At 45.3% G+C, this 60,948-nt stretch overlaps 2 protein-coding genes across 3 annotated transcripts; both read left to right on the top strand.

Moving 5' to 3' along the window:
* The first annotated feature begins 14,328 nt into the window (after positions 1-14,328).
* On the top strand, positions 14,329-46,966 carry Cadm3 (cell adhesion molecule 3). 2 transcript variants are annotated; one of them, NM_001412817.1, is given in 10 exon segments: positions 14,329-14,564; positions 32,417-32,518; positions 34,953-35,093; positions 35,610-35,762; positions 36,446-36,583; positions 37,095-37,265; positions 39,644-39,734; positions 40,178-40,347; positions 43,226-43,351; positions 44,114-46,966. In NM_001412817.1, coding segments are annotated over 10 exon segments (1,293 nt in total). In that variant the 5' UTR covers positions 14,329-14,482; the 3' UTR covers positions 44,233-46,966.
* A 771-nt stretch (positions 46,967-47,737) lies between these two features.
* Ackr1 (atypical chemokine receptor 1 (Duffy blood group)) lies at positions 47,738-49,360 on the top strand. Its single transcript, NM_001398729.1, is given in 2 exon segments — positions 47,738-47,868; positions 48,313-49,360. Coding segments are annotated over 2 exon segments (969 nt in total). The 5' UTR covers positions 47,738-47,847; the 3' UTR covers positions 49,261-49,360.
* Positions 49,361-60,948: the final 11,588 nt, after the last annotated feature.

Raw genomic sequence — 60,948 nt, 5'->3', positions numbered from 1 at the left:
ACAGTCATGATGTTTCTGTAGTAATCAGGGTAAGTTATAATGGAGAGTTAAACCCTATTAGTAGTACTACTGCAGGCTAATTGTGATTCGTCTGGAAGGTAAACTTAGTGCATCTTATTTCAGAATTGCCTGGGGAAAAGCTAATGGTGAACTGATTTTTGCTCATTCTCACAACCCTCCCCCCCCTTTTGAACTATGTAATATTAAAGTACTCAAGATTCAATAAAGGAGAAAAAGTAAAAATAAAAGGTTTCTGTTCCATACTAGCATGCCTTGGTATACGGTGATATTTCTTTTTCTCAGATGCCCTTCTCTTCTCGACACCCTACATCTGCCTGCAAAACTGCTCATCGTCCTTGACTCAGCTGAGTCACCTCCCTTTCTGTAATATCTTCTCTGACACCCACCACAACCCAAAGCAGATTGGATCGCACCCATTTTCACACCATCCCTGCACCCTGTGCATGTGGCTATTGGAACCCTGAGTGCAGTATATTGCAATTAATTTGTACGCGTCTTTCTCCCACCAGATGATGAGCAACCTGAGTTCTTTCTACCCTTGACAGTCTGTGTGGCTCCTAGCACATGGTGTTGCTCGATATATGCTATTAAGGGGGAGAAGTAGGAACAAACTGTTGGAGTGGTTATCTGCCCCTTGTAGACAATTCCTCAATTATCCATTTTTTTATAATAGAAGTATTATATGGGTACTCTTGAAATGAGACCTGAGAATTCTATACACATACAATTAAGAAAATTATATGGAGTGATTTTGAGTGAATCTTTGTGTCCCTTCCCCAAACCATATGCTGATGCCTGACATATGTGTGAATCCTTATAAAAAGACAGAGAAGAGCTCTTTTCTTTCTCTTTGCCCTGAAAGGTACAGTGAGAAGGTAGCCATTCTCCTAAAAGGCACAGACCAGGCCCAAGCCAGTACTGTAATTTCTGGCTTTCAGCTTCCAAACCCATGAAAAATAAGTGTCTAATGCTTTGGCTACTCCATCTCTGGCATTCTGCTAGAGCAGCCTGAACCAAGACACGTCTTCCTTCCCAAAATATTACACCCCACAAAAAGCTTCTCCTGACTCCAGGATTTCTTTCCACGGTTCAGCATTTTTCAAGCCACTCAAATACCAGGGCAGAGAACTGTATCTCATTTCTTCTCCTTTCTTACTTCTCAAACTGCTACCTAACGTTCTGTCTCAGGGTCAAGTGCTGGGTTCTTTGAACTCATCCCTAGATTCTAGCAATCATCATTTAACTGAACTTGAATAGATTTTCAAATTTAAAAACTTTAGTCTGTCAGTCTGCAAGCACACAATCACTGGACAGACAGTTAGCATGGGAGAGAAATTAGTTTGTGCATTTCTTCTCTCTCGCACTAGCAAGTAGTATAATAAAGATTAGCTTTTCAAGCTTAAAATATGAAACAATAGAAATACTAATCAAGTGCCTACTGTGGGTCAGGTAATAGTATAAAAAGAATGATACACTAATACTCACATCATATAATTCTTAAAGAATGTACAATGACTGTTTCTATTTTCCATGTATAAAAATACTGAAATGCTAAGAGGGTTATGTACCTTGCTTGACATTACACAACCAAAGAATAGCTCTTCTTGTACCTAAATACCCATTTACACATACATGAAATCTGCATATGCACATATACATTTTTAATAAGTTTGTCTATTTTGCACAACAGATAACAATATGTGTCATTCTTTACATTTTAAGCGATCGGTACATTTTGGGTATTTTTCTATAATGGTTCACATAAATTTGCCTCATTCTTGTTAACTGCTATGTGTTATTACAAAGTATGACATTGGCTTATTTATTTTACCAATTCACTATTGATGGGTTTGGGGTTGTTTTCCATTTCTCACTGCTGGAAAATATGATGAGATGCACACCTTTGTACATGAATCATGGCAACCAAGTGTGAATAAATCTATACACAATTTGTGGAAACAGCACCTCTGGTATTTCCATTTTTAATTTTGATGCGTCCTGCCAAAATATCTTTCAGAAAGCTTTTCAGATTTACATTTTCACTCATAATATATGAAGGTGCTTATTTCCCTCAACACTTACCAACACTGTGTGTTATCCATCATTTTAATTTTTAACGGTCTGATGGGGCTCTTCGTTGCTCCTTAACAGCCTATGGTCCCTTTGGTGCTTTAACTTACATTTTTCAAAATCCAAATGTAGTTGGTCATCTTTGCAGATGATTATTGGACAATTGCCTTTTTTTCCCTGACAATTTCTATTCATAACTTTTGCCCAGTTTTCCCTGCTTGATTGTCTCTTTAGGTTTACAGGCTGAATAGTTTACTTACTGTCAAGTTGAACACTTTGGGATATGTGTGCAATCCTTTTCCCACTTGGCAAATTACTTTTGAATTTTGGTGATGGCATTTCCAAAGGCAAATTGTGTCAGAAACATGGTTCAATCCTGTCAGTCCTTTCCTTTGGAGACTTTACAGTATTACATTTTAAGTAGGGCTTCCTGACTTCCAAGAGTAAATGTATTTTTCCACATTTAAAAAAAAAGAGGGGAGAATGTATGCCAGGGGTGGTGGCACATAACGTTATTCCCAGCACTCTGAAGGCAAAGGCAGGCAGATCTCTCAGTTCCAGGTCAGTCAGCCTGGTCTACAGAGTGAGTTCCAGGGCAACCAGGGCCTCACGAAGGAATTCTGTCTCAAAAAAGAATTAATTTAGTTCATTTTTATATAATTTACCAACATATTCATTTGTTCTGCATATAGTATAAAGAAAGTGGGTCTGTTGCCCACCATAACTAACAGCCATTTATTCTAATGGCTCTCTACAGCCCAGTCTTCAGTCGCTAAATGTGTATTTCGTAAGGAAGGCAACACATACCTTCAAGCACTAAACTCATGTTAATTTGAAGCTACGATCTGTCTTCTCCATGTTTTAATGATTATAATGATTATAGGATAGGGCACAGCCAGCTTTCCCTTTAACGGGATGTGTTCATCACGATTGTTCTTGAATTTCTTTGGCATGGGAATGCAAGAATCCACCTGTCAAGTTCCAGAAAACATCTTCCTGAGATTCAGCACAGTACTGTACTGGATTTACAAATTGAGATTTAACACATCTTTACCACCCTGAATACAGGATTAACATGATTAATATTTAAATAATAATTCAGTCATGTGACATCCTGCTGTAAAAAATTATTTCAATCGATGTTGGACTAAAGATGAAACCCTTTGAGGGCTACAGATACAGCTCAGTGGTACAGCACTTGCTTAGCATGCGGAAGGCTCTGAGTTCACTGCCCAGCATGACATAAAAATAAAAGGCTCTTTGGTGGCTGGTTCTCCAATTTCACCTTCCTAGCTTTGCCTCAAAGCCACATCTTCAAGCTGATTTTCCTATATTCTCATTCGCAAAATTTTTCAAACAAACTAGGATGCATATTCTAGTCTAAATAATTCTCTAGTCCCTGGGCTAAAATTAGAATACAATTAGAGAGAGAGAAAAAAACAGATATAGCCTTTTCAATATAACTCAATCTGAAGCACCAACGTTTTGTGTCTACACAAGGTCTACTATTAACCCTTACCAAGGCAGGAATGAATATGGCTTCTTTATTAATTTGCGGTGGGAGAAGCAGGACAGCCTATGATCAAATAGCTTATGGTAATGATCTGTAATTTCAGGATTCCTAGGAGAAAGAACCCTGTCTAACATGTGAGATACAAAGAGACCTTGCTGTGTCCAAACTCAGCATGCATCTATAACATATATATCTCTGATAGACGAGGGGTATTGTAGAAAGGGACAAAGAATGCTAAAATGACTGAGTTATTAATAGTATCACCCTAAGAGAAGACAAACTTAAAGGGACTTCCCATCACATAAACATTGAAAACTCAGAGGATTTGAGGCAAGAACTCCTAGACGCTAGTAGTGTACTGCATTACAGCAGAGCCGCCACACTGAGGGGGCAGAGGATCAGGAATAACCAGGGGTCAGGGTGGCCACGTGAGGGTAGCAGAGAGCAGGTTACACTGCTAACAGGCAAGCCGCCTGGGTGAAAGTGAGGACATTGGAATTGCGAATCTGGATCCATGTGGTCCTTTCTATTAAGACAACGAATACAAGACAAGTGTCTGTGCAAGACAAACACAAAGAAATAGCCCTCAGGCAGCTGCTCCAAGGTGAAGGAGTCAGAGAGGGGAACAGTGAGTGTTGCGCCGGTCCATCTTATCTGTGGTTACATGAATTCTCTCACATGGTAATCTTCACAGTGAAACTGTAAGGCTGACTGTGATAGTGCCAAATAGTCAGCGCATGGGAACTTCTGGTGACAAACCCCAGTAGCACAACTTGTATTTTAGCCCTGGCTGACTTTACCCTCAAAGACATGGTTTTCCCACCAAGTGCCGTCTTCTCATCAGTTCTAATCTCCTCAAGGCTGGAACAAGGACTCTCGGAGCTCTCCTGGGGTAGAAGCATATTCTATTTTACGTCTGCAAAACACACAGAAACCTTCCCATGACTTCACATGGATTTAGCAGGAGCACTTTAAATCTAACCCCCACCATGTCTTATTTCCCCCATTGGGGTCACAAGGAAACCCTGAAACTAGGAAGTCTGGTGGGAAACCTCAACTGGTTTCAGCTGGCAAAGGGATACTAGTCTACTGGTAGCAAGATATCGAACTTGAGGGCTTAAAAAGATCTTGATACTGAAATGGACCACAAGCTGGCCATGCACTAGGAGAGGGACAATTGTTTAAAAGTAAGTAGTAGCAAAAGCTGTACCAAAAACAAACAAACAAACAAACAAAACAAACAAACAAACAAAACAAACAAACAAAAACAAAAAACACCTGAAAGAGCATTTCATGTCTAACTCATAATCATCAGCCATGGTCTTATTAACCTACAGTGGCCTACCGACCCCAGTTCTTGAAGAGAAAGGGACTGGACAAGAGGTTCTAAAATGATAAAGGAACTGGCAGAAGGTTATGAATTGGGGCACTTCACCTGATGTATCAGAGTCTGTCGGGCAATTTAATAACAGTTTAAACCCTCTAGAGGGACATTACATAGTGGTCAGAAAAAAAGAGTGAGATGTCTTCTCTCAGGAAGCTTAGGGAAGAGCTTCAAATGGCAGGCAGAGGGTTGCTTTGGATCCAAGACAATGGTTCTTGAGCATAAATTAAACGATTCTTCCAGTGTGGTTAATGTATTCAACCAGTGTACACTAGCACGTGTGCCAACTAACACGAGGAACAGACTTTACAAGATTTGCAGTCAGTGGAGAGGAAACACTGAGAAACTCAACTGTGGAAAGGCAGCAACACCTTGTAACTTTTCAAGCAATACAACTCTGGTCAAAACTGACAAGATTTCTTTTCCCTTGGAGCTTACTCTTATTCTGAGAAAGAAGCTTAGACAGTAAATAAACAGAAGAAATTTCATGAAAATAATGAGTGATTGCAAAAAAACATAATAATAATAATAATAATAATAATAATAATAATAATAATAATAATGTATCCCCAGTGAGGCAGTCCCTAAAGCTGAGAAACAAGTGCAAGAATAACAACTCAGCACAGGCAAAGGAGAAGCCCTCCAGTTGAGAAAAAGGGTTTGGGGTGGACATGAGCTTGGTGTCTGTTAGGAACAAAAATTCTGGAAGGCACAGCCATGAGGCTGCATGAAGCCAGGGAGGAAGGCATGGACCATGATGCACAGTTTTTTGTTTTTTGTTTTTTGTTTTTTTACAAGATTTGCAGTCAGTGGAGAGGAAACACCAAGAAACTCAATTGTGGAAAGGCAGCAGTGTTTCTCACTGTGAAACGTTCACACAACTGTTTTAATGAGGTATTTACATGGTTTCCTTGGGAATCAATGAACTTTGTCAGGGGATGCAGCCTGCACTGAGTAGATTCTTTGGGTTGTCAGGGCCTAGGAATCACCCACCACCAGCGGTTGACACTAGAAATAGGAATTTTCTTTATTAACCCATGGAACCAGTGCTCCCTGGGCATCCATATTACCTGAGTAAACAGATCCAAGTCAGTCTTTTTTTGATGAAGCAAAGAGAAGTGTACTAGAATGACTAGAGGCTTTGAAGACACAACATTCCTGAGGATAAAGAGATGGCTTAGCAGCTAAGTGCTTGCCACCATATCATATGGACTGCACTTTAGGTCCCTAGAGCCCATGTATGTACCAGGTGGATGCAATGGCCCTCGCCAGCCCCAGTATGGGAGAGGAAGAGAAGGGATTCCTGGAACAAGTTTGATAGCTAGACTAGTCAGAGTGGTGAGCCCTAGGTTCTAGCAAGAGATCCTGCCTCAATAGATATGGTGGAGAGAAACTGAAAAATAAGCCCAGCATCACACGCACATCCGCCGCTACTTCACATACGATTTATACGAAACCAGCAAGTTGCTTGAGTCACAAACTCCTCATCCATAAAAGGGGGATGATACTGCTCCTGTGCCGTAAGGTTGTACATAAAGAATACATAATGTGGAATATGCAAAATGCCAGGCACACGGTAGGCATTCTATGGATGCTGAAAGAATACATGTGTGTCTAAAGTGACACACGAATGAAAAGCGTACACATTAACTTCCTGCAGCGCTTGTTGTTTTGAGCCTGTAGCATTCCTTGCCTACACCGAGCGCCCACGATCTCAGAGAATGAAGATGGTATCCAGGACTAGGGACCAACCTCTCTCTCTGTCTCTCTCTCTCTCCCTCCCTCCCTCCCTCTCTCTCTCTCTCTCTCCCTCTCTCTCTCTCTCTCTCTCTCTCTCTCTCCCTCCCTCCCTCCCTCCCTCCCTCCCTCTCTCTCTCTCTCCCTCCCTCCCTCCCTCTCTCCCTCCCTCCCTCTCTCTCTCTCTCTCTCTCTCTCTCTCTCTCTCTCTCTCTCTCTCTCTCTCTCTCTCTCTGTCTCTCTCTCTCTGTCTCCTACTTGGGTTTTCAACAGTCCTTTCATTCAATCAGTTTAGCTGTCACAGCCACTGTCCCTAAAACAAAAAATAATTCACTCCGTTTCTCTTGCCTCTCCAGTTTGCCCTTGACTTAACCTATGTTCTGGGTTACCAAGTGCAGACTAATTCTTCCAGGACCCCAAGTAGTGGCCGAACTTCCCAGTTGTCACAGCAAAGGTTCTGTCCATGACAAACTGGAACAGTCGGTCACAAGGTCAATCCTACTCCACAAAATATGAGTTGCCGTGGACACACATACATGTGCAGAAGCCTTTTCTCCGCCATGCATTGCGCCTAAGTCCTGTAGTGGCATCCTGGTCCTTTCTCTATCGTACCCATAGGATCCAAGACAAGACCACACCGAGTGGGTCTTATTTAGTGTCATGGCACTGGATTTGTGGTACCCAGGGGGTGGAGGTCAGGCTTTTGCAGCTCGTATCCATCCATCCAGCACTGCCAGTATTATCGCTCTAAAATGCAAATCTGGCGCTGACATTTCTCTGCTTAAGCCCTTCAATGACTGCCTGTCTGCAGCATAAAGAACAATCTAGCATAAATTCCCTCACAGTCTAGCCACAACTTTGGAGTTGCCCGCATCACCATTTATGCATATGCTAGTCCCTCCTTCCTCCCTCTCATCCCTTTGACACCTGGCCAATTCCTTGTCTCAACGGTTTTTTTTTTCCTGTAAGTTTAATTTCCATCTCTTCTCTGCTCCCTCTGTGCCTCGTGTATACATTTTCCCACACCATCTTGTGAATGTGTGTTTGCAAGCCTGTCTTCTCTATTGGACTATGAGTTCCTCTAATGTGGTTTTCATGACTTCCTCATCTTTCTGCTTTGCTTTCACCAAAGGGTGACATTTTGTAACAGCATTTAAAAATTCACCCTCGCTTAGGGATTTTAAAAAGCAGCCCATTTGTCTTAGAATTGTCGCTGCTATCAGTTATCGGGGTTCCCAAGTTGTACCCTATCCTTGACTCATATTATTCCTCACAGATAAATACGGTTCAGACCTGGAGTGGGGCTTGGGAATGGGGTGAGAAAATGCGATCTACTGAGCATTTCACTTTTTAACTTAAAAAAGATGCAGGTGCCATCACCTGCCTATAATCCTGGAACCTGTGAAGTAGAGGAAGGAGAAGCCAGAGTTTGAAGTCATTAACAGATATGGGGGTGGGGTAGGGTGGGGGGTTAGAGGCCCGTCTGGGCTGCTAGAGATGCAGTTTCAAAAACAACCATTTATATAATTTCTTAGTTGGCTACCACAAAATGCCCAACCACTTTCAAGGAATATTGTTCATCACTTAGAAACTGCTCAACAGGCCGTGAACAAAAGAAAGAATGATCCGAGAGTGGAGTTCAGATCTGGAGAGAGCATGTTATGTTCTCACGGAGCCTGGAAATGTTCGTTCACCAGGTGTGCTTATAAAGACTCCTGCTTTACTCTCACCATATTTACAGATGCAAAAGAATGTAATTGTTCGGAAGTGTCTTAGAACTTCTCTTTGGGAAGTCCCTAAAGACGCAGTGTACAAATCGGTCAATAAGCCACTGGGTGTTATTTTTTACATCCAGTTTTTAGTTCTCGTTGTGCCCAGAATGAACCACCAATTTGTATACAAAGGTGTGGATCCTTAAAGATATTTGTCCAAATTACAAATGATGGATGTTTAAATAATGGGTACTTCCCACAACGACAGCAATACAAAAGAAAGTAACATGCAGATAGAGATGTAACTCAGTGGTGGTGTGTCAGATTAGCAAACTCAAGACTCTGGGTTAGACTAGCAATAAGGACAAGTGGCAGACAGACAAATGATAGACAATTATAACACTTATGAAAGGTATTCTATATACATCTGGGCATATACATTGCAATCAGCCACATCAGCTTATAAATGGAATATCCATAAACTTAATGCATACATACCTGTGTGAAATATGCCAATGAATTATGGGTATATATGCATTATGTGCTTATGTGGAACATGTTTTATTGAGACTATGTCTCTACATTTGTCATTTGGCTAAATTCATACTTAAGTGAGATTGCCATTCTTTTAGCTCTTATGCTAGCAATAATGAGATTCATGAAATACCATTCCTGCCCTCATAGAGTGCACAGTTAGAGGAGAAAATGACTGCAAAATCATTGCAACACTGTGAGAGAATTATAAGAGTTGAGGTATACATTTTATACGGTGGTGGCACCCAGAAAGACAAGGTTACCCTCCGGTGGAAGGCTTTACCCAGGTGGGAGCACCTAATCAAAGTTTGGATGAACAAACACAATTTTCATCAGGCTTGATGAGATGGGCAATCCAGGTATAGAAAAACAATGTGTGCAAAGACACTGAGGCATGAAACAAGGGAGTATCTGGGGGAAATTACAAGCACCTTGATATTGCTAGAACACAGAATCAAGGTGAACAGTGTGGAAATATCTCACTGGAGAAAGCTACCGATCCCCATGTAACTGAAAATGTGCGTTTTTGTTTGAAGATGATTATGTATGTCTACTGTCTTTCCATAATACATCAATCAGCCTGTAGCTGGAGCAATGGTGACACACATATTTATTCTATGATTTTGTTTTTGCTTGAATTTATCACAAAACAATTTCCCCAGTCCCTGCTCCTATTTGTATGTTTCCCTTCTGCTCTCTCACCTTTCACTCATTTCCCTCTGTAATGTAGTTATCCACATCCCATCTCGCTTATGTTGTCTCCTCCTACATCAATCTGAGTCCATTGACAGCCTCATAGGTCATCCTCTTGTCTCATGCCAGGCAACTCCACTTCTCTGACATTAAGAACTAAGCCCACATGACCTTCAGAGCCCAGCCCTGAGCAGCTTTTCGGGCTAAGCACAAAGTTAAGAATGTAGACTTTGAGGCCTGAATGTGTCATTCCACATCACTGTGCAAGCTGGCTTCTTCAGGCCCCATTGTCCTCGTCTGCAATAGAGAGGAGATAGATGCTGCACAGAAGATGTGGGAATATAAAAATGTGGGATGAATGTAAAGAATTGACCAAAAGTCTGACCCTTAATAGTTATTGCTAATTATAAATCTGAAGTGTCTAGTGATTGTCATGCTTAAGTCATACACATACCCAGGGCAATTTAATTTGGTAGATATTTACCTTGACTTTATCTGCTTGCCTGGAAAGCAGTGGGAGGCAATGCTGCCAAGTTACACAACTCCAATTAGAATGATGCCCCCTGGGGTTGTGCAATATGGCTACCTACCCCAAGAAGGCGAAGGCGAGGAGGCTTTTCTCTGCAGTTAGTTGCTTTCTATAGTCTGAGTATTTCAGCTTCATCAATAAATTACTTTAATGTTTCAGAGTGCCAATAGGGTCTGTGTGCAGGGACATGTGGGGATTTTGTAATTTGCTCCATCTCTAATTTGCACTGTTAGTTATTTAAAAATAAAACAAAACCAGGAGTGATATGGAGACGTCAAGCCAGTGTGGATTCGTTAGGATTTTTAGGAGAAGGTTGGTCAGAATTACTTGTTGGCAGAGAGGAGGTGAGAACACAATCACATATCAGGCAAGCCTGGCTTAGATCCACTGATTACAAATATAATCATGTTACAACATGTTTTGCACGGGTAAGGAACTAATAAATTTAACTACATTAGGTAGCTTCTGGTGCCCACACAAGATACTGTGTATATAAAGCACTCAGCATGAAGGCTGGCAAAAGATGGCTTCTCAGTTCATGGGACCTGGGACCATGTTTTAATCATGTGCTTTCCGAGTTGCCAGCTCAAACCTGGTTAACAAGGAAGCTACTAGTTAAAACTGATAATTAAGTCGGGGCTGCTATTAGGACTGGTGGTTAGAATCCTTAATAGATTAGGGTTAGGATTAAAATTAGAACTCAATTAAGGTTAGAATTAAAATTCGTACTGAGGTTATTATTAAGGATGCTGTTAATTAAAAGTGGATGATAGAAGCAAGGGGTGGCATTGCCAAGTACTGGTTTAGTTGGGTGGAAAATTCAAGAGGAAAACAGAGTGGGAACCTGCACGAGTCTACTAAGTCACAGAGAGGAGAAGGGGCAGAGTGTGAGGAGGGAGCTGAGCCGGGGCTGAGACGCATCTTCTCGTGGGTCTTCCCTATAGGTGCTGCTGATCTCTACCAGAAGAATACATAAAGCTCACCCTTTGCAAACTGAGTTCCTTCTCTCTCCCCTTTGAGCAGAAGCTGCGTGGGGAAAGAATGCCCAGAGCCCACACAGCTGTGTCTAGCCCAGCATCAATGCCAGTATCACATTCCACACCCCCAGATACCCAGGCTGTTGCTGAGTGGACAGGGGCATGCGGGAGGCCAAACTCCCCCTCCCCCCTTCACTCTCCTCCTTGGTTCCCCACAGATAGCTGCCATCTCTGTAGTCCCACAGACAACCCACCTCAGACCTTGTGCAAGTCTCTGGGAGACGCGAATTGCATGTCACGGCATTTTCGAGTGCAAAGTAACCATAGAGATCCCAATCCAACATAGATACTTACATCCTACCTATCTTTATGATGAGATCATCCTTGCAGGTCATTCTTTCTTTGCAAAGCCCCTTTCCTAAGCAAATGGCACGCTTGTAAAATTGGGGGTGGGGTGGGGGGTCGGTGAAGATAGGGCAGTAATAGAAGAATTATAGAGAACGGGTTCTTCCAAACAGAATGTACACCATGTGATAGAAGTTACCATTCCGAGGTAAACAGAAGAGAACTCTCCAAATCAGACATTGCTCTCAATTCTCGGATCTGATTCTTCCTCAGTCTTTCTACCTCCAATGGGTACTCACTCTCTGCCCCTCACCCAGCCCTGTTAGGCTTTACTAGGTAGCTGCTGAACATGGGGAGCCACGTGGCTTTTGAGCTCCATTTTCCCGATCTGTTCAACGAAGACCCAATTTAAGAGGATGATGTTGAAGGTCCTTTGCAACTCTAATATGCTTTTATTCCCTAATTCTAAAAGACAACGGCAACTTCGTATTACCAAGAACTAAAACAGTGCCAGACTCATGCTGAGGACGCAGGAAAGGGAAGGGGAGCCAGTGGGAAAAGAGCATTCCAGAATCTTGTTTGCTGGCCTTAATACAGTCTCTCCCAAACAGCTCCACTTCTCCCCTCCCACCCTCATACCCATCCATCCCTTGCAGTTACAGTAGAGGGCGGGGCCAGAGCAGCAGTCATCAGAGAATTAAGGACAGGCAGAAGGGGATCGCTGTGATACAGCAGATGCAAAAGATAGTTAATTAGACGACTTTGGGACTTAATCCCACATCCAGCCTATCCCCACCTAATTCACCTCTACGCACCCCTTACCCTGGTCTATCTTAATCCCACTTACATGATGGCTTAAGCTAAGGTTTCTTCTAGTTCAAATATAATACTTTTTATCCATCAAGAGTCCTTAACTAGAGAAGGCTGATTTTTCTCACCATGGCTAATAGTTTGTTTAGCGTTGTAGTTGGGTTTTATTTTATTTTACTGTACTCCTTCCTCTCCATATTGTAACTAACCTCATACCAACCTGGTCCCACTTCCATTGAAAAGTCCTATCTTCCTGCACACTCCAACTACCTAGTCCAGTCTCCTCCCTCTCTTACATCCACATCTCCACGTTTCTGCAATATATATTATTCCATCTCCAAGACTTGGGCTTCAAGACAGTAGCCATCTCAGGAAGGTAAAGTGATTTGGTGTCACCCAAGACAGGTCAAGTCAGACCTTGTTCGATATTGTCTAAGAGGAAATAAAAACCACTCGGACAGTCAGGACATGTCCAAGAGGCAAGCAGATTTCTTCTATGGAAACTTTAAACTCCAGAAACAGTGAGTGAAAAATATCGGAGCAGACCCAGACCAGCCTGCAGGGGCGCCCTGAATGGTACTCTCTCAGTCCCAGATCACTGCCTGCCACTTAGATAAGGCTTTACTGGTTACAAAATAGGTTCTGCAGGCTGTCCTTGGGTTCGTAGATGACAGAGACATTAGCCACATCACCAGAGAGAGTTTAGAAGTCTTGGCATAAGGAAGGAAAGATTACCCAAACATTAAAGACTAGCACAGGATGGCAGCTCAGACAATGGACTGGAGACGTTAGCAGAGCCCCAGACATCCAACTTGTAGAATAAAGCACTATGTGCTTCTCTCTGCCATATCCAGTGCTGGGTCTTCTATTTCTAAGTGACTATAAAACCTAGATTCGGTCTGCTAACTTCCTTTGGGTTAGATCCGGTATTTTCTAAGAAATTTTAACATCCCTGAAATTCCCTGATTTCTACAATTCTAAAATTTAGAGATGCATTCTCCAAAGCTAGGTTTCAATCAAACGAACCCAGAAACGTCTTCTTTTTAAACACACCAGAACTCAGAGATAAGCTAGAAGAACAGCAAACACTAGGGACTTGGGACTCTTGAGTGTGACAAAGTGCAAACAGTCTTTCTCATCCATCTTCTCTACAGCCTCGGGGAACAAGAGGTGCATTACTCACTGTTTCTTGGTCTGTAAGAGGGTCTGTGGTCTGGCTCTCACCCTAGGTTCTTATTAGCTAAAAGTTGAGAAGAGCCCCTGGAAGACTGAGCAGAAAGGATATTGAGGGCTAGTTTGGGGAAAGAGGGTCTAAGACAGAGCACAGAGGAGGAAAATACCAAGTAACTTTACAGGATACTTCCTCGTTTAGTGTCTGTAATAAAGTCTTTAAAGAAGGCTTGAAGGAGATCGGGTCGGTGGCCTCCTGGGGTCAGCTTTGCAAAGGATGTTGCCTGGAGCCACAAATTGTTGCTGGACAGTTAAGTAGAGGGTCTTGAGTAAGAGGAACTAAGGAGATTTACGCTTAGGAGAATGCCTCGAGTAATTAGGTACCCTGGGGAGGTATCCTTGGTCACACAGCTGATAGGGGTGTCCTAGCTTTGGGGATCCCAGTTGCCTAAGGAGAAGGCGGGGCCGGAGGACTTCAGGCTAGTGGGCACGCCCTTGCCCAGGCCTGCAGTGGACTCTCTCGCCAGCTGGCCCACCGCCCTGTCCACCTCCCCTCTCTCCACCCCAAGCTTAAGAGGGGTGCACATGGGGTCCCACTTCTGAGTCAGCTCCCTCCCTTTGCTCCACACCCGAGTGATGCTGGAGGAGCTCCCGGGGGAGAAGATGGAAGGCACCACAAAAGCGCGGAGGGGGTGTGGGAGGCGGGGGGGAGTAGGGAATGCGGCATCCAGGCCCCCCCGCCACCAGCCCAGCCCCCCTTCACCCCCCCTCCACCTCCAACCGAATGGTTTGCTCCGAGCGCCCTATTTAATCCCGGCGACTGCAGCAGCGCCGGCTCCCTCCCGGTACCCGCCTCGGCCCCGGGCTTGGAAGCCGCTCCGGGGGCGCCCCTTTGGACAGCGACGCCGGCTACCCAGAGCCCCCGGCCCCAGTCCCCGGAGATCCAGGCTCGCCAGCGCCCAGCCAGGGAGGTGGCCAGGAAGCGCGATGGGGGCCCCTTCCGCCCTGCCCCTGCTCCTGCTCCTCGCCTGCTCCTGGGCGCCCGGCGGGGCCAATCTTTCCCAGGACGGTGAGTGAGGGAGGGGGCGGCGCCAGGGGAGGTGGTCAGTGCCCCGAGGTGGGGGTTCGGATTGGGAGTCGGGCGCAGGGAGCCTGTTGGCTTTGTTTGGAGGCGAGGGTTCAAGTCGCCAGCCTCTCGGAATACCCTTGTGTCTGTCTCTGAGCATCGCTGTCTCTGAGGACCGTGGGGTGTGCCGGCGTGTGCACCCTCCTGTGTACACGGCCGACTGTGTATGTCTGCGTGTGCAGCAGGGACCTGGATCTCAGGGATTGCTGTCTATTTTGAGCAACCGGGGTCTGGATGTGTTGATGTCCGTGTGTGTCTGGGTGTGCGCGTCTATGTTGGTGTCTGGTGCTGCGTTTCTGTGTCAGAGTCTGTGTGTATGTCTGTGTCAGTGTGTGTTGGAGGCGGAGTGAGATTTGTCGCTGTTTCAGTCAGGGCGTGTGTTGGGTGTTTGTGTATGTATGTCTGTAGGGGTTGGGTGGCCAGAACGATCCCCAAAACTGCTGTGTGCAAACATTTCTGCTCCCCCGCGCGTCCCCCACCCGCCGCGGAGCTCTGAGTGGGCAGGGAAGGGGGCCTGGGTGAGGCTGTCGAGGGGGGCGTGGGCAAAGGAGAGGGGGCTTCTCCTTGAAGCAAAACAACAACACAGGGCGGAGGGGGCCCCAGTTTGGCTTTAGTCCTAGTGGTGGTAAAATCTGGGAGAGGAAACCTATACTTGGGTGCGGGGCAGCAAACGGAGAGAGCAAGATATTTGGGAAGAAGGATCTATGGGAAAACCAAAGCTTTCCTGGGCTAAACATTAATTTCTCCAAATTTAAGGTGGGGTAGCAGTCTAGCCTCTTTGCCCTAGTCTGAAACTCAACCCTTCTTGGGCTTGTAAAGGTAAAGAGGTGAAGGTAGGGAATCGGGGAATGAAGAAAGGAGGAGGGGCCAGGGGAGAGGGGACTTGGGGAAGAGCCCCTCCCGCCCCAGGCCAGACTATGTAGGTCAGCGCTGTGGGGGCACCTCAGCCTTCTTAGAGGCTGCTGGTGGTTAGTGGGGTGGCTTGAAGAACTGTGTAGAGATAGGAAGAAGGGCGCCCCAGCTCAGAGCCTCAGGTTCCCGGAGGAGGGAGGACCAGCAGTGGAGGGACTAAAGGAATGCATCCTCCTCACTCCCGCGGCCTGTCAGAGGTGGGCTGGGTGGGGGAGGGGAAAGGGAACAAGACCTGTGCGGAGCTAGGGGAAGAGGGAGAGGAAGGGAGGGTGGTGGCTATGCCCGGCCAGATGCCAATGGGGAAGTGGGGGGAACAAAACAGAAAGGACCGCAGGGGAGGAGAAAGGGGAGGCGGTTCCTGGGCGATGGACCCAGTGGCCAGCAGGGATGGGCACAGGGCGGGGCGGGGTGGAGAGAGGAGGGGTTGGAACTGAGGAGGATGATGTAGAGAATTTCATCTGAGGAAAGCCGGCTGAGAGCCAGGGTGCTGGAGGACTAATAGCTCCACCTTGCCTGACCTCTTCCCCTTACCCTGTCTCCATCCTGGTAAAGAAGCTCCCCTTGACATGGGGACCCTGGGGATCCCCTCTCTACAGTTGGTTGGCTGACTCTTTCCACTCTCTACTCCCCACACTCCCCAAGGGGAGTTCCTACTATCACCACAGAGATGGCAGTCCTTTCTCTTGTACATGGAATCCCCGTCCCCAGAGGACTGAACTGATGACCCTACTCACAGGGGAGATGAGCAGACCTGGGTGGGCAGTGGGCTCAGGCTGGATACTGAGTGCTTGTGCCTCAGTAATGACACTCCTATAAGGCCCTGACTTTCAGTGCAGCCCCTGGCTACCCCATACTCATAGCTGAACCAAAGAAAGCAAGTGCCCAAACTACAATCTATTGGCAATGGGAGTGCCAAACTCAGACCCGAAAAGAGAAAAAAGATGTCAGAAAGCTGCAGGATCTTTAACTCTAAGCAGACAGAGCCTAGAATAAACCTGTTCAGTGACCACATCTTTGTATGTCCAATACATGAGTCTTTCTTGTTCTTCAACTTGGGAGCCCAGCCCCTATTTGAGCTTCAAAGAAAGAACATTTTATCTCAGCTTAGAAGAACAATTAGAGCAGCTTATAGGAAAGAGCAGAAAGCAGTAAACTTAGCATGAAGAATTGAAAAGAATGGGTCAGGAAGAGGGAATGTAAGTTAGGATACCTCTTTCCAAAAAAAAAAAAAAAAAAAAAATCCGACCAAGCTTCCCAAACATCCGTGGTGGAGAGTACAACAAAAGTCCTGGGTGCACCGATGTTTTAGATACAACCATCAGATGTCCACTATTAAGTTGACTTTGTACCTTGATTTCCGAGCTAAGGAAGGTGAGCTCTCATGGTGGAAAATAAATATTCTCATGGCTGGCAGCCTGGTAGGCCATTCTGATTAGCATCAGTCAGGTGCATCTCATAGCCCTGAGTTCACCTGGGGCTCCTGAGCAGGGTGCTAGTTAATACATAACTCACCCTGCAATGTTTGGCCCAATCTAGGAGAGATGTGGTGTGAAGACTTAAGGACAAAGTGACCCAGCAAGCCGATGCTTAGATAGCGAGGGGTGCTATGATTGGGAGGCCCACTCCATTGAGAAGAAGAACAAACTTCATGTACCTCAGAGGTGTAAATCTCCCTAGGGCACAGCATAAATATTTGAAGCTCATGAAGAAGAGCAGGGATTGAGAAGCTGGGATAAGACAGGGCCAGCTAGTTCTATCTGAACCTGGCCATCAGCGCTGTGGCCACATGCTTAGGAATTCGCCACCTGCCCTCCCTTCTGGTCTTTCTCCACTAGTATTAGCAGAAGTTGGCAGCTCTGGTTTGAGAAACACAAGGCCTGTGAACTTAATGCGCCCTGTGGTCATGTCTCTGGTGAGCGGCTTGACATGCAACATTGTGGCCAGCCTTCTTAGGGTTCCTCATTCCCAAGCTATTTTCAGTACAGTGATTTAACCGAGCAGAAGGACAACCTTGCTTTGCTTTACCCAGGTTATAGCAACTTAGCCTTGTATTTTAACTACCCTACACATGCATATCTTTTCCTTCCCAATGACCTTCCATGCATTCTGCAGCCCCCTGGCCAGGTGCCCAGTGTGGAGATCATGCCCAATGTGCTGGAGAAGCCCAGCATTCTCTGTAGTGCTGCCCACGGATCTGCTTGGCAGATCTACTCCATTGAGTTTCTTTTCCTTGTTATTGCCCTAAGGGTTCTGGCTGCTTTTATCTCTGTTCTCTTAGCTCCAGTGACCACTCTTGGGAAGAACATACTCTCCCTTAAGATTTGCACATCATCTGACACATGGAGGTCGAGGTCACAAAAGAGACACTGGAATGGCAAAGTCTAGTTAATTTAATGAATATCCAGACTGTCTATTGTAGGGTATGAAATGGCCTCAAAAATTATGGCCAAGTTTTCTCCTAAGTTCTGCCTAGGCCTAGGTGGCACTGTTGATTTTCATATTTTTTCCCTAGGACCCTGGTATCTCATTCATTCAGGAAAATTGATGAAATGAAGACTTGTCTTTGCCCCATGGCTGGCTTCTCTATATTCTGTAAGCTACACCCGGGGTTTGCTATAGTCTAAAGTTCTCTGCCCTCCACTGAGGGTCAGTAGACTGCACTTAGACTTTCTCTCTGCCCTCTTCCAACTGAGGAGAGAAGGAATACCTAGTCTGATTTCAGAAGTGACATGTTGGAGATGTTCAGCATCCACTTGAAGAGGGTGACTCATAGTTCTGCAGCCATAAAATTCCACAGATGGCTTGCTTCTTTTTGGTGTTCTGGTCATTTTGAAATAGCAGACGGGACATGATGCCGCTGCTCTGTGAATCCTTAGATTGGACTTAGGCATTTTTTGCTCTCGCTCACTATACTTTCCGTATCTAATATGTAGAATGGTGTTTAAAGCTGCTTTTTTCATGTGCTGGGGGAAAAAATCTTCACAGTTGTCAGAGAAAGAAAACCCTTGGGGCTGTGCCTAGCCACATTCTTTGCTGTTTCCTACTCCAGCAGAGCTGCCTACTGGCTCCACAGTCCCTTTTCTGTCATCTGAGCCTCCGTAAGAGAACGTCATCTAAGGATGGCAGTCTAGATTCCTGATTCTCCTTGAAGCAGTCGGCTTCTTGCTGAATGAATAATCCAGAATATTAGAAGAGTAGAGTAATTATATTTTTATTTCATTTCTCTGTAGTTCTCGTGATTTAGCCTGTAGACTCTTAAATGATAGATAAGCTTTCTACCACTAATCTCTACGCCAGTCCAAGATCTTCTTTTCTTTTAATGTCAGAGGCTAGTGGTTCCTGTTTAACTATTGGCTACAAGCCAAGATACTGGGACATTTTGCTTCCTGTATGGGGTCATGTCCTAGAGGCCTACCCATAGGCTATGAGAATCAAAATCCCCACAGAAATGCTTGCAAGACAGAGAGACAGAAGAAGGTGGAAGGGGAAAAGATAGAAGAGAGAGAAAGGTAGGGAGAAAGGTGAGAGGAAAAAGGAAAGGTAGATAGAAAGAGAGGGAGTGGGATGGAGGGGGAGGGAGGAGGAGGAGGGAGGGAGGGAGGGAGGGGGAGAGAGGGGGGGGAAGGTACTGGCAAGCCACTAAGAAAAGATTCAGGTCTCTCTAAAAACACAATCAAATTAAGGATAAACACTATATATCATTATAAAATGGAGAAGAATATGTCTCTAGGTTAAAGACCCACCTCTGCTGCCAAGATCAGAAATAGTGATGGCTCTTTATAAGGTCAGATGTAGCCGATGCTAGAGCTCTTACAGCTTTGCAAGTAAAACCCCAATCCAGCAGTTGTGTGTAACAAGGCAGTCCATCCATTCTGGTCCTAAAAGACCAACCTCTCAGGAATGGAACACATAAATCTGGTGAGTTTCTTTCCCCACACATAGTGGCTCATTAAAGCTATATATTCATCATCAAACCAGCAAGTATTAAAGACTTACTTATTAATTTACCCAAATTCCCTTAATCGTAAAAGCCAGTGACTAAATGTCCCCTGTAAAATATAGAGGGTTTTAAGCCCCAGCAACACTACTGTTTTTGAAAGTTCCTGGTCCCATATTACCTCTCCTTGCATCATCAAATGTTAACTACTTATAGAAAATTGGTGTCATCTGGGTATGCCATCCAATCTATCTGATGGTTATAAGGTTTTGGCTTACTTGTATCCTAGTGTTTCCAGGAGGGCAGGGGGGATCAGAGGGGCTGTATATTATTTCCTTTATTGGATAATAATCCAATCTATCTGATGGTTATAAGGTTTTGGCTTACTTGTATCCTAGTGTTTCCAGGAGGGCAGGGGGATCAGAGGGGCTGTATATTATTTCCTTTATTGGATAATAATCCTAAGTATAATTTTAATAACATATAGCAAATTAAAATCACTTCCAACATCACTAACGCTTAGATAATTTAATGATCACAAATGAAATCTGGTGATGGTCCTCGAAATATTTTGGGCGTATACAACAGACTCAAACGAAGTCCTTTTTTTAAAAAAAATGGTGTAGGATAATGATCCTAACGAAAGTCCGGTGTTCAGTTCTGTGGGCACCAGAGCTTGCTACCTTGTGATGACAGGTTCCAAGTCCTCTTTCAAATAAAATACCTGTGCTTTGAGCTCTCCATGGTGCTGGCTCCTCCTGGTGACACTCCAGGCACTTCTTGTTGCTCTCCATGGTCCTGCTCTACCTTTTGCTTTATAATCTCTGCTCTCACTGGGCAGTCCTCAGAATTGACTGAACCCCCCGGCCCCCGGCCCCCAACACACACGCACCTCCCACCCTGTCCGAAACAAATGTGAACGTGATCTTTTAAAAGGAAGACCAAACCCTGATACAGGGACATTGTGAGTCCTCATGACCAATCAACTGTAGAACGGAGACAGAAAAGTAATTCTCAGGTTATCGATATTCAGGGGTCTAGAGTGTCCTTAGATAGCCTAAAAATAGCTGCATGTTTTACGGTAGCTGGAATCATAGTTTAAACCAGACCTGTATATGTTGTAGTTTAGATTAAGATGGCATTGCTCCGTATGATGTGGAGGGTAGAATGAGTCTTTCTCGGTCATAAGCACCCTAATAGCACCCTGAATCTTATGCCAGATCTATCGGTCCTGCTGTAATGCTTGTTTTCCATCTGCCCTCTATACCAGCAATGCAAACATGATATGTAATAAAGTGTTTTAAAACTAGGTAACAGAGGGCCCCACCATATAAGAGGAATAAAAGATAAATATTAGGATCCTTCCACTTTTATGAAGAAAATGGCCTTAAACATAAATTTTCCATCCTAGGTTAATGTCTGTAGCCAAATCTCAGGAGATGTATCTTTCAGGTGGACTCCAGTGCACATCAGCCAGTTCTCTGATGGCATCAAGTGCTACCCAGCCAGTGTGTCGTCATCACCTCAGATCAGGACGAGCTCCCCTTTCCCCAAATGTAAAATGTCCCATGTCCATTTCTACATGAGAGTATGTTTCTATGTACGAATGACCTAGAGAGGAGTCCAGCTGGGGAAGCACAATATCAGAATGAATTTTCAGGGTGCCTCCTTCATTTCCTCACTTGAAGCAGGAGGAAGCTTCATTACCTGTCAAGGGCAGGTAATGGAAGTGATTTATCTCTATGAGCAAGCCTTCTGGAAGATAGGATTGGGGTTACAGCAACAGCTGGAGCATCTAGCATCCACTCATTTCCCCGAGCCCCCTGCTCCAGTGAAGAGCAGGACCTATTTCAAGAAGGATTCGAATGCGGAGTTTCTAACTTTGTTCAATATGTCCTTCATCCCTGGGTGTGAAATCTCGCATCTGGGAAGGTGTCCAGGAGCATAACAAAGCTATATTTTTTAAGAACCGAAAGACTGCATTTGTTAAAGACTTGTTTTTCCCTTCCCCAGCTAGACTTGTACTAATTATATATTGATTGCTAATTATAAGCACCTTCAGCTCATTTACTTCTAGTTCAGGGTCAAGAAGGTCAGGGGTATCACCTTGCCCTGGGGAAAAGAAAACGGGATGGAAGTCTGGGTCCTGGCTATTCATCTATAAGGAGGCTGCAACCCATCTCTTCTTTGCTTTCCTGACCGTCTTAGACATTAGCAAAGTGGGATGGAGCGTTCGTTCTTTAAATATGAGGTGATACTGAGAATAGACAGGACCCTGTCTCTGTGTCTATTCATTTACTTTATCTTCTGTGCCTTGGCCCTTTGCTTTCTAGTCTAAGCCTCACCAAGGTTTAAAAAAAAACTCCTAGATGTGAGTTTGTTTACGGAGCTTCTAGCTTAAATACTTGAGACCCTTTAGAAACCCAGAAAAACTCTAACGAGTGCATAGGTAAGATGGAGCGCACCATCACGTCCAGCCTTTAGAGAGCCGGAGGCCAAGTTCTTCCAGTATAAAATGAAGGGCCAGTCTCGCCATCTGCTCCTGAGCATTTACGGTTCTGCAAATGCAAAATTACAGTGGGCCCATGGTGCTTGCTAGCTCTTACAGTTCCCAATAACGAAATCTTCCCAAGGACGTAGGCTATGTTCCCCCTCTAACTTGCAACCTATACTCTCACACAAATATAAAACACACCATCACTAAGCCCCTGAGCCTTCCATGTTTTCATTTATCCTCAACTGCTGTTAATGCCAAGTCTTTTCTGGTTTCCAAGCCCTGGAGTCCAATGTCAGTGACAGATGGACTGGGCCTTAGCCCTGGGGAGGAGAGGATTCTGGCCCTTTCCTGGGGAGTTTGAGCAGAAGAAAAGAGACTAAATTCTGCTTTGGGGGGAAGCTCTGAGGTTAAGCCATATGGTTTTCTGGAAGTAAGGGGTTCTGATTAATATGAGCATGTGAAACGGGCTCTGTATCTGGGTCATAATAAAAGCTGTGTGTCTGTGTCAGGAAACAAAAAACAAAAGCAGGCGTATGAATAATGAGAATCACGGTGCCCTGAAGGACACATGCGGAAGGAGAGAAAAAGGATGGCCAGGTTGGAGAATGCAAACCTCTTAGGGAGGAAGAAGGAGACATAACCACACCAAAGCTGAGACATTCAATGGAGGTTTAAAAAGAGGAGAAGAGGGACCTATCTGTCAAAACAACATTATTTATCATTTTGGAGACTGTGAGATTTGTAGACTTGGAAGAATGTGTCTGTCTCATAGAAGAGTTAAACTCCCAGAAAAGCATGAAGTAAGGCTGGCATGTACAATGCAGCATTCTTAAAAATACAGATCTTCTCTTTTTTAAGTGATAAGAATGAAGGGGAGAGAGAGAGAGAGAGAGAGAGAGAGAGAGAGAGAGAGAGAGAGAGAGAGAGAGAGAGAGAATAAATCTCAGTTAGGCTTAGGGGAGTCAGGGGAACTAGAGTAGTGTGGGTGGGTGTGTAGAGCGGAACACATTTTTCTTCATGTAACTCTCCTAACCTGAACCTGTCATTCACACCCTACCTCTGATCATCCAGTGAAGGGAAACAGTAAAAACAAGTCAGGAATGTTAGAGCCACAGAGATAAATGCCTTCCCTGCATGCCTCGTAAGAAATTAAACTTTTCTAAAGCATTGTTATCATAACCACACCAAGCCATCACTCTGAAAGATCTAAAATACCACCCAAACAGCCATGTATGGGATGGAGCTTTGTAAGAAGGGAATTTGCATATGCACGAAGACAGGTCAGATACCCAGGCACCAAGTAGTTATGGCAGGATGGGAAAAACATGCTGGAAGTTCTACTTGAGATCTCTTGCCCTCCTGTAATCTTTTTTTTTATGTCTCCCCCTGATTTTCTGAGCTTTCCAGTTCAATCTCAATTTCCTATCTTCCCATAAGCTTTCAATGCACTAAATGAATTCCATCTTCAATTCTGTTATGTTTCTTTTCCAAGATGGTTTCCTAAAATATGGGGGTTGCATATTTTCCCCGTTTATCATATGCATGTGTGTTTGTGCATCTCTCTCTCTCTCTCTCTCTCTCTCTCTCTCTCTCTCTCTCTCTCTCTCTCCCTCCCCGTGTGTGTGTGTGTGTGTGTGTGTGTGTGTGTGTGTGTGTGTGTGTGTGTGTGTGAAAATAACAAATTTATGGTAAAGATATAATACTTTCCTGCTCAGTTTAAGGGGGCACCCAAAACTTCACACAAAACCAGCCCTTTAGCTATTGTACCAGAATACACAGCCCATATCAAACCTTCCATGATTTCTGAAGAATGTGATCACTGTGGGAAGGCATGGGGAGACGGTCCCTGCAAAAGGCTGTCACCATCCCAGGTACCGTCCTATACCTACACAGTGTCTGTTCTCCAGAAGTTGTTAGTGCTGTGCGTCACTGCTCTGCCTTCTCTCTCCCTCACAGGCTGCTGGTGCAGAATGCTAGATGCTTGTGACGGGGCTAAGTTGAACAAGGAGCTGTTTAGGATCAGATGCCCCTCCTCTTTGTCTCCCAACTGCATGTGTCCTTGTTACAACTCAATATTGGCTGCAGAGGGGCTTGTTTTGGTTGGGGGCCAGCCCAGGGCTCCCTCTCAGCGCTAATGCACCAAGAACACTGACTCAGTAGCAAATCAAAGCAACAGCTGTCCCCACCTCCTTCTCTGCCACCCACTTCCCAGTCTCTCTGCTCCTCAGAATCTTAACTAAGTCTGTGAGCATCCCCCCCAGCCTACCGAAAGCCCACTTCTGCCTCCAGATTTTTTTTCCTTCTAGCTCAAGAATAGGACACGCTCCTCTGCATTTTTTCTCCTCCCATCTAGTCTAACCCCTTTCTCTTCCACTTCACACTCAAGTGCCTGTTCCCATGACTGTGAACAATGCACGCTCCATCAGGTAGAGTCAGGAGCACATTAAAATTCATACATAAGAGCATTCACACACACACACACACACACACACACACACACACACACACAAACGTCACACAGTTATTCTCATGGCCACTGCTTTTAGCTCCTAGAGACATGGCAATGGCCTCTGCCCTTCAAATTCCTCTTCTGAGGAAACTGAAGTCTGTAGGTAAGACCTGGCATTTGTGACATTGTGCCATCTGACACAGCTTCAGAGATCTTTTCTTCATCTCACCCCAAGTTCTTCAACCTGTCTGATAATAAAATCACTTCCCTTGAGGTCTGAGGTCCTTCCCATGTGTGGGATTAGAAGGAGCATAGCTATCACCAGATAGAAAAATCACACTCAGAGGCAACTGACTCCCTGAGTTAGCTCGTCCACAAGACTCTTTGGTATGGTGATAAGAAGAAAAGACTGGAGTTATAACCATGGTTCCGCCTGACTGCCCGTGGGACGTGTTCTCATCCTTACCCTTCTTAGGGTTTCAGTTCCTCATAGTTGCAAGAGGCAGCTGCATTTGTCCTGTGGTTCAGTAGTTTGCACATAGGCACGCTCACAGACACACATACACCACAGTATCGCACTGGCTGCTCCTTAGGACCGTATCAGTTCTGAAAGTCTATACTTGTGAGAGTTGTGGTGGAGAAACTATTTGGGGCACTTATTGCACTTTGGTGCCAGAGTCAAAACAAGTGTTCTTCTCATCCTAATAGTGAGTGATCTTACAAGTAACCATCTCTGGCCATTAGGGGTCAGTAGAAAATACTGATAGAATATGGAATCTGACTGTAGGGCTTAAGAAACACACACACACACACACACACACACACACACACACCTTCATGACAAGGTAAATCTTCACAGTTCTCCCCTAACATCTGCATGTGAAAAATGTTTTTGAATGACTGGATTTTTATTTCCTTCTAATTTAATGAGAAAGAGTATTACATCAAGATAAGGTCTTCCTCTTAATTCCCTCCTCACACTACCCTAGAGGAGTAGCCAACTAGACTGAAAGTGCTCTTCCTCGCCTTGCCTGGAAAACCTTTTGTTTTCAACCTCCCGAGGAAGGACCCAAAAGACGTCTGTGAAATGCATCATAAAACCTGTTGGAACCCAGACTTAGTCTTTCCTACCCTGACTCTCAGGCACTGTTAAGCGGGTGAAAATGGTATGCTCCTCAACTCTTGAGCCTCTGGCCTGGGCCTTGTACTAAACTAAAGGGTTAATTGCCATAATAGGAGTTCCTTGGGGGAGGAGTGGAAATCAACCCTTCCCCCATCTGTTTCCACTTACATCTTATGTTCCTCTTCGGAGAGTAAAATCAAGCCAGGAGAGAGTAATGACTTTGGGCCCAAGAGGCTTCTGGACAAACAAGGCTCCAGGAGAGGAAAACTAGACAGCGACAGAAATAATATAGGGAGGAACAAGAAGGAGGAAAACCTCCCCTCAGCAACCCACTGACAGAGTGGCAGGGGAACAGGAAGACTACGTAACAGGCAAGGCATGACTGAGCTCCTGGGTTCTGAAGTGCTCCTGAGTGACAGAAAGGAGGATGTCAGTGAGGACTGCATGATCTCACTGTGGTACAGCCCACCATCCCAAGGGGAAAAGAAGGAAACACACCAGAAAATACAGAGGGGCCCAGAATCAGAATTAACTCTCCTCGTAAGGCCCAGCCTCCCTCTGACTGACTGTTCCTTAAAGGTCTCCGGCATTAGCAAAGAGGGATCTAAGAAAAAAAATGGGAAGTGAGACAGGAATGCAGAGTAAGACGAGAGAGAATACGTCGGTAGCTGTCAAAGGATGTCAACAGGGAGGATTTGGGTAAAAGCGGCACATTCGTGGCTGCCAAAGACCAGCTGTAGGAAGTTGAGTGTAAAGAGAGTCCTTTGTGATCTAAGTGTTTTTGCTCTGAAGTCAAAGTGACTCTTCCAAATCTTGGAGTTATCTTCTAAATCAGGATTCGGATGGAAATGGTCCAGTTTCCTCCAAATGCACATTCAAACATTTACTCTTAAAGAAGAAAAAAAAAGTGGCTCTGTGAATAAGAAAACCTCCAGGGGCCAAATTCCAATTCTAATTTCGCCGTGGCCATTCTCCATTGCCTGTGACCCACATGTGCACAACAGTTCACTAAGGAGCGGAAGCTGGGTGAGCCTGTCAGGCCTGGGAGTCCAGCAGTGAGACTCCTAAGGACGGATACTCCATTCTAAAAGAGATTCAGTATTCTAGGCCACAGCCCCCAGTATGTTTTTCGCTTGGAGATAACACTTCTCCACCCACCTGTCATGGTAGTCGTGAGGAATAACAAGTAGGCTGGGCTGAGCATTATTTTTAACTCTGGAGTTGGAGAAATGCTGAGTCATCAGCAGCAACAGCAGCAGCAGCAGCAGCAGCAGCAGCAGCATCACCACCATCACCTTCATTACCATCAACATCATCCCCATCCCCATCACCACCGTCACCATCACCATCATTAATCACCATAGCCGTCAGCATCCTCAGAATCGACCTCATCATTACCATCAACATCATCATCATCACCATCACCACCACCATCACCATCGCCATCATAGCCAACTTCTACTCAGGGAACGGGGGCTCTAGGCACAAGCACTCAGGCGTCCAGCTGATATCACGAAGACCAGAGCGGGTTCCTTTCTCCCACCACTCCAAATGTGTACCCATGACACTGTTAATAGCTCTACCCATACATTCTGGATCCTCAGAGCAAACAAGACAGGGGAGATACATAAACCAAGCAGTCAAGGGTGATGGTGACATACTCTTATAGCGTTCCCTACCAGTCACTTCAAGTGCAGACATAATATGTTTTTATTCATTTGAGTAACTCACTTATTTATTCAATAAATATTTATTGAGCCCGTACTATGTGTGAGGTTTTGTGTTTGCAGCGAAAAACTGAGTCACCAGTGCCAATGCATGCTTTGTAGATACTCGTTATTAAGTCTGAAATCCCTGCCCATGCTCCTCCCAATAAGAACAATCAATCAGAAGGAAACCAGGGTAGGGGAAAGGATTATTTTGTCCTTTAAAATGGTAAGAACTCTAAGGATATCAGAACCCACAGGTAAATAAAAATAAGAATTCAGAATCACCCTGAAAGACAACATTTTTACTTTTAGCCAAGGTTCTAGAATGTGATGAAAACATAAAGTTTTGTCAACAGTTTTAAATAAACTCATCTATTGTTTGGTTAACCAAATGGTACCATGTTATAGAAAAATTAGGGATAGACAAAATATACCCCCAAGTATGGAGTGAAGACGAATTATAAAATCCAGTTAAAACCATAATTCACTGGATGGCCATCACAACACCAGGACCACCACCAGCACATGTACCCACGCTAGCCTGCTACTCTATGAGTTTTATTATTCTGCCGGTGAGAGCTTCAAACATTATTGAGGTAAACTGTCCCTAGCCAGCCACGTAAAAGAGTCTTCCCTCTCCTAATCCTAACCTATCACCACCACACATAAAATGCATGCTTCCACCTCCTGAGGCAGGCAGTACCATGAGAAGAAGCAGAAAGCTTGGGTTTCATGGCCAAAGAGACCTATGATTAAAGCTTGTCCCATCCTAACCCTTACTAGATAAGTCACATAGTTCCCTAGTGAGCTTGTCTGGAGTGCTGCCCACAGATCTCTTAACTTGAATCTTGAAGTTAACACTAGAGGGCTTTATAAATATCAAGCCCTGCCTTATAGATCTCCAGTCGCTACGTCTAGGTACTCCACACTTTTCTTTAGCCTACTTGTGCTTTTGGATTTGCTATTTTCTCTGCACTAACAGATTCTGAGCTCGGTTCTCACAACAGAAGACACTCAGTATCTGATTCACTTAATAAATAAATATTTATTAAGCACCTTCTATGTGCAATATGCTGTATTAGGGCTAGTACTGATGCTAAGATGATTCAGATATCAACTGTTCTCGTAGGATCTTTATGATTTAGGAACGAGCCCAACTTGCAATGCAGGGAAGAAAGTGCTACATCGTATAAGAAAGGCAGAGAATGCAGTGCAACTCAGAAATATGGGGACAGTTCCCATCTGGGACCACCAAGATGATAGTCTTGAAAGAAGAGCTACATAAAGTAGGCTTAAAGGCTAGACCATAGAGATGAGTGAACAACATTAGAATCAAGTTATGAGAGAAAAGGAAATGGATCCAGGATGGAAAATACTTTAAATGAAATTCTAAATTGCTGCTGTGTCTAGAATGGGTGATCAGTAAATGGGACAAAGTTGACAGATGGGTTGACATCAAACGATGCATGACCTTGAAGACAAGGCTAGGCAATCTGGGTGTGATCTGCAGAAAAATGTAAAGTCTTGATGGGGTTATGCCTCAGTAAAGTATTTGCTATAAACCTAAATTCACATTTCCGGCACTCATGTAAAAAGCTTGGCATGGTCGCACGCATCTAAACACCCAGCACCATGACTGCAGAGGCAGGTGGATACCCGTCTAGGAGTGTAGGTAAAGAACAGGGAAGACGGTCAAGGAGCTAGCTTACTAGCCAAGGCTGAGAGTTGGAGTTCAATCCACAGGACTGCTATGGTGAAAGAAGGTAATTGACTCCTGCAGGTTGTCCTATAACTCCCACGCAAGCATGCACACACATGCACACACGCAAATAAATTTTTTTAAAAAATTAAAATATAAACTGGAGAGTGAGTGAGGAAGACACATGTTGTTACCTTCTGACTTCCATATGCACACTTGCATGCCTATGTAGGCATATACTCATGAACCCACAAACCCACATACAACATACAACACACACACACACACACACACACACAGAGAGAGAGAGAGAGAGAGAGAGAGAGAGAGAGAGAGAGAGATGATTAAAATAGAAAGTCACAAAAGTTTTGTGAGCAGATAACCATGTGACTGACTAGTGAGACCGACATCCCCCAACTTACACTTACACTGCCTTCAAGACTGGAGCTCTCCTTCATGGCCCTCCCCAGAAGGAGCTAGCAGCTCCTTCCACAGTCCCTGAGTAGAATCCTTACTAACTCCACTAAGTCCATATGTCCCTTTTAGAATACGCCTCAGCTTCTTCTCTTTCCTGTCCAAACATTTTGAGGGAAATCATGGTGATGTCATAAATGACTGGCACAATTTTAATCCAAAGATAGTTCAAGCTTTTCACAAACTGCCTTACAACTTGTGCTACTTATCCACGGTCCTGACAATAGACTCGCCAGCACTCACCTGCTCCCACAGGAATGGCCACTCAGAACATATCACTAGCAGTCCGCAATTTCGTCAAACTGGGTAACTTTCAGACATATTAGCAGAGTTCCCAAGATACACGAGATCACAAGTACGTTCCAGGATTAGCAGATAGGCCACACATACCCCACAGAACGGGGAGTGATGCCCCAGCCACATCCTGAGTAGTTCCCTAAAACTCTACAATCTGAAGAGAACCCTGCAAATGCACAGAGGCCATAAATCATGCACATCCCAAACATGCCATTTACCGGAAGTTATTCATTGCCTTTTGCCTCTGGACAGTTCAGCCTCTGGACACCCTAATGGATAGGTCTGAGCAAAGAAAATAGCCACGGAGGAAGATGCAGACAAAGGACAGAGGCAAGAGTGGAGACTAGAAACAGACTCTGCCTGAGGAGCAGTGTGGACAGCCTGGTGTGGAGGTGGCAAAGTACCAGGCTTCTTACAAGCACCACGAGCTCACGGGGATGGGAGTGTTACGGAAATGTAGATTTAAATGGTAGCCTGTCTGCTCTTAACCAGCTCAGAGTTTACATGAGGAGCCTGGTAACGGAACAAACACACAACACTGCAGTGTGTGGAAATGCTCAGGCTGTTGAAAGCAGGGGAGCCCCTGAAGGGGGCAGGAAAGGATTTGGGTTCCTTTAGGTGAACCAAGGAGCCTCTTTGGATGACAGCTTTAAAAGGGATTATGCCTGGCTGCCTATCCCTTGCGATTGTTTCGAGATAAAATGACACCATGGGTGAAAATGCACTCTGCAATCTGGAAGTCCCACACTGAAGTATGACAAGGCTATTTCATTGGCCTATTTGAATAAGTCTGTTTAGTAGTTCTTAGACTGTCTTCTGCATACCTGTGTTGTATGAGGGATCATAGACCCCTTACCTGGTTTCTCCCTGTTCCTCCAGCATCCCATGCTCCAGTAAAACCAATCCTGTTTCCTATTTGGTACTGACACAGCACACTCTAAAACATAACCTGAAAAATAATATGAAACACTAATGTCCAGATATCCTCATCCTTGGTGTCCATACAAAGCATCCCCAAATGAGGGCTCTGCACCTCCCCGACTGCCTCTCTGCTGGAATTGAGAGCTCTTCCCTCTTTCTTTCCCTCATCCTTGTCTCTCTTCTCTGTCTTCATCAAGTGTTTTTGCCCCACCTCCCAACTCTTTACCTGTTAGAGATAGACCTTGTCTCTCAATTTTGCTCAGAGCAAAGTAAATTAACCAGTCTTCTGGGAGAGCCAGACCAGAAGCAGTGGAGAGGGGGAGGTGTTGGTGGGCGTGGGGGGCTTCACAATGCTGCCAGCCCACCCATGAAACTTTCTTTGAGCTTTATCTGATGTGAGGACTCTCTCCCACTTTCCCCTCTCCCTTCTCACCCCCTCTCTTCCTCCCCTTTTCAAAGCTACCTTTTCTTCTCTATTCTCTCCGCACCACCTTGCTTACCCTTTTTATCCTTCTCTCCCTAGTCCTGTCCCGTTTCTTCTTTTTGTTTTAACCCACCCACCCCTGCCCTCTCTTAGCCCCACCTCCACCTTCTTATCCCTCCGCCCCCTCCCCTCCGCCACCCCCTTCCTCCCCCCACACACTTACGGTTGTTCACGCTGGGAAGGCTGGCAAACTTCTCCCTGCACTGCTGTCCCAGGAAAAGAAGCAATTCCATTTTCCTCAGCAGCTGATGATCTCACTGAAATTTTGCGATGTGATTGGCTACTCTAGGACTCTGTGGCGGGAGATCTTGAGAAGGTGGTTAGCGGGGTTCTTTGTCCCTCTGTGCTTTCTGTTTGGTTTGGGGCTGTGAACCCCAGACACCGCTGTATTTCACAGTAGAGTATAAAAGCGATCTAGTTCTAAGAGAAGTGGTGACCTTTGCCTGGGTGACAAGGTTTGGTGGTATCTGAGGAAGGCACAGGCTGAGTGAGACAGAAGCCTGGGAGTCTAGCATGAAAACTAAAAGAGGATCTGAACGTCTCATAGAAGCTTACACTCGGAAAATCTGTAATGCGACTCCCCGCCCCAAAGTTGATCTTTCTTTCCTGAGGAGGGTCTCACCTTGGGACAAAGAGCATCGGATTTGAAATCATGCACTTCACTTCTAGTCTACTTAATTTGTATGGCTTTGGGCAAGTCATTTCATTCTGCTTCCACATGGCAAAATAGGAGTAATGACATCACCATTTTTATAGCTTTAGTGAAAGAATTAAATGTGAAAATACATTCTAATGTTTAAACCTGCTGTTGTGTTAATAGATAATATGGTATAACAAAAAAGAATCCTGAATAAGGAGTTTATAATGTGTTTTGGTTTTTTGGTTTAAGTTTTGACTTTATTTCTTTTCTTTTTTTTTTTTTTTTTTTTTTTTTGGTTTTCCATTTTTCCAGTAGTGAACCCCTCACAATCTTTTCTGGGACTCTTTGCCCTTATCTGTGAGGTGGGAAAATGGGACCGAATGGTCTCCATGGTCTTTTTTTTTTTTTTTTTTTTTTTTTTTGGCTCTAACACTATGTGATTGACAGATGAAGCTTAGCATCCTCCTTAAATGGCTTATCAGAGAAGTTGTTTCCTTTCTCAGAACTCTGCTAATGTCTCACTTTCCCTTAGGTTTGCCGATGAAGCCCCTTTCCATAGGGGCCTACCCCTTCCACACCCCCACTATGAAAGTGTAGACACGAACTATAGCAGTTTGCACAGGGCTCATCCTTGATGGAGATTCTCTCCCCAGGCTACTGGCAGGAGCAGGATTTGGAGCTGGGAACTCCGGCTCCACTGGAGGAGGCCCTCAGCTCCACAGTCTGGAGCAACCCTGACCTGCTGGCCAGTCAAGGTGAGAAACCAGGCCCTTCATCTCAACGTTCTACAGATGTCTCTCTCATCCTCACACCATCTCCCACTCATGGTACCCCACCCCATGTTCTCACGCCACTTTCACCACACAGCTTTCTCCTTCCCATTTGACGTCTAGATCTTAGTTCTGCACCGCCACCACTTCTCCATGCACTGACTCTCCCCCTCACTCTGGTACAGAGACCTCTGTAACTCTACACCTCTTTCCAAAAATAAAATGCCTCCAGAGGAGTGGATTGCTCAAAACAAAGAGGTCCTGGAGAGGCGCTAGCAAAGAAGAATTCTTCAAGGGAGACAAGGGCAAAGGGATTAGAGGGCGGAAAGTGATATACTGCTATTGCAAATGAGCAGTCTCAGACACCCTCCATTGAGAAAATTTGGGAAAATTTCACTTCTAAATTTGCTCAGTGACTACACAGAAATCTCAAAATCCATCACAGGTTTTACGTCTCCATTCAGAGGATCACTTTAGGAAGAACGCCACCGGAAGAGCTCCGTGTGGAGGACAGAACATAATCCTGGTGTTCAGAAACAGTGAGCTGATCTTAGGGGTCTCTTCACCTCTGCTGCCTTGTAGCCGGTGCCTGGGGAATTGAGGGAGCTCCCTTAGTTCCAGCTTTTACAATTCTAGGCAGTCGCAACCATCAGGCTTCCTACTCTAATATGGAACTCCTGCCCTTAATGGTGTGTCTTGCTTGGCATAATTTCCAGTGGGCCTTCACTCTCTCCTAAGATCAAGCAGGATGTATTTCCTGGGAACACAGGACTAGGAAAGTAAGAAGTAAGCGGGCAGAATAGGGGTCAAGTCTCTGACAAAGAAAGCATTATAGTACTCTATAGAGCATGGGGTAAGTGTGCGTTCGGGGTTCCTATGGAGCTGTGGATAGTGCTGGTTGTGGAATTCTGTGACACAGAACAGACTTTTGGACACTCCTGGATCAGAGCATGGAGATGATTATTTTAGATTTGCTCTCAGGAGGTCACTGCTGTTGGGTCACTGAGAGTGATTTTGAAGATGAGGGAATCAATATTAGGAATCAGAAGCCTTGCTGTGGGAACTTTAGCACAGTGCCTGGTGGCAGAAACAGATGTCAGCATTGGAGAGGTTCACAGCTAGACCTTAGGAGAAGATTCATTTGGCATTCAATTGATTTATCAAAAAAAAAATCCCTGGATTTCTTACCCCCTCCCTTCCTTCCCCCCCCCTCCCTCCCATTCTCCCTGTCTTCCATGCCTCCCTCTCTCTCTCTCTCTCTCTCTCTCTCTCTCTCTCTCTCTCTCTCTCTCATTTTTGACACAGGGTGTATGCAGTCCAAGTTGGCCTCAAACTCAGCACATAGCCAAGGATAACCTACAACTTCTGCTCCACCTGTCTCTATTTCCTGAGTGATGGGATAGCGTGCGCTCCACCACAACCAGCCACTGTGGTGCTGGGGGTCCGTACAATCCAGGGCTTCATGCACGCTAGGCAAGGACTCTATCAGTTGAGCTTGCGTTTTGTTGAATTTCTCTAAGGAGTGAGGAGTTAGGGATTCCAAACACTGAGGCACACTAAGAGGAAGACTTTAGTCTTTCACTATTTAAATGATATCAGAATCAAGACTTGGGTTTGTAGTTGGGGAAACAGGCAGACCTACCAGGAAAGAGAACACATAGTTGGATTCTATTTTGCATGCCTATAATCCCAGCACTTAGAAAGGCAAGGCAGATGGACTTTGACAAATTAAAAGCATTTTGAATGCACAGTAAGTCCCAGGCTAGCCAGCACTGCATAGTAAGACTTTGCCTCAACAGCAGCCACAACAACCAACAACAATGGTAAAGGCTGGTGAGAGATTTGATGATTGGATTGAAGTAAATGCTAGAAAAATTGCAAAATATGCTAAAATGTTTCCATTTTTTAATTTGTGTTTTTGTTTGCTTTGCTTTCTTTGTATAAATGAATGTACACACCAGGGGCTGGCTTAGGCATTACTCCATTACAGTTTTGGTTATTAGTCATAATTGCTTCTACTGGTTTGGCTCTTATAATAGATGGTAACAGGAAGGCAAGACATAGGATGGGAGAGAGCTGCGTGTGTGTTCTCAACAATGAATGGCAGAACTGTACCTATAGAGACACATGTGGAGTAGTATGTTCAGATATGGGTGCCTTTTTCCTTTCAGTGGTTGTGACCCTGTCAGTTCATCCAACATTCAACAAGAGGTGAAGCTTTCTGTGTATTCAAAGCAAGAGAAGAGCAGGTCTGCCTCCCCTCCACTGCCACTACTACCTCTGTTCACTCATGAAGCCTCAAGAGAATACAGAGACCAGAGTCTTGGATAGCCTGAATTAGATGAGGTGGATGGTGGCCCAGTAATGGGTGGACATGCTCAGGGCTTCTCAGGAAACTAACTCTACTCTACCCCTGCAGATAGCCAGCCCTGGACGTCTGATGAAACAGTGGTGGCTGGTGGCACAGTAGTGCTCAAGTGCCAAGTGAAAGACCATGAAGACTCATCTCTGCAGTGGTCTAACCCTGCCCAGCAGACTCTATACTTTGGGGAGAAAAGAGGTAATGTCTCACGAATGACCTTTCTCTATAGGAGCTATGGGCTAGGGGAAAAGGGACAGCAGAAGCTGATGGGAATTTTCTGTGTAGTCCAGAGGCTAAGAAACACAAGGTATGTTATTTGAAAAAGCAGTAGACTCCTAGTTGTTTATGGGAGAAAAACCAGTAATACAGTTCTGGCCTCAGCCATGCATAGTCTATATAGAGTCCTGGAGTAGTATCCTCCCAACCCCCCACAAAGAAGCCCTCACGAGAATTGACTTCAGGCAACCCCAGTTCTCTCCTAAGTAATTACACCAGACACAGACTATAATACTAGTATCTGAAGCTACTACGACTGGTAGCTCATTGAAGTCACTGAAAGCTTCTATCCGAATTCAGAAGTGGGTTGTCTTGCTTTGGTCTCCACCCCCACCACTCTACTCATCGCTTCCCCTCGATGATATTAGCCCAGGATTGGAAGGTACACATGCAAAATCCTGGTAGAATCCTGACTCTCATTTCTCCTGATTTCCCCAGCCCTTCGAGATAATCGGATTCAGCTGGTTAGCTCCACCCCGCATGAGCTCAGCATCAGCATCAGCAACGTGGCACTGGCCGACGAGGGCGAGTACACATGCTCCATCTTCACTATGCCTGTGCGGACCGCCAAGTCCCTCGTCACTGTGCTCGGTGAGGTTCCCAAACCCCTATGTCTCCACAGCACGCTGCTTTGCAAGCAACCCCCCCTCAGTGGCTCCCAAAAGCTCCCCAGAGCCAGGGAAGCCTCCAATAATATCAGGAAAGACCCTTTAAATAGGAGGGAGACAGAGTTCTCATCTGCTGCACCTACCACCTACTGTATGATCTGGAGCAAACCGCATTCTTTAAACACAAAGTTTGTAATTTAGGGCAAAGAATAATCATTTCTACTTCATTCCAAAAATTATATGGGGAAAATACAAGATCTGTGTGCAATGTCTAAGTCTAGTTTCCAAGACGATTCTTTGGTTGTTTGAAAATACAGTTATCTTCAGCCTATATTCTAATTTCCATCTCTACTCTCTTGAGCGTCTCATTATCAGCAACGACCCCTAGCTGCTCTCTGGGCTATCCAGTCACTATCTTCCTTCAGGTGTGCCCCCCCACCCTTTCTACACTACCACACTTCCTCCCTTTAGTCTTCCTAAGGAAGACTTGTACTCAGGAAGTAGATAAACAAGAATGTTGACTCTTCGTGCTTCTCTCCATCCTGCCAAACCAAAGTAAAGCTCAGATGTTCTGATCCATGTAGAGGACATACCAACAGGCAGAGTTTGAACTGTGACTTCATGATGCCTCTCCTTCCTATCCTGGCCATCCCCTATGCATGGCAGGAATCCCACAGAAACCCATAATCACTGGTTATAAGTCATCGTTGCGGGAAAAGGAGACAGCCACTCTAAATTGTCAGTCTTCTGGGAGCAAACCTGCAGCCCAGCTCGCCTGGAGGAAAGGTGACCAAGAACTCCACGGTGAGTAGTTCCTGCTCTGGAGTTACAGGGATGAGGTGGTTCTGAGAGAGGGTGGCTGAGATATGACGTGTGTGTGTGTGTGTGTGTGTGTGTGTGTGTGTGTGTGTGTGTGTGTGTGTGCGTGTGTGTGTGTGTGTATGAGAGAGAGGAAGAGAGAGAGAAAGAGAGAGATAGAGAGAGAGAGACATATAAAAATAGGGGAAGTGAAGAAAATGAATGACAGCCACACTATGGGCATGTGTTTATTAGGCTCTATCTTCTCTTCATACATTCTTACCCATTTCAAAGATTTTCTAAGTATTTCCTGGAAAAAAAACATCAGAATCTGAAGGGTCCAGACAGTATCTCTATGTGAAGATATAGTCTGTCTGTGTATACTTCCAGTATGTATATATAATATATATAATTATAATAATATAATTATAATATAATATAATAATATAATTATATAATTATAATATATATATACATATATTGTACATGTTTCTATTTATCTGTTTCTGCATTCCAGGGGACCAGACGCGAATCCAGGAAGATCCCAATGGGAAAACCTTCACTGTGAGCAGCTCGGTGTCATTCCAGGTTACCCGGGATGATGATGGAGCAAACGTCGTGTGCTCTGTGAACCATGAATCTCTGAAGGGAGCTGACAGATCCACCTCTCAGCGCATTGAAGTGTTATGTATGTCATGGGCTTTGGGCTGAGAAGGACCAGGTGTGAGGTAGGCAGTGAGGAAAAGCAAAGCTCTGCTGGCTGCACATGAAGCCACGAGGCAGCAAGCAAGGCTTCAGAAGAGAGGCCCTTTAGTAAACAGCGCCGGCTTGGAGAGCTAAGGTCTTTGTCTCCATGTCTGCTCGTGCTTCGTGCTTCGGGAGAGGAGCCACAGACAAAGGGTAAACAAATGTGTTGGGCTACATTCCAATGCAACTTTCTTCACAAAAGCTTGCAGCTGGTAAGATTTGGCTCACGGGCAGAGTTTACCAGTCCTTAGGCTGAACCGGTGAGTGCGGCTCTAGACTGTAAACTACGGTGGCAAATGTGACAAACCCAGAGTCCTGGGATGTAGTTACAGAGTCTGGATATAGTGACCAGTTTGCAGTCCACGAACTGCTGTTTGCGTGGTGTGAGGACTGATCTTGGTTGTTTGTTTGTTACATGAGAAAGGTGGACAGGGCTGTCATTATGGCCTCTTCACACTCTTAGAGTCTGTGATGTCAGGAGGGTGAGCGTGGAAGAGAAGCCTAGTCCTCTCTGGTGCTGAAACATTCTGAGGACTTTTACCTCCCAGTCTCTTCTCTATGTGCCCTGGTTCTGAGCTCCACTTGGGATTCTGACTGAACATTGCATCCTTTCTCCACACTTCTTAGTCCTACTCGTGGACACTGCTTTTGAGATACCTGAGATAGTAGGGGATACCTGAAGAAGAAGGCAGAATATTCGAGAGTTTCTCACCTGAGGAAATCTGAAGACTTTTTCAAAGGAACTGTTATGTATGAAAAGGCAAGGGTATAATTGAAGTATGGACGTTGAGCATGGAGGCATAGACAATAATGCTTTTCTTTTCCCAATTTACCAAAAGGTTGGGGGATTAAAAAAAGTAGCTAGAGCTTTTAATCTCCTTATGGAAGACACAAGCTGATTAATTTCCTAACTTCAGTGCCCATTTAATCAGTAGTTAGACCATTTATTCAAACTTTAACATGAGTCAATTTTGAATGGCACCATGGTCCATTTGAATGACACTCAATTGGCAGCTGAGGACAAGCGTTTTAGCCAGGACAGACACATATTAGCTGTATGTACCTTGACCAAAGCCTTTGATCTCTCTATGAATCTGGCTGACCACTCTGAGACTAAATGATATGAAAGAAACCTACAGACTTTTGAGGTCTAAGTTATTGTAAAGTGTTTCTGTATTTATTAGTTCCAAGCATGAGGCACTGGACCTCGGGCAGTTCTCTTGAGTCTTGGTTCCCTGGCCATAACTGGGGACTACTTTATGATATTGGAGTGCCAAGAGTCCCCTCTTAAGGGGTTGGGGATTTAGCTCAGTGGTAGAGCGCTTGCCTAGGAAGCGCAAGGCCCTGGGTTCGGTCCCCAGCTCTGAAAAAAAGAACCAAAAAAAAAAAAAAAAGAGTCCCCTCTTAGATACCAGGCCACCTGCCTGTTACTCTCTAGGGTCCTTTGGCCTGTGATCAGCAGTCAGTCAACAAATGCTACATTCCAGGTCCTATGCTAGAGGTCTCTTTAGCTTCGAAGTCCTGGAAAACCCATTCTCTCACCTGGCCTGGCATTCTTTGTCCTGTATGATTTAACTGAAGCATGTTCATTAACTGCTTGTTAAGGTTGGCTCTGTCCTTAGGGAAAGCACAGCCTCTTTATCCGTGGTTACAAACCAGCATCTGGTCACATTGTTCTAAGTCACCATCTGGACCCAGTCTCCAAAGCAGCCTTTTGGCATCAATGACAGATGTCATTATTCCCACACAAACCCATCTATATTGTCTCAGGCTTTTTTCCCCCTCTGCCAAAATATGACCCCCCCACTCCTCACTGTTTCTGTGCTGCCGTTCCATGTTTGGACTGACCGTTCAAAGGGATGGTTTGTGTTCAAGCATTGATTTCACTCCAAAGCTCCCTCACAGAGTAGATGGAATAGAGAGGTTATGAACTCAGTCAGTGTCAAGTTCGCTTTCTTTGTTCATTTAAAAATACATATTAGGTCCTGTCTATGTGCCAGGCAGTTTTGCTAGGCATGAATAAACCATGGATTCTCCTCAGCTCTGCGAAGATGTCCTATATGTCCCACCAAGGGCAGCCTTGTTGGAATGCCAGAGCTCAGAGGCTGAGTTACAGCAGGTTGCTCTCAGTCAATGGCAGTCACAATCTGTTGTCTCAAGATCCAGGAAGAAGGAGGTCTTGTTCATAGCCTTTCAGGCTTCTGAGACTTTGGGGGCAGGAGATAGAATCTATAGCATGTAACCAGGCGAGTTCAAGGTTTTAAGGGTCTCCTATGCAGAGTGGGGAGTTTTTTGCTGACATCATGTACTTTTCCACAGACACACCAACAGCCATGATTAGGCCAGAACCTGCTCATCCTCGTGAAGGCCAGAAGCTGTTGTTACATTGTGAGGGGCGTGGCAATCCAGTGTAAGAAGAGCAGTCTTCGGTCTCTGATACCCCTCCACCTTTTCAAATAACCATTCTCACCACACATCTTCCCTCCGTGGACCCCAATACCCGCCGAGGCATACCTCCTACTCCCCTAACTGTTCAGCCACATTTCTCCTTTATTTCCATTGCAAAGCAGCAGAAGTGAGGTTGGAACACCCCCTAGTTCAGTTCCTATGGTTCCCCTAAGGAAGAACGGTACAGTCAGATAGGGGTCAAAGCATCTCTACCTTCTCCAAATTGCACCCAAGACTGATACCCCACACCATCACCAATGCCCACTCTCTGGCCCATATAGCATCTTTAATGAAGTTTAGCATCATTGTGCAGCTTCTGATTTCCCTGATACTAGTTTATTTTTAATTCCTCTAGCCCTCTGGTCAAGGCTATGCAAACCGTATCTCACTTTTCTATCTCCACAGCCCTCAGCAGTACGTGTGGGTAAAAGAAGGCAGCGAGCCACCCCTCAAGATGACCCAAGAGAGTGCACTCATCTTCCCATTTTTGAACAAAAGTGACAGTGGCACCTATGGCTGTACAGCCACGAGCAACATGGGCAGCTATACAGCCTACTTCACTCTCAATGTCAACGGTGAGTATTCTCGACTTCTCTACCCCACATCTTCTTTCTCTGGTCATCTCTTGTTCTCCTGATGGCAAACCTAGACTCTGTATGGTAGTTAGATAGATGGAAAATACCCACTATTGGAAAGCATGGCACTTAGGCTTGAGGAGTGTGTAGCAATGCCTAATCAATAGAAAGACAAGCTCCCACTGTCTCTCTATATATAGGCAGTAGCTCCTCTGGAACCATCTTTATCATCTGATGGGGAGAATATCAACTTCATTTAGAGGCTCCTCTTGAGAGTGTGCGTTCTTGCTGTTAAGCTCCTCCTTCCAGGACTAGATATGGTGTGAAAGCTGCCTCCAGTCTCTTTCCTCGAGACCCCGTGTTTGGCCAAGAAAAAAAAAAGCAACAAGCATGTACTTATGCTGAGGGGTGGTCAGAATTGCTTCTCTAATGCTACCCCTCCCAAAGGGACAGGGAATTGCCTTTTACTGAAATGCCTCGAAAAAATTGGAGCCACCAGACACATAGAAAGTAAGGTTAGCCAGTTGCAGTAAAACAAAACTAGGTGCAGTAACTCACATTTGCAATCTCAATGTTAGGGAGGCAGAGGCAACCTAGCCTACTTGGTGATCTCTCAGCTAATGAGAGATTATCCTGTTCAATAAATTAGGTAGATGGCATTCCTGTGACCTGTACAGTAAGTGCATAGACATGCACAGACAATAGCGTACACATGCACGTTCATACACATGTGCATACCATACAAAGACAAAAGAGACATTCAAACCTGAATATCATCAGACCCTGAAGAAAACTCAGGGTCTCTTCTCATTCGAAATGCCCAGTAAGGCAGGGAGTGGGGTACCTAAAACCCAGAATCTCAGGGATGAGAAAGAAACCCAAAGCCTGAGGGCTTGGGACCAGAATGTATGCATTGATGATTAGGACTCTAAAGACAACCTCTCAGCTCATGGAAATTCCTCAATACAACAATAGTAGTAGTGCAAGATTTCGATTGCTATGACAAGGCACTGAGATCTAGGCTCAGCCCCTCAGATATCTCCTGATTATTTCTGATGGCAAATGGCAGTGAATGAAAGTTAAGGTCGTGCCCTGTAATTGGTATCTTTTTTATTATATTCAATTAATTAATTAATTAACTTTCCATCCTAATATCAGCCCTTTGGTTTCTTCCCAGTACTCCCCTTCATGCCTGTCCTATGGACAGGCGTGTCCAGCCCTGGACTAAAAAGCTACAGGAGAATAGGTTGATGGTTTGCTGCTAGTGCTGACGCCTGGTGGTGGAAGGAGTTACTGCAGCCTCTTCAGGAATCTGTGTGCAAGGGGCTGGTTATCGACAATCCCAGAGGTCATTTTGACAGTGGAAGACTGTGTTTCTCCAAGAAAGGTTTACTTCTATAGCTTCCCGAGTAAATGTCCAAGATTGATTTTCACAGTGGACCAGGTCTCCTGTTTCTTCACTAATCTTCCCCTAAATCATGTCATCGCATCTGCGGCCGTGGAACACCTGGGCCACATGCCACCACCCTCCTAAGCAGAACATAAAACAACCAAAGCACAAATGTTTTCCTTTCAAATCAGGAATAGAAAGGCAGGGACCTAAAAAGCTGGCTCAGTCAAGCCTGAGGAAACATAAGGTAGGGAAGAAAAAAGTATAGGAGTCAATGAGGCTGAAAGAACCAAGCTGGGTCCATGAAAGACAGCAGTTTTCCCTTGGGTGTGTGACGTATAGCTGTAGCTATATAAATATAGACACGTCACAACTGTTCTGGGTTTGTTCACTTGTCCTCAGATATTTGGGTCTCCAACAAAGGTTGGGGCTTTCTTTTTTGACATCTTCGGTTTGCATTGTCCTATGAGATCAGTTCACATTATTATAGATGGTGACTTTTGTATATCTAATGAAAGGAACATCAGTAATCATGGGAGAAATCCAATCATGCCTTCTGCACAAACCTTTAGATGATGTCAAAGTGGAGAGGAAACCCTAAGGTCACCTTCCTTGGAAGGGTCAGAAGACAGGATTTTACTGGGTCACTAATCTTCCTTGCCAAGAAGAAATTACTGAAAAATAAACCAACATATGTTCAAGAGAGTAGAGGCTGGGAAGCTAAAGGCATCAGGATTGAAACACCTGAAAAGAGAGATGTCAAATACTGCATGGTAAGGCAGCTGTATAGGTCACAACCCAGGCTGGGAAAAGGATGCTGGGGTGGAGATTGCAGTCCTGAGTTCATCCTAGGAAAGGAGATGCTTTCCTAATCCACATCAGACTGTAGCATTGCTCTCTAGGAAAACTTACAAGTCTTATACAGGGTGAGACAGTAGAATTTTCTCTGCAAGGTGCTGCCCATTTGCTTAATCCTTGGATCCATCAACTTTCACTCTTTCTTCCCCAAATCCCTTAAAGGGACTAGTGCACAATACCAAGACAGGATGTAGGAAGACATGGTGATAATCATGGAACAGGAAAACACATGTGTGTGTGTGTGTGTGTGTGTGTGTGTGTGTGTGTGTGTGTGTGTGTGTTGGAAAAGAGGCAGGAAGAAAAGAATTTTGATATTGGTCATAGGCATTAAAGCAATGACCCCTGATTAAGGTCAAACTTTGGTGCCAAGAAAGCAACTTGGATGGTCCAGCGAGAACTGGTATTTTTTATTGCCCAGTGAATACACTAATTTTCTTTAACAATTACTATGCTACCAGCATGGTGATGCCCACTTGGACACTAACTTGGGCATGTCCATTGTGCTTGTACACAGCTCCTGGTTCCTCCTCATGTTGGTGTCTTTTTCCTTCTGTAAGAATATCCCAGGCCAAATTGCATTTGAAGTAAACGTCCTCCCCAGTGCTAACTGTATGTCTGTCCTCCCTGCAGACCCTAGTCCAGTGCCCTCATCCTCCAGTACTTACCACGCCATCATTGGAGGGATCGTGGCTTTCATCGTCTTCCTGCTGCTCATTCTGCTCATTTTCCTTGGACACTATTTGATCCGGCACAAAGGTCAGAGGTGTCAGAAGGACTTGAGTGGGTGGGGAGATCAGATAGGGAAGGACAGACAGTTAAGAGGGATTCAGAAATGGCCCTGTAAACTCATTCAGCCCCTTGGGGGTGTCTGAGGGGAAAAATACAGCCAACCCCTGCAATGCCAATGCTGTGATCATTGCGTGACAGCAACCCCACAGTCAAGCCTGATCACTTGGTAGTCATCCAAGTACAATCAGACCTACCCACTCAACCAGCTGCTCCTTGCTACTCTGCCTTCAGGTCCCTGCGAATCAGTCTCTAGCCCCTTTCTTCTTGTCCTGTCTTCTTTTCCCTCTGTTTAGCTTCTTTACCCTTCTTCCGTCTCTTTACTCTTCATCCTTGCTGCCATATATTTCCCTTTCTCTTTCTTTTACTTTTCCTCTTATTCTGTCATTACTTGCAGCCTATCTGTGTCATGCCTAAGTCATATCTTCTGTACACGCACGCATGCATGCATGCATGCACGCACGCACGCATACTCGCATTTCTTTTATCCCTTGCCTACATTATAAATGAGATTTTAGTTAAGAGTAGGATTCATTATTCATGGAGGGGGGGTGGGTCAGGTGAGGGATGTTGGCAACAAAATGCAAATTAGAGAAGGTGGGGTGGAAGAAAAAGCTCCAGGCAAGAGAAAGATGAGATGAGCAATGTATGAGTGGGTGGATAGGAAAGTGGGCAGGGTGGACTTCAGAGGCTGAGAGGCTTCTGAAAAGAGAAGCTTCTGTCTCCACACAGGAACGTACCTGACACACGAAGCGAAGGGCTCCGACGACGCCCCAGATGCAGATACGGCCATCATCAACGCAGAAGGCGGGCAGTCAGGCGGGGATGACAAGAAGGAATATTTCATCTAGGGGCACCCACACACCTCCTGCGCCCCCCAGGAGCCCCATGGGGACTGCTGGGCTGTCACCAACCTGGACTTGTACAGAGCGACCCCAGGGCCGCCCCTCCCGCTTGCTCCCCAGTCCACCCAGCCCCCTGTACAGAATGTCTGCTTTGGGTGCGGTTTTGTACTCGGTTTGGAATGGGGGGGAGGAGGGCGGGGGGAGAGGGGTGGGTCGCCCTCAGCCCCTTTTGTGGCTTCTCTGCGTTTGGGTTATTATTATTTTTGTAACAATCCCAAATCAAATCTGTCTCCAAGGCTGGAGAGGCAGGGGCCATGGGGGTAAGGTGAGCAATGAACCTGCAATGTTCAGAGGAGGAAGTTGGAGGGATTAGAAACGAATGAGGAGCGGGGGCTGGTTTGCTGGTGGGGGCTTAACACAGCCCTCCTTCCATTTTTACAGCAGATGTGTTCGCCAAGGAACCTGGGAATGGAAGTAGGGGCCTAGTAGTGTCTCGTCTCCTACCAGCCCTGCACTACAGACAGGGAGACAGGTGTCATACTGACACCTCTCTTCCACTACATGAGAAAGAAACAAAGAGAGTGTTCGAGATATGATCTGGAGATAGCATGCAGCCACACAGGGATCCAGGGCTTCAACATGTTCCTCCCAGAGAGAGTAGATATCCGGAGAGGGTGGCGAAAACAGCCCTGATCACCCATTACCCCCCACATGAATGAAGCTAGGCTCCTTTAAGAGAATCTGCCCTTGGGGGACAATAGAGTTCAGCTTTCTCTCCCAGCTCCAGCAGCTGTGGAGAAGGGAGCTGTGGACCTGTACAACGTCTGCTGCCCCCACCTCAGAGGGGCCCCTCACTCTTACCCAAGCCCCTGGACTGTTGCACGGCAACCGCTCCTCTTATGGCATTGCTCAGCAACTACTCCTCCACCCTGTGTCACCCTGTGCCCTCTCCTGTTCCCTGTGCCAGCCCTCGGTCCCTCCTCCCTCAGCAGCCAGGCAGACATGACAACAAAATTACTAAAAGGAGCTTCACTGCAGTGAGCTGTTTCCTGCCCAAACCGAGGGAATAATGTGAACTCTGTACACGTGTGTGTGTATGTGTATGTGTTTGTGTGTGTAAGTGTGTGTAAGTATGCATGGATGTGTGTACATGTGTGTTTGTGTGAACAAGAAGAAAAGGGATTGAGAAGAAGGACCAGAGGTCTTGGGTGGGTGGACAGGGCATGGGACATGAGAGGCGGATTTTGGGAGTGGATGGTTTCTAGTCAGGGTTTGTGACAGTAGGGATCTGCTCCATCCAAGTCATTTCCAGACCACTCTCAATGCCTGTCTGAGAGAGAGGAGTCCCAGGATGTGGTTTACCGGGCTGTGCATTTTGTCCCTCTCTGAAACACCATGCATCCGCCACATTTCCCTGGACCTCCCATCTCTGAGCCATGGGGCCGGGGCCAGGGCCACAGCCTCTGCTATGCACCCTTCTCCCTGGCACTGACCCTGGGTTTCCATCTTCAGTACCCAGTGACTAGAGGACTGGGTACCCACATCAGCTTTTGGTTTACCGTCTTCCTTCTTATGGCCAAGCTGGTTACTGTGGAGAGGAGTTTGGTCACCTTCTCAATCCTGGCTGGCCTGTCCCTTAGACCCAGGATGCTCTTGGCATCATGCTCCCCCTCCTCCGGCATGTCCTCCCTGCTCTGACAACAGGTGTGCAAAATGGGGCAGCTGCAATCCAGCAGGTCTGCCCACTCCTTCAGTTCAGGTAATACCTTCGTGAATCTTCCAGCCCCTGGTTAGGAACCTGGGCACCCCAGGTAGCCCCTCGCTTAAGCCAGGGCTTCTCCTCTTATAGCAGCAAGGGAGCCCTGGGTCCCAGGGCTGGGCTCCTATCTGGGCTCCTTGTCTCCCAGCACCCGCTTTTTGGGAAAACGACTTTTCCTCTTCGAGCTGAACCACTCTGTCCATATTACACAGAAGCCATATTTGTACCAGGCGGGTGGGCGGGGGGAGAGGGGCTGTCGTGCAGTGTGTGTCTGTCTGGGGGTGGGGGTGGGGGTGGGAGAAGGGAGCAGGGAGGGGATCGTGTATCTTTATAATCTTTCTAACTCTCCTGTGCTAATCTCAGAGGGACCACCCTCAATATATCTGGATTATCCCATGTGGTCAGGCTGCCTCTTTTTGCTACTCTCACTGCTGGCTGGGCTGCATGTAAATAAGGGCTGACCTCATGTCCCCGGCACCTGGCACTCAAAGGGTCCTCGCCATGCCACTCTGTGGGGCATCTGTATGTGGAATCAAGGGACAGAGTATCTGAGTAATTTGCTTCCCAGAGAATATTTACATTTAAAGCATGTCATCTGACTGCTACCCTGTTACCCTCTGACCAGCCATGCTGGCCACCACCGTGATGGAGGTGAAGACCTGAGCAAAGCCCTCCAGGAAGGAGAGCATCACCAGTTTTTGCCAAACTCTCTTTTTAGCTCCCTCCCGATGCACCTGAAATTAGACCTGGGTACTGATCCTTCTACACGTCAATCTGAGAGGGTTAATGGGAATCCACCTACCGAACATGTATCCTGCATTTCTCCTGGCCAGAGAAATACCATTTCTACCTCCCTCCAGAAACTTTACCTATTGCCAAGTCAAGGAAGCATTCTCACAGTCTGTGTGTCTCACAACAGAATATGAATAGAGATTACCCAGTGGGCTAGAGTCTCACATTAAAGTATGCTGTCCCATGGTCCCACAGAGCCTATTTTGATGCGTCAGACCATGTGTTCTGCTTGGTGTGAGAGACATACATTCATTGAGTCCATAGGTGGTAAGGCAAATGCCCAATTGCTCCCTAAAGAAGAGTCTTTACAGAGTCTAGACAGGCCTCCAGGCCTCTTCCTCTTACACTGAAGCACCCATACCTCTAAGATAGCAATGCACACACCCAGGCACCACCCAGCATCGAGCATTCAGATGGGACCACACTGATACCCAACACAGACACACAGATAAATATGTACATTCCTCCACGCATGCTGCCACACCTCCAAGTAAATGCCCACTCTCCGTCTGGACAGAGCCAACACCAAATACCATTACCACACCTTACCCCAAACAGGGGAACATTTGAACTCTTTCCTTGGATCTCATTCAAAGGAATAGAGAACAGAGAGAGTCATCAGATGCCTGGTTACTCCAACTTCCCAGCACCTCTCTTATCTCTGCTTCACAAGTCACCCCTGGCCCCTTATCCTTCCGTTGCTGGAAAGAGCCTTGGTTTCTTCTTTGCCACCTTTGAGAAAATTCCCCTCTTTGTGGACCTCACCATGTTCTTTTCCTGAGGTCATTCTGACCAACCAAATCCAACTTCAAAACAGGAAGCTCCAGGACAGTGCCCTATGCTAGCCCAAGGTTTAAGAAGGCAGTGGGTGTGAGCTTGAACTTCCTGAGTGTGACCCTGAACACACACACACACACACACACACACACACACACACACACACACACACCCTGGCTCTGCCTAGAACCTGAGAGAGTTCATTAGCCCTGGGCACTTATCTTGGAGCCACAGCTGCTGACAGAGTCCAGACCCTGTACTCTGCTGCTCTGCTGCCCTGAGCCTGCAGTGCCATGGGGAACTGTCTGCACCCGGTGAGTGTGGGGAGCGTGGTTCACTACCCTCGCCCCTGTCCTGCTGCTCCTTCTACTTCCTTCTCGGGATTTTAGACCTCTCTTTTCTCATAATCCCTCATGTTTCTTTGTTCTCAGTTTCAAAAATCTCTTCCCTTCCTTTCCCATTTCTCATTCCCACCCTATTTCTTCTCTCTCCATCTTTCAGGCAGTCCCAGCAGGTTTGTCCCCACCTTCCCTCCATCCATCTGCTCTTTTAAATCTCTACACAACTCTGACTGGGTTTCTCTGTGGCTCTGTCCATTCAGGCTCCCCCTCAGCTTTCTTGTTCACCATGCTCACTGCATCCATGTCCCGCAGGCAGATCCCCTGTTCTCCAAACCCAAGTACCCCTTCTGCTCCTACCCCAGCCTCTTGATTGAGGTGCTAGATGCCCTGACTGTCCCTTCTGGGTGTACCTTGTAGGTGGAACGCTTTTCAGTAGACAACAGCAGAACTCAGTTTACGTTCGAAAACTGGAATTATTCGTATGAAGATAACGCCTCCTATGAACTCACAGATGACTACAACCTGACAGGAGCGGCTCCCTGCTACTCCTGTAACCTGCTTGACAGTTCTTCCCTGCCCTTCTTCATTCTCACCAGTGTCCTGGGCCTGCTGGCAAGTGGCGGCATCCTCTTCACAATTCTCCGACCTTTCTTCCACTGGCAGATTTGCCCCAGCTGGCCCATTCTGGCACAGTTAGCAGTGGGCAGTGCCCTGTTTAGCATTTCGGTGCCCATCCTGGCACCAGGCTTGTACAGTGCCCATAGTACAGCCCTGTGCAACCTGGGCTACTGGGCCTGGTATACTGCTGCTTTTGCTCAGGCTCTGTTCATAGGATGCTATGTCTTCCTCAACCCCAGCCTGAATATTGTTCAAATCCCTGGCCTCACCTTGGGACTCACTGTAGGACTTTGGGGAGCAGCTGCTCTCTTAGGGCTGCCAGTCGCCCTGGCCAGTGATGTTTATGATGGCCTCTGCACCCTTCCATCCTATAGGAATCTGGAAACTTTGAAGTACATACATTCTGCCATCTGTTTTACCATCTTCACGGTATTGCCACTGACTCTTTTGGCAGCCAAGGGGCTGAAGACAGCATTGGGCAAGGGGCCAGGCCCCTGGGTTAGTGTCCTGTGGCTCTGGTTCATTTTCTGGTGGCCTCATGGGATGGTTCTCATGTTTGATGCCTTGGTGAGGTCAAAAGCCATGCTTTTGCAAACATGTCAATCCCAGAAGATGCTTGACGTGATGCTGGACGTGGCGGAAGCCCTGGCTATGCTGCACTGTGTGGCTACACCACTGCTCCTGGCCTTGTTCTGCCACCAGACCACCCGTAGATCCTTGCCCTCTCTGTCCCTCCCTGCAAGATAGGCTTCTCAAATGGATACCCTTGCAGGCAACTCGTAGTTTGTTTTTTTTTTTTTCTTCCCCACATGTCAACTTAAATTAAAGTCTATACTGCTTTTGTGAAGTGGGTGCTTTCTTGTTTTGTCTGGAGTTAAGAGAAGGAGAAAGACCACTGAGGGATAGGAGGGCAATGCCTGCCTTACTTTCCTGTCCCTAGAGCTGTCCCGGAGGAAGAAAGAGAATGGTGGATTAGCATCCTCAGGAATACAGATGCTCTCTGGAGGTGAGTGATTATTGTCTTCTTACGGAACTAGAGAAGAAAAACAATAGGAAGAGAGGAGAAGATGAACTCTCTCAACTAGATGGCAAGGCTTGACAAGCACACAAAAGGGAACCCATTACAGAAAACAAGTGGAATGGGCAGAGAAACCAAGGCAGGAAAAAGAGCAATGAGTGACAGGCAGCAAAGCCCAAGGCAATAGCCCTACCTGCTCCCCTGTCTGACCCTTCCGACTGCTCCTTGTCATCTTCGTCTTCTCTGGCTTTGTTTGGAGGTCAGAATGGTGATAGAAAATGAAAGGAGCATGCCCCAGGATACTGGGGATTAGCTGCCCTACCAGGGCTGCCAGTCACCTTGGCCAGTGATGTTTACTATATCCCGATCTAGGGCATACATCAAAATAGTGTAAAATGCTCCCTAGAGGCTGTCCTTGGCAAGTTAACTCTTCATCACGACCTGGACAACCTCCTACTCACTCTCCTGTGTGTGTGTGTGTGTGTGTGTGTGTGTGTGTGTGTGTGTGTGTGAGAGAGAGAGAGAGAGAGAGAGAGAGAGAGAGAATGTATGTGCACTTGAGCGAATATGAGTTTGTGAATGTGCATGCATAGACATACATGTGTGTGTCTTCTGGCAAGTTTTTTATTTATCATGATCCCTATCCCCCATATGTGTGTGTGTGTGTGTGTGTGTGTGTGTGTGTGTGTGTGTGTGTGTGTGCCTCTGTACATCTGTCTCTCAATCTGTTAGGACCCATTTCCATGTTATAATAGATGCATGCAAGCAGTGAAATGTGTCTACGCATGAGCTTGCGTCTCCGTCATTTTCTGCAGTACACAGACCAGTGTGTGTGCACAAAACTCTTACAGAGGCCCCTTCCTAACTAATTCTGTGCTGCCCCTATTCAGAGTTTGAGGACAAAAATCCTTAATCGGTAAGTTTGTTCATGGTGGTGTTTGTGTATAGCCTTTCTGTGTGTGGCATATAGAGGGAATAGATCATGATGTAACTAATGGTGGAGCATCTGAAAGGAAGACACCTTGATCCAATTCATCTTCGGACTGGAATTGCCCAAGTTTCCTTTACAAAACCAAGCTCTCAAAAGAAGCCTCTACCCTATGCCAGCCTCTTTTCTCCTTCTCTTATACATTCTAGTATCCTAGGAAATTTGTCCCCTACACATGCCTGGTTCTCTGTCTGCTTGTTGAGACTTTGGAGGGTTTTCTTCATGCCCTACTCAGCAAAGCTTGGGTGGTCGTTAGGAGGACAGTAAGCAAGACCCTCACGTGGAGCATTCTCACCACCAACAAATTAATCTTCTCCCTCGAAAGACCACACAAAGAGCTTGTCCCTGCAACGCGACCCCAGCCCACCCAGGGAAACTTGAGCAGGTATTTCACCTTGGTCTGAATCCATTTAATGATCAAAGATGCTTTCTACTGTCTTCCCTGACAATCTATGCATGACTTTCTGGGTTTAAGGACTGAGAGGAAAGTACAAGAAAGGGGCAGGGATGACTTAAAGCATCCTAGGCTGGAGAGTGCAAAAGGATCAGGGAATTTTCCTGGGTGGGTGCCTTGACAAAGCCTCTAAATCTCCCTCCTCTGGTCTCTTAGCAACCACCAGGTTTAGTTCCTGATTGGTGCAACACAAATTGAAAGGCGGGACTGTGGGACCCATTGAGACGCGGGAGACATTCTGAAACAGAGGAAGAGAAAGAAAATGAGGAAAAAGAAAATTATTTACAAGCCTAAATTATGTTCAGGCCTCCAACCACAGAGATGGTGAATGTGTCCTGGTGTTTTCTTATTTCCTTTCCAGCTGCCATTTACAGAGAGAGAGAGAGAGAGAGAGAGAGAGAGAGAGAGAGAGAGAGAGAGAGAGAGAGAGAGAGAGAGAGAGTCCAACTGCTTTCTTCCTACAAGGGACTAACTAGATTTAGAGGTTGACCTAACTGAACGAGTATTAAGGCTGTTTTGATTCCCTGATCCTTCCAGTGTTCACGGGATACTTGACCTAACACTAGGGCTACATATTCTGTCTCGACCTCATACCTTCAGAGGGGTTTCCCTCCTCACTCAGTCCGGGTTGGCAGCCTCTCGGCGATAGCTAACAACTATCACATCTCTTGCAAAAGGAAGGCAGAAACAGAAGCCAGCAGCTGATAAGAGGTCACTGTGGGCTGGAAACAAGAATGCTTATAGTTATCTGGTCCTCACCCCCCTTCCCCCATCCTTGCTGCCTTGCTCAAGGCCCTTTGGGACTGCCCTTTCCCTACCATCATACTGCAGCCAGATAGTTCATCCTCATGTCTGACTCTGAATTCAGTCAACTCTTGAAACTTTCCTCAGGGACCTGCTATCCAGACCCACTCAACCCAGTGGGTACCACTAACCACTCTAAATTGGGTTGAAACTTGGCATCTTTCATTCAACCCTTCACTTCAGGAATACAAATCCTGTTTCCTTAGAATTTAATATAAGGGTTGGCAGGGATTTTAGCTGTGTATGAGTTATTGGGCATCCTGGCTAAGGGGAAAAAGAAACAAAAACAAAACAAAACAAAACAACAACAAAAACCCACCAAAACTCCTCTCAGAAACACGAGAGACAAAACAAGCTCTTGGGGATACATAAAGACCTCCGGGGAGGGTCAATTTATATTAAGGGGAGAGATTTTCTTTTTCTTGAGGAAAGTTTGAACATCACATTGATGCTTATAATTCATTTATTTCTGGCTGAGACTGGTACCCTAGAGGATTTAGGAAACAAATGCCTCTTTCCTAAATCCTTTCATCTGCCGCCACACCTATACCTTCCTTCTCTGTCTCCCAACACCTTCCTTCTGTAGCCTCCGAGGAATTCTCACTGAGAAATTCACTGGGATTTCAAACCCAATTCATTGCCAACTCTAATTGCCAGGAATTTGCATGAAAACCATCCTATGCTATCTAATTATTCTGACAACAGCAGTCGGCCGTCTGGGCACGAGGAGAATCTCGGTTTTAATTAACAATAATGCACCTTGCGGATGAATGTGACTGTTTAGGTTAATTAACAAGTCCAAGTGTCTCCAAATCATCTTCCAGACATCTAGGTGATTCGGGTGGGAGAGGTAAGGAGCACACAGAGGGCGGCGGGTATTTTAGGAAATCAGTTCAGAACCCATTCATGTTGGTTCACATCTCTTCGATAACTATTGGATGAAGAGGAAGAGGGAATCTCAAAAAAAAGAGCTCCTAGATATCTGGGCTGGGGATTTGGAGAGTTCAGGCATCTTTTGTGCCACTTTTACATTTAGAATATTATTTTTTTAGTACATGACAAGGTTAAGTCCTTATAATTCTTGGGTATCTCTAACTTACTTTCTTTCTTTCTTCCTTTCTTTCATTCTCTTGCTAATGTGATTTCTAGCATGCTTTCCTCTGTTTCTCTTTAACACATATGGGCTTCCTAAAGTTGCTTACCCCCAAAGACATGCCTCACAGTGTCTCAATTCACTCCCTTGTCTCTCCCATCGAGGAAAATTATTTGCATAAATCTCTTAAGTAGTTTTCTGGATTCTGGGAAAGCAAAAACAAACAAACAAAAAATCATTTCACATAGCTCCAAGCCTTACCCTTTGACTCTCTCGTCTTGCTAATGTAACTTCTGTTCTCCCTCGAGTCAAGTAACATGTGGCAGAGAAGGAGCACACCTCTTAGTAAGTCTTCCCTTTAAGAATTATTCTATCGTGCCTCAGAGTTGAGTTTCCCATACCGTTCATCTAGGTTACAGGTAACCCTATCCCAAAGAGTCCCAGCACTTCAGTTGTTAGCATGGGCCAATTCTCTGGATGGCCAAGTCCCTTCTGTGTGCAAGTCTTCCCACCAGATACTTTTCTGCCAAAACTCTCCTGTGTTCTTTGTATGAATGACATCCCCTCATCCTCAGGGTCTCAGTACAAATATCAATTCCTTCAAATCTGACCTAACATTCAAAGGGATATAGCTTCAGCGCTCTCTCTCTCTCTCTCTCTCTCTCTCTCTCTCTCTCTCTCTCTCAATTTATTTTTATTTCGTATATATGAGCACGCGCGCGCGCACGCGCGTGTGTGTGTGTGTGTGTGTGTGTGTCTGGATGTGTGCTCAGACAGAAAAGGATGGAAGATCCCCTGGATAGAAAATTAGAGTTGGTTGTGAGCAATGAAATAAACTTGGGTGTTCTACAAGAGTAGCTAGAATTCATGGAAATACCACTGCCTGAGCCTCCCAAGGATTTAGTCACCCTGTATTCTCATCCATGCTTCTCCTTCACAGACAGCCACAAAGCGCTGGTCAATGAGTGTGACTCTCACTGCAAATTAAGAGAAAGACATGTTGAGATTTCAGGCCTGCGCTACCACACCCAGCTGATGCTGTTTCCATAGCAACAAGAACTCGACATCAAAACTGTCCTGATTATTCACTTACTGTCTGACCACTTCAGTTCCTGTCCACCCCTTTCATCCACTACTATATATTGGGCTTCAAGAGTACAGTAGGCATTTGATAAGCACATAAGCAAACTAGTTGTTTTGTATGAATAAAGCACAGCTTCCCACACTGGAGGGTTCCTAGTCTGGTGATAAAAGGAACAGAAACAAGCACACAAATAATTGGGGGAGAAATCTGTAAAATCAAATCAAAACAAAAGAATCATCACCAACAACATGTACTAACTTTCTCTTTAAGTTGTTTCTCTTGTGTGTTATTTAATTATTTCAGGGTCTATGAACCCCCTTTCTGTGCCAATTCATGATTGACAGAGCTCGCCACAGTTCTTTAGTTATGCAATGAAGGAATAATGCTTGGGTTCTTTGGGGACAATGCTAGGCTTGGGACAGCCAGGAAGAGAAGGGAGAGGCCATATTTTATCTGTAGTGAATCATAGGACACTCCCTGAAGTTCTTGGACCTGAAGTCTTCCACTGGCTCCAAATCATATTCAGAGTCCAGCTCCCTCCTCAGTTTTCAACACAGTCCAGGGAAAGGCTCACATTTCCTGGAACCTGAAAGTCATTTTGATCGACATAGTAAAGATTTCTTAATGTTCTCTACTAAGTAATTTTAATTTAGCATTCCCATCAGCCTTTCCCCTTCTCTATCTCTACGCTCGATTTCTTTCTCTTGCCTTTTGTCCTCTGTGACCCTCCACTCTCTGGGGCCAATTTATCTTTCTCATGTTCTAAGCACTTGGTCAGGTTAATGTTTCTAGGCACATAATGGGTATAATTAACTTCCTTTATAGAATGGACCCATCGAGCAACCATGAGAGATATTGAGGGAGACAGAAAGAAAATTTGTAATTATAGACATCTTCTATTTTCTTGACAAAATCCCTTTCTTCCTTCCTTCTCTCCTTCCTTCTTTCCTTCCTTCCTTCCTTCCTTCCTTCCTAATTGGGGTTGTTCAGGCCTGCACGGAACCACATTGGGCACATTTGGATCCAGGGACATACATCTTCAGAGTCCTTAGTCACCAGATCTTGTCTAGGCTTCTTCTTCGTAGCCAGTCCCGGAGCTCCTGGTCAGTACCTGTCTCACTGGCCTGGATTTTTCTCTAACAAACCAGAGGTGCTTATTTGCTGTCAGGAGGAGATTGTGGTAGATCCTGCAAGTCAACCCACTGAAATCCAATTACCCAGAGCATAAGGAATGGGTGTGGAGCTTGGAGCAAAAGCTTGGTGCAAATGAGTTGGCTCGCTCTGTAACCCGAGAAAGAGGTGAAGCAGAATGTTCATTTTTATCAACCTAGAAGCTTCCAAAAACACAACAATGTTTCCCTTGTTCTGACCATCCCCTTCAGTCCTTTCAAGCGTTGGTGAGGAGTATTTTCTTCTTTCATAGATTTAATTGATTGAAAGATTGGTAGAAAGAACTGGGGAACATAAAAGGAGCAGACGGAAGAAAGGACACCATGTTAACAGAACCTACGAGAACCAAATAAAGCTTAATAGAGACAAATAGAAAACTTGTATTTAAGACACCAACTGCACAGAATTAGAATGGAAGGGACATGGGTTAACAGACGTCTTCATATTAAAACCACCCCCCCAACCAACCAAATAAAATCCTTAGAGGTTTCACTTGGCTACAAGCTAAGTATGATCCAATCCTGTGTATGGCAGCCAAAACGCTAATGCAGTCTCCAAATACATTAGGAGATGCAGCATCCAGGACGAGGGAGGGCAGGGTGCCATTCCTGCCCACATAGAACATGTACGGAATCGAGGGTTCACCTTCAGGTCCCGTGTGTTGAAAGTACTACTAGCAAATTAAAGCTCTTAAAAGTTGTTGACTTTTAAGACGATGATGACATAAGAGACCATGCTTTGGCTGCCACTGAGGGGTGTCTTAGAGGGAGAGCAACACTGGAAAACTGGAGAAAATGTATATGTGTATCGAAGTAACTGAGTTGGGTTATAGGAAAAATAAATACACGTGCGTAGCTTCAGAAGTGGAACTAGCAGATGAGATGAAGAAACACGAAGACGAATGAGGGACAGACTTTAGGAAATGCAGTCTGTGGTGGAATCTATGCCACAGGGAAGGGCTGTCACACTGTTACTAATGGCAGAAGGGGGAGGAAAGAACAAACCAGAAGAGAGGAGCTTTCCTCAACTCTTTCTCTCTCTCTGTCTCTCTGTCTCTGTCTCTGTCTTTCTCTTTCTCTATCTCTCTCTGTCTGTCTCTGTCTCTCTCTCTCACATACATACATACACACACACACATACACACGAACACACACACACACACACACACACACACACACACAAAAGCAGATATGCACCCTATATTGCCTTATGATCTTGAGTTTTAGTGGTCAGCTTACCAGATATGAGACTTGACTTTGTGGAGACTGGAGATCCACAGGAAAGGTGGAGGGGAAATACACATAAATTGCAAATGTTTCCAGATGAAAGGGTTTGCAAGAATGTGGGGAAGAAGAAAACAAAGGGGGAGAAATTATTAGTGTTATGCTTATTTTTATGCCCAGAAAGAGCTCAATCTGGGGTTGTGCAATAGAACCCTCAGAAGGCTGTACAGGGTGTCCTGTTCTTGGGACACAGCTGAGAGTGATCTCACAGCTACCTCACAAAAACCAAGGATCAGTCACCCGAAGAGAGCTTTTTCAATCATGGCATCCTTGGCTCAACCAAAGATATTCTGATTCAGGTATCTCTTTTTTGGGGGCACAAAAGTACCCTGGATCACTCTGATAAATGTTAAATGATATAGCTAGATGGGCGTGCACTTTTTTTTTTTTTAAATTCAGATTCCCAGGTCTCACATTGATTTTACTTTGTTTGGATTCTGGAATTATACACATGATCCGAAGCTGAAACAGTTTTGTTTTCACTGTTTCTGGCTTAAAGAACAATGAAAGGATTCTTAGCCAGATGTGGACCTGACCTGAATTTTTCCAAAGGTAGGTACCATTCCTGGCACAAATTACTGCAGAAAAAGAGTTGCCGGTGCCTGTGCGCCCTCTAGTGTTCAGAAGCCGTCGCGTCAACTCCCACTTCTTCCAGACCCAGGGTGGGTCTGGAAGTTTGCTGTTGAACGCTCCAAAAAAGAAGCCTTATTTAAAAAACGAACGAACCAGAAAACGAACAAAAAAAAGTAAAGAAATATAAATACATGTTTTTAAAAGTTCTTTCCTGGAGTTAATAATGGAGGGAGGAGATCGCCAAGAGTTCCTTTCCAGATTTCCTTTGCCTTCTTTACCTCATGTTGGGTATTCTCGATTTAAGAAAACTGAGAGAGACCCTAGCTTTAAGGATTAACGAACAGCTCTCCAAGCATCCAAGGCACTCCATGGGTCAGTTTTGTTCTATGAGAAGTGACTTAATGTACTAGCGTTAGGTGGCTGAATTGAAACACTGGTTAGACATAAAGTGTGTGGGTCCTGCATTCTCTGTTGTATTACTTACCTACTTTCTGAATCCTCATTTCCTTATCTGATAAATTAATGACACTTTGCCCTACTTAGCTCAAAGGTCTGATGTCAAAATTGAGTAGGCTGACAGATGTTGAAGATGTAAAAATCAGTTACGGCTTGGTGGAAATATACTGTAATTAGTATTTTTTAAAAAGTTCACCCTGAAGATGATTGGGGAAATGTCTATTGTCTTTTGGGATCATTTTCTCTAATACACAGTTTTATACATTCATGAGCATGTATAAAAGGGGATGGACTTTTGGAAGTTACTTTTCTGCTCCTGCCCTTGGGTATCCACTCACGACCACAGGGCTGTAAGTCTATCTGAAATAAAACTTAAGAGAAAACTATAAGAAAGGCTTGATTTTAAATGGGAATGGATGGATGCAGGAAGGAGGTAGGGGGGCTAGTTAGAGCTGGGTATGTTTCAGCCTTTGGACTGACTCTGGCTACATTATATAGCATTATTTAGAGCAGATGGTAAAATGATTCTGTTCTGCCAAATTTCAATGGTCCCTCTGCAAGTCCCATCACACCCAAACATATTTAAAGATCTTAAAATGACCCTATTCGGATTTGTCTCAATCGCCTGTGGTTCCCATTCCTGGTGGGCTATTTCTCGTAGGAAGGCGAGTTCACTGGAAGAATTTTCCTTCTCAGTAGCTGAACTTGACCCAACCCAGCCAAGAAGGACTGTCAATGCCTCATGGTCTACTAATTCTACTTCAAGTGTGGGCTGTAGATCATGACGGGGCCATCACCTAGGAGCATACAAGGAATGCGTACTCTTGGACTCCACCTCAAATCTAGAGCTGAATCAGAGTCTGCCCCTCAGTAAGATACCTTGTGATGTCTCTGCACAATAGAGTTTAGAAAGGACTCCCCCATTGCCCGAACTCTAGCAGCTTCTCTGGGGCAAAGATGGGGAGCATTTTCGGTATTTTGAAAGCCTCCCTGATTCCAGCTCAATCCACTCTAAAGCAATTTTATAGGCAGGCAAAGAGATTCTTAGAACATGTCAATCAATTCATAACATTTCTGAGGATCACTGGCTTCTAATTACCCTAGAGTAAGACCAAATTTAGCATAGGGTCCGAGGTCCCCACTAATTCCTGAACCCACTCAATTACCTTGCCATTCATGACAATGTTCGGAAAATAGTGGATAACAATGACGTCTTGAAAGCTAGCCACCTTCTTTGGATTTTCTGTCTCTTTACAGAGGGTAGTGCCACTGTCCCAGAAGGTTCTCAATGGTTCCCTTTATCTGGACAAGGCCTATTCCTCAGTACTTAGTTCAGGTTATGTCCTTTATCTAGAGCCATACCTATTGCCCTGCTGGCTTGATTGATGAGTTTTGGTGTGCTTGACATGTACATAGGCATTCACATATAACTTTTGTCCTTGGGGATTGCTCCCATAATTCTGTTTCTTAGGCAGAGTCTGTGGTTTTCCTGTTTTTGCATTTGATGAATCTAGCCTAGTGCTAGACACATAGAACACGTTTTGAAATATATATATATATATATATATATCATTAATATACTCTACAGTGAAGAAAATGGACCAGTGCAATCAGAGGCGAAGCAACTTTTTCAAGAATAAACTGTTAGAAATCTAAAATCTGAACCCACGTCTGTGTTCCAAAAAGACTTCCAATCTCTTGCTCTTTCTTTCTCTTGCATTCAGATGGCGGTGAGTCATAACAACATCCAGCTTCGACGATCTAGCTCACATTATAAATTCAGACACGACCTTCTGGGAGAGAGCTTTGAGTGAATCAGGTTCATTCTTGTACAGAAGGTGGCTGAGACCCAGAAACATGAAAGATTGTCCCTCAGTTGTGTTCCTCAAAGTGTAAAATCCTGTCTTTATCACACTGTGCACTGGCCAGGGAGAGATGGCAGCCAGTTGTGGTGAGATAGGGGAAGGGAGTCTGCCCTCTCCACGCAGAGCAAACTGAGTCAAGGTAATTAGTATGCATTGGTCGTGAACCTTAGTGCCCCAGCTGCCTTCCTGCTGTGGATAAAGAATGGACAGAACAACAACAGAGCTATCCCTCAGCCCCAGGGCAAACTGGACAGAATCCCTCACTTAGAGCCCACTGGCTTCTGGCCTCACCACAAGGGGCCACATCCACATGGAAAAGTGGTGAAGAGGGTCTAACATTTACATACATTTGCATATGTTTGCATATGCACAGTAAGAACAAGTAGTTCATTCTCCCGAGGCTTTCAAGTAAATCTCATTATTGCCACCTTCAGGTTGTCAAGGATAGATTATGTTCTTCTCGATTGCCTTCTTGCCCTCCCAGGGTTCCCGAGCCCTGATTCTGGACATGGTGAGTGTGTACCAGTGCCGTGAGAAAGGCACTGTTGAAAAGAATGCAGGAGGAGCACAGGGCACAAGCAAAGAGGTCACAGGGACAGCCGATAGTCAGGGCTTACTTACACTCCATCTCCTCAGAGCACCGTTCGGGGAATGTTCGTGCACATCTGTCCTATGGTGGAATATTTGTGCTGGGATAACAGCTGCACGGTTTGGATGCTCTCCGCAGGCAGCATGCTTCTTCACTGTGGAGGTGGGAGTGCAACAGCGAATACCTTTTCCACTCAAAGACGTCGAGCAGATGATGAGCTCTACATGAACATAAGCTGCAAAGTTAAGCCACAGGTTCCTGGGCCCTTTAGAATAATTTTGTCATCACCATTACCCGAAATCCACTCACCTTTTTCTCATAGGCTCAGCTTTTCCTACTATTTGACTCATGCTGGATTCTTCCTAATAGACCTTTCGAGGTACCTGGGCTGAAGAAGACCCAGAGGGAAACCCTTTCAGTCTTTTAGTCAGATAGCCCAGAGGCACTGCTGTGTGCTTAGAGAACACCGGGAAACAAAGAGCAAAGGAGTTCCTTTCATCTTTCCTTGACTCTGAGAGGAAATTTGGGGAAGTTCATCAGACTCTTCCCCACGGTGAGGTGATTCCTAAGTGTTTGAATGGTTTAAATGAGGGCTATTTTACCAACTTCCCAGTTTCAAGGTTCTCCTATTTGAATTTATAAAACTACAAGTGGACAGATACCTTCTGTGTGAGGCAGTCAACCCCAAGCCTACTATGTTACTATGTGCATGACATGTAAGTTACCACAGGAATTCAAGGGACACTCAATAATTGTCTTTTTGCAGTAGAGACACTATGCTGCTGTTGAAAGCTTCAGACACTTAAAAATATTGAACAGACTCACCATCTAGGAATGCAGAGTCTATAAAGAAAACTGAAATGTTTATTAATATTTAATAGCAGAAGGCATGTACACAGTGGTTGTCTTAGTTTGGTCTGGCTGCAATAATAAAACACTGTATCCTTAATGGTTTATAGACAACAACTGGGAAATCTCTGGTGTCTCTTCTCTAGTGCAACTAATCCCAAACCTTTATATTCTAGTTACTTTCCAAAGTCCTCACTTGTTCAACCTTT

Source organism: Rattus norvegicus, chromosome 13 (genome assembly GCF_021556685.1).
Source record: "Rattus norvegicus strain SHRSP/BbbUtx chromosome 13, alternate assembly SHRSP_T2T, whole genome shotgun sequence".
NCBI lineage: Eukaryota > Metazoa > Chordata > Mammalia > Rodentia > Muridae > Rattus > Rattus norvegicus.
This window is presented reverse-complemented; position numbering and strand designations above follow the sequence as displayed.